Genomic DNA, 72,089 nt, shown 5'->3' with positions numbered 1-72,089 from the left:
CTTTCCCTTACCTTTCATTGATCAAATGTTGGAAAGATTAGCCGAAAATAGTTACTATTGTTTTCTAGATGGATTTTCCGGATATTTTCAAATTCCAATAGCACCCGAAGATCAAGAGAAAACCACATTTACGTGCCCTTATGGTACTTTTGCTTACAAACGCATGCCATTTGGACTTTGCAACGCCCCTGCAACCTTTCAAAGGTGTATGATGACGATTTTTCACGACATGATAGAAGAATGCATGGAAGTTTTCATGGATGACTTTTCAGTCTTCGGTGATACATTTGAATCATGTCTAGCCAATCTGGAACGAATGCTTATTAGATGCGAACAATCAAATCTAGTACTTAATTGGGAGAAATGCCATTTCATGGTTAAAGAAGGCATCGTTCTTGGACATAAAATTTCAAAAGAATGAATTGAAGTGGATAGAGCTAAAGTAGATGTAATTGCTAAACTTCCACATCCCACCAATGTTAGAGGAGTTAGGAGTTTTCTAGGGCATGCCGGTTTTTACCGACGTTTCATAAAATATTTTTCAAAAATTGCCACTCCTATGAATAAACTCCTAGAAAAGGATGCTCCATTCATCTTATCAGATGAGTGTATCAAATCTTTTAATATTCTTAAAGAGAAACTCACTAATGCGCCAATCATGATAACACCAAATTGGAATTTACCATTTGAACTAATGTGCGATGCAAGTGATTTTGCAATGGGAGCCGTTTTAGGACAAAGGATTGAAAAACGATTTCAACCTATATATTATGCTAGTAAGACGTTACAAGGAGCACAAACAAACTATACAACTACTGAAAAAGAACTCCTTGCTATTGTCTTTGCTTTTGACAAATTTCGATCATATCTCGTTCTAGCAAAAACGATGGTCTATACCGACGATTCTGCTCTTAGATACCTATTTTCGAAACAAGATGCTAAACCAAGATTAATCCGTTGGATCTTACTCTTACAAGAGTTTGATATTGAAATCCGAGATAAAAGAGGAGCAGAAAACCTCGCCGCTGATCATCTTTCTCGTCTTGAAAATCCCGAATTAGAAGTTCTAAATGAATCGGCCATACAAGACAACTTTCCTGATGAATATCTATTGAAGATAGATTATAAAGAAATTCCATGGTTTGCAGACTATGCAAACTACTTAGTTTGTGGATTCCTTGAAAAAGGATTATCGTACCAAAGACGAAAAAAATTCTTCAGTGATATAAAACACTATTTTTGGGAAGATCCACATCTGTTTAAAAGTTGTCCCGATGGAATAATACGCCGATGTGTATTTGGAGATGAAGCTAGTAAAATATTAAACCATTGTCACACAGGACCAACAGGAGGGCATTATGGGCCTCAACTAACAGCAAGAAAAGTTTATGATGCTGGATTCTATTGGCCTACAATTTACAAAGACGCACACCTTCTTTGCAAATCCTGTGATGCTTGTCAAAGGGCCGGAAAAATAAGTCAACGTGATGAAATGCCACAAAATGTTATCCAAGTATGTGAAGTATTTGACATTTGGGGTATTGACTTTATGGGTCCATTTCCAAAATCTCATAATAATCTATATATTCTCGTAGCCATTGATTATGTATCTAAATGGGCAGAAGCACAAGCTCTCCCAACTAACGATGCACGAGTTGTAGTTAACTTTTTAAAACGTCTTTTTGCAAGGTTTGAAACACCGAAAGCTTTAATAAGTGATCGGGGTACTCATTTCTGTAATAATCAACTTGAGAAAGTTCTTAAAAGATATGGAGTAACTCATAAAATCTCAACCGCATATCATCCACAAACAAGTGGACAAGTTGAAAATACCAACCGAGCTTTAAAACGTATTCTAGAGAAAACCGTAGGATCAAATCCGAAGGAATGGTCCATTAAATTGGAGGATGCACTCTGGGCTTTTAGAACAGCCTACAAAACTCCAATTGGAACCACACCTTTTAGACTTGTTTATGGAAAAGCATGTCATCTTTCAGTAGAAATTGAACACAAAGCATTTTGGGCTTTGAAGACATGTAATCCTGATTTACATGAAGCTGGACGTCTACGATTAAGTCAACTAAACGAATTAGAAGAATTAAGACATGAAGCATACGAAAATTCGTTAATCTATAAGGAAAGAACGAAGAAATGGCATGATAAAAGAATCAGAAGTTCAAAAGAATTTAAGGAAGGAGACAGAGTTCTTCTTTTCAATTCACGATTCAAGCTATTTCCTGGAAAATTGAAATCAAGATGGTCTGGACCATTCATAGTCAAAAGAGTTTTCCCATACGGAACAGTAGAATTGATAAATTCAAATGGGATTGAATTTAAAGTTAATGGTCACAGAGTTAAACACTACATAGATAGTCCGATGGAAGTCGACAACGAAGTTAATCACAATTTCGACACCACAGCTAACTAAGTGTGGGGAGAATCAAGTCTTTTAAGGATAATATGTATTTCTGTTAGAGTTAGATTGTCTGTTTTCGTGTAGTTCTCGAAAATGGAACCCGAATGGCCTTTCCCTAGCAGACCCTAAAGAACTAGTCTTCTCCCCTCATTCTGAATTTTTATTTTTTTTAGGAAATGAAGACTGCCTGTGAACTAAACCATGGTCTAATGCTACACGCTTTGATCACTAAACGTAATAATGACACACTTCCGAGTGAAATAGTATCAGTAATCAGAGAAAGAATGGACGGAGTTAGAAAAGAATCCAGATGCGAAGATAATAAGTTACAATTTGGTAAAGGAAAATCAAAATCCACAGCGAAAAGTAGAGCACGACACCTAGAAAGATGTCACAAATGCGGAAAATGGTCACATGGAGGTAAATGTTCAAATAATCAAACCTATTCAAATACCGAATTTGTTACTTTATGCAGAGACGGACCGTTCATATGTTTAGAAGAAAAAACACTGAATGCTCGAGGTTACGCCTATGTAGCTATGAAAAACCAATTAAACCGACTATCTTATGAATGGGATAGATCATATAACTAAGAATACTATCTCACAGGTAAGTCTGTACAGTTTTTATTTTATTTTTTTTATTTTTAACCTTTTGATAATAAACGCTAATTTGTTCGCTATAAAGTATTAAATTGGTATTGAATAAAATTAGGTTTGGCGACCGAAATTATTGATATCATTCAAAAATTTATTACATCACTGCGAAATTTAACGTTTATTCTTAAGGTATAAATATCTTTAATCAATCAACCCAAAATATTTCAAAAATTCGTCATGAGTTAAATTAGGTCTTGGAACCGAAATTACTTTACCGAAAAGAGGGGCGCATATTTTTGATAATATTTGATTGATTAAAGTGGGATAAAAAGCCAAAAAGATTTTTAATTTTATTTTTACCATGTTTTTAAAATTAATATATAAATCTTAAATTAATATTGTAAACTTTGTAAAAAAAATATATTTAAAATTGTAAATATTTGAAAAATTAATATAAGTTTGGTGTGAATTTATAATATGAATTTTTAAATTAAGTGTGGTGTGAATTTTTTATTTTTAATTTTTAAAATATGAATTTTAATTTTATGCATTTTAAATTGTAAGTTTGGTGTGAATTTTTAATATTAATTTTGAATTTTATATTTAAATTGTGTGAATTTAAAAACAAAAATTTACTTTATCTCATTAAGTTAAAAATATGATTTTTAAAATTCGTCGTAAGTTGAAGACTAGGTCGTTAAACCGAAATTACTTTACCCGAGGGAGGGACGAGAACTTTTATTATCATTTTTTTCTTAAACTTATTGAATTAAAGTATGCCAAAAACATTAAAAAAACCCAAAAATCTTAGCTTTTAAAACAATCGCTACAAAAAGATAAATTTTAAAATTTTGTCGAAGGACGGACTAGGACATCGATCCGAAACGACCTCGTCCTAAATAACAAGGGAAACAAAATTTTAAAATAAATTACTTAATTGTTTTATTTAGTATAAGATGCAAAAAAAAAAAAAAAAAAAAAAAAAAACCTCCGCGACTCGCGGAGTTTGAAGGGTCCAAACACCGCGAGTCGCGGGAGGACCAAAAATCAGAAAAAAAATAAAACGCAGAACTGATCAGTTGCACACCACAAAACTCACAAAAACTGCGAAATACTGCCAAAAAATAGCGAAAAATACACCCCAAAATCACAATTTTTAACCGTTAATCATCAAATCTTTTACTAAAATCATGTTGAGAAGGATGCTATCAAGGAATTACTCAAGAAAAACGGTAAATTTCTACACCTAAACACCATTTAATCCGAAAATTAGTGTTCTTGAGCAATTTTTTCCCCAATTTGATTTTGATGCTTTTTAGTGTAATTATACTTAAATTGTTTATTAAGTATGCTTGTATAACCTAGATTGATGCTATTTAACATGATTAGAAGCCTTAAACTTCAAATTTTGAGTAATCTAGGGTTTGTGTTCTTGAGCAAATTTGGGGCTTTTTGATATAAACAGGTTATGGCCGATTTTTGTCGTGAATTGTTGCTAAATTAAGTAGTGTAACATGTTTAGGTAGTTAAATGATCCAAACTTTGAGCCTAAACATGATTTTGAGAATTAAAGTGGACTTTTTCAAGTCTAAAATTCATGAACTTGATTTTTGAGAGATAATGCCATTTGAAACTTGTTTAATTGCTAGTAATGATTATTTTGACATGTTATTTGAGTTGAATGCTTATGAACTTGGCGAACATTTTCGTATATGCTTATTTGAAAAAGTGTAGATTTGATAAAAATGTGAAAATGAGCTTAGGTTTGATATAAATTGACCATGTCATTGTAATTATTTTGATTGATGATTTTGCTGACACTAATGCATATTTGGATGCACAAAAATTGTGTTTGATGTGTTTTGCAGACTGAAAGGGGTGAATCTTCATTCCAAGCTCGCAATGCTCCTACTGAGAATGCGGAACAATAGGAGGTGGATAACTACTACAAGCAAGATATACCTCATCCAGTCATGACATTTTCTGATATGCATTTGGAAGATTTGCACCCGAACCTGAGATTTGACAGACTTTGGATAGATTATCCAAAGTATCAAAGGGGGTTGCATACTCTTCATTCTAAAGTTGTTGAGGTACCGAGGGTCATAGAATGGGGACCATTAGAAGCTGTAGAATTGGCCGGGCCAATTAGGGAATTACTTGTACAGAGGTATGGTAATTCTACTTTTAATGACTGGGTACGTTTATTCACCATGCGTAGACCTGTATATAAAGTATGGTGTGAAGAATTGTTGTGTAGTATAGAATTAAATGATCGGGTAGCTAGTTTAACCGATCGATCTTTTATTAGATTTTTGTTAGGAGGTTCGATGCGCCACATGTCTTTACTAGACATGGCTCAGGCTTTACGTATATATACGCCTGAGGAGTTAGCATCTGCCGATTGTAGAGGGTTGATACTAAATGGTAGAAAGATAGATGAAAATTTTGATACACACGGTGTATGGAGTCAAATGACAAGCCATCACCGATTCAAAGGGGGAAATTACTCTTATTTGGATATAGATAGAGCTGAATTAAGAGTGATTCATAGGTTTTTAGCTAATTCGATTACACAAAGAGGTAAGAACAAGGAAAAGGTAAATGAACATGATTTGTTTTACCATATGTGTATTCGAGACCCACAAAGCGCTATAAGTATACCTTATTGTGTGGGTTATTATTTATCAGCTATGGTTAGGGGAATGAGACCGCATAGCATAATAGGAGGTGGTATTTTTATTACTTTGATTGCTGAATATCTCGGTGTGGATATAAGTCGGGGGGATTATTAGTCGAAGAACCAGAACCCCGCGATACTATAGGTTTAAATGTATACCATGGTGCGAAAGTTTTGAAGAGGCGAAATAACGCCACAGTACAATACCATGGTAGACATCCACAGGTTGAGAGAAACCAACAGCAAGGTAATGTAGGAGGGGGAAATGAAATGCAAGAAATGCAAAGGTTTATAGCTTCACAGGAGTACGAAAATGCTAGACAGAGAGCATTTGAAGATTGGCAAGTTCATCAAAACCAAATCATAGCTCATTGCCAACATATAGGTAGAAACTATATTCCTACGCCAAAACCCATATTCCCTCCCTGGTCTATAGAGATGCAACCACCGTATCCTACGTATAATCCTGCCGAAGCATTCTATAGCACCTATGGTTATGCTTGGAACCCCTATTGGTACCAGTATCATCCCTAGTCTACTTAGTTTTATTTATTTTGTAATTTGTAATACGTTTAATACTTATGTTAATATTGTAATAGTTTTTATAATTTTCTAACTTTTATTCTTAGATTTTAATAATTTTTTGAATGTGGGGTAATATACCAAACTTCAAAAATATGTATATATGTTTGCAGTTTATCTTATGTACACAACAGGGTAAAACAATGCATTTTCAAAGACTGGCATTAAGAACGGTGGTTGCATAGTGGTCAAAGACAGGACCTTGTGCCAGACCGAAAAATCATAAGGGTGAGCTTTACTATTGCTCCTACCAAGGATAGTAATTGCGTCCGACACGTTATAGACCATAATTAAAAGCATGTCAGGGGACATTGCCTTAACAGTTGCTTGTTCAACGCTTTCCTTTACAACCGGACGGTAGTTTACCGAAAGGTAATATACGGGACAAGTAAACTGGACGTGTTGCTTTCCAAATACAAGGTTAGCAAGTGGGTGACACAAAACCGCAAGTTTTGAGCTAAAATTTTCAAATCTGAAACCCACCAAACCCACAAAAAGAATTTGCAAACACCGGTGAAGGGTTATTCCGGAAAACTTATCTAGGGTAAAAACTAGATTTAATTTTCAAAAGATCAAATGTTTTCATAAAGATCCAATTTCCTTAATGGATCTAAATTTTTATAGTCATGTGGGACTGTAAACCATATCGTTACTACCAATGTTTATACCACCGTATAGAAATCACTGATGTACAAAGTGTGAAGAATAAAGAAGTGATTCTAGTATTTCAAGACGATATTGCTTGAGGACAAGCAACGCTTAAGTGTGGGAATATTTGATAATGCTAAAAACGAACATATATTTCATAGCATTATTCCTCAAGAAAGACAAGCTTTTAGTTGCAATTGTTCTATTTACAAGTGATATTCGTTTAAATAATAAAAGGTGAAGACAAAAGATAGATTCGACGAATTGAAGACGCAAACGACCAAAAAGCTCAAAAGTACAAAATACAATCAAAGAGGTTCCAATTATTGATAAGAAAGGTCTCGAAATTACAAGAATACAAGATTCAAAACGCAAAGTACAAGATATTAAATTGTACGCAAGGACGTTCGAAAATCCGGAACCGGGACCAGAGTCAACTCTCAACGCTCAACGCAACGGACTAAAAATTACAAGTCAACTATGCACATAAATATAATATAATATTTAAATAATTCTTATAATTATTTATATATTATAATAAATAATAAAAACCGTTGGCAAGAAAGACTCCAAACTGGAGTGAGCTGTAATTTCAAACTCCGCGACTCGCGGAGTTTGAAGGCAAAAAATGCCGCGAGTCGCGGAGCCCCTAATTCCGCAATTCCCTATAAAGCCAACCGAATTCTGATCATTTTTCATCATCAATATATCCATCTCTCTATCTATATCGTATATATTTATATTTATATTTTAATTTTAATTTTAATTTTAATTTTAATCTTAATAATAAGGGTATGTTAGCGAATATTGTAAGGGTGTAAGTCGAAATTCTGTCCGTGTAACGCTACGCTATTTTTAATCATTGTAAGTTATGTTCAACCTTTTTAATTTAATGTCTCGTAGCTAAGTTATTATTATGCTTATTTAATCCGAAGTAATCATGATGTTGGGCTAATTACTAAAATTGGGTAATTGGGCTTTGTACCATAATTGGGGTTTGGACAAAAGAACGACACTTGTGGAAATTAGACTATGGGCTATTAATGGGCTTTATATTTGTTTAACTAAATGATAGTTTGTTAATGTTAATATAAAGATTTACAATTGGGCGTCCCTATAAATTACCATATACACTCGATCGGACACGATGGGCGGGGTATTTATATGTACGAATAATCGTTCATTTAACCGGACACGGGAATGGATTAATAGCCACTAGAATAATTAAAACAGGGGTGAAATTATGTACAAGGACACTTGGTATAATTGATAACAAAATATTAAAACCTTGGGTTACACTCAGTCAACATCCTGGTGTAATTATTAAACAAAGTATTAAAATCTTGTTACAGTTTAAGTCCCCAATTAGTTGGAATATTTAACTTCGGGTATAAGGATAATTTGACGAGGATACTCGCACTTTATATTTATGACTGATGGACTGTTATGGACAAAAACCAGACGGACATATTAAATAATCCAGGACAAAGGACAATTAACCCATGGGCATAAAACTAAAATCAACACGTCAAACATCATGATTACGGAAGTTTAAATAAGCATAATTCTTTTATTTCATATTTAATTTCCTTTATTTTATATTTAATAGCACTTCTAATTATCGCATTTTTATTTATTGTTATTGTATTTAATTGCACTTTTAATTATCGTACTTTTTAATTATCGCAAGTTTATTTTATCGCACTTTTATTATTCGCAATTTCATTATCGTTATTTACTTTACGCTTTAATTTAAGTCTTGTATTTATTTTTAATATTTTACATTTGGTTTTAACTGCGACTAAAGTTTTAAAATCGACAAACCGGTTATTAAACGGTAAAAACCTCCCTTTATAATAATAATATTACTTATATATATATTTGTATTTTTATAAAAGTAAACTAATATAGCGTTAAGCTTTGTTTAAAAAAGATTCCCTGTGGAACGAACCGGACTTACTAAAAACTACACTACTGTACGATTAGGTACACTGCCTATAAGTGTTGTAGCAAGGTTTAAGTATATCCATTCTCTAAATAAATAAATATCTTGTGTAAAATTGTATCGTATTTAGTAGTATTTTCTGCTAAAATTAATAGCTATTTTATATACACCTCGCGAAACATCAACTTGATACCAGTAGAGTTAGGGAGTTTTGATGTGATAATCGGTATGGACTGGTTGAAAGAAGTAAAAGCAGAGATCATTTGTTATAAAAATGCAATTCGCATTATACGAGAAAAAGGAAAACCCTTAATGGTGTACGGAGAAAATAGCAACGCAAAGTTAAATCTTATTAGTAACCTGAACGCACAAAAACTAATAAGAAAAGGTTGCTATGCTGTGCTAGCACACGTCGAGAAAGTCAATTCCGAAGAAAAGAACATCAATGATGTTCCCATCGCAAAAGAATTTCCCGATGTATTTTTGAAAGAATTACCGGGACTACCTCCACACCGATCCGTTGAATTTCAAATAGACCTTGTACCGGGAGCTGCACCAATAGCTCATGCTCCATACAGACTCGCACCTAGTCCTTCAGAGCCAATTACAAGAACTTTTAGAGCGTGGTTTCATTCGACCAAGCACATCACCGTGGGGAGCTCCTGTTTTGTTTGTCAAGAAGAGGGATGGTACATTTAGGTTGTGTATCGACTACCGAGAGTTGAACAAACTTACCATCAAGAACCGCTATGCACTACTGAGAATCGACGACTTATTTGATCAACTACAAGGCTCGTCGGTTTATTCGAAGATTGATTTACGTTCTGGGTATCATCAAATGCGGGTGAAGGAGGATGATATTCCAAAGACTGCTTTTAGGACGCGTTACGGTCATTACGAGTTTATGGTTATGCCGTTTGGGTTGACTAACACACCAGCTGTGTTCATGGACCTCATGAATCGAGTGTGTGGACCATACCTTGACAAGTTTGTCATTGTTTTCATCGATGACATACTTATTTACTCAAAGAAGGACCAAGAGCATGAAGAACACTTGAGAAAAGTGCTAGAGTTGTTAAGGAAACACAAACTGTACGGTAAGTTTTCAAAGTGTGCATTTTGGTTAGAAGAAGTTCAATTCCTCGGTCACATAGTGAACAAAGAAGGTATTCAGGTGGATCCAGCAAAGATTGAAACCGTTGAAAAATGGGAAACCCCGAAAACTCCAAAGCATATACGCCAATTTTTAGGACTAGCTGGTTACTACAGAAGGTTCATCCAAGATTTTTCTAGAATAGCAAAACCCTTGACTGCATTAACGCATAAAGGGAGGAAATTTGAATGGAAGGATGAACAAGAGAAAGCATTTTAATTGTTAAAGAAAAAGTTAACTACAGCACATATATTATCATTACCTGAAGGGAATGATGATTTTGTGATATATTGTGACGCTTCAAAGCAAGGTCTCGGTTGTGTATTAATGCAACGAACGAAGATAATTGCTTATGTGTCTAGACAATTAAAGATTCACGAGCAGAATTATGCGACGCATGATTTGGAATTAGGCACGGTTGTTTTTGCATTAAAGACTTGGAGGCACTACTTATATGGGGTCAAAAGTATTATATATACCGACCACAAAAGTCTTCAACATATATTTAATCAGAAACAACTGAACATGAGACAGCGAGGTGGATTGAATTGTTGAATGATTACTACTTTGAGATTCGTTACCACCCGGGGAAGGCGAATGTGGTAGCCGACGCTTTGAGTAGAAAGGACAGAGAACCCATTCGAGTAAAAGATGTGAATATAATGATTCACAATAACCTTACTACTTAAGTAAAGGAGGCGTAACAAGGAGTTTTAAAAGAGGGAAATTTAAAGGATGAAATATCCAAAGGATCGGAGAAGCATCTTAATATTCGGGAAGACGGAACCCGGTATTGGGCTGAAAGAATTTGGGTACCAAAATTTGGAGATATGAGAGAAATGGTACTTAGAGAAGCTCATAAAACCAGATACCCAATACATCCTGGAACGGAGAAGATGTACAAAGATCTCAAGAAACATTTTTGGCGGCCAGGTATGAAAGCCGATGTTGCTAAATACGTAGGGGAATGTTTGACGTGTTCTAAGGTCAAAGCTGAGCATCAGAAACCATCAGGTCTACTTCGACAACCCGAAATCCCGGAATGGAAATGGGAAAACATTACCATGGATTTCATCACTAAATTGCCAAGGACTGCAAGTGGTTTTGATACTATTTGGGTAATAGTTAATCGTCTCACCAAATCAGCACACTTCATACCAATAAGAGAAGATGACAAGATGGAGAAGTTAGCATGAATGTATTTGAAGGAAGTCGTCTCCAGACATGGAATACCAATCTCTATTATCTCTGATCAGGATGTCAGATTTATTTCAAGATTCTGGCAGACATTACTGCAAGCATTACGAACTCGTCTAGACATGAGTACTGCCTATCATCCACAAACTGATGGGCAGAGCGAAAGGACGATACAAACTCTTGAAGACATGCTACGAGCATGTGTTATTGATTTCAGAAACAGTTGGGATCGACATCTACCGTTAGCAGAATTTTCCTACAACAACAGCTACCATTCAAGTATTGAGATGGAGCCATTTGAAGCACTTTATGGTAGAAAGTGCAGGTCTCCGATTTGTTGGAGTAAAGTGGGGGATAGACAGATTACGGGTCCGGAGATAATACAAGAAACTACCGAGAAGATCATCCAAATTCAACAACGGTTGGAAACCGCCCAAAGTCGACAAAAGAGCTACGCTGACATTAAAAGAAAAGATATAGAATTTGAAATTGGAGAGATGGTCATACTTAAAGTTGCATCTTGGAAAGGCGTTGTTCGATTTAGTAAATGAGGGAAATTAAATCCAAGGTATATTGGACCATTCAAGATTATTGATCATGTCGGACCAGTAGCTTACCGACTTGAGTTACCTCAACAACTCACAGCTGTACATAACACTTTCCACGTCTCGAATTTGAAGAAATGTTTTGCTAAAGAAGATCTCACAATTCCATTAGATGAAATCCAAATCAGCGAAAAACTTCAATTCATCGAAGAACCCGTCGAAATAATGGATCGTGAGGTTAAAAGACTTAAGCAAAACAAGATACCAATTGTTAAGGTTCTATGGAATGCTCGTAGAGGACTCGAGTTCACTGGGAATGAGAAGATCAGATGAAGAAGAAATATCCGCACTTATTTTCAGAAGATACGTCAACACCTCCAACTGCTTAAAATTTCGGGACGAAATTTATTTAACGGGTAGGTACTATAGTGACCCGAACTTTTCCATGTTTATATATATATTAAATGAAATTGTTATTTACATGATTAAGTGTTTCCAACATGTTAAGCAATCAAACTTGTTAAGACTTGATTAATTGAAATAGGTTTCATATAGACATTTGACCACCCAAGTTGACTGGTGATTCACGAACATTAAAACTTGTAAAAACTATATGATGCATATATATAAATATATATATATATATATATATATATATATATATATATATATGGATATATATATATATATATATATATATATATATATATATATATATATATATATATATATATATATATATATATATATATATATATATATATATATATAGTTAACATGGTATTATGATAAGTAAACATATCATTAAGTATATTAACAATGAATTACATATGTAAAAACAAGACTACTAACTTAATGATTTCGAAACGAGACATATATGTAACGATTATCGTTGTAACGACATTTAATTGTATATATATATATATATATATATCATATTAAGATATATTAATATATCATAATATCATGATAATGTAATAATTTAACATCTCATTTGATATAATAAACAATGGGTTAACAACACTTAACAGGATCGTTAACCTAAAGGCTTCAAAACAACATTTACATGTAACGACTAACGATGATTTAACGACTCAGTTAAAATGTATATACATGTAGTGGTTTATTATGTATTCATACACTTTTGAAAGACTTCAAGACACTTATCAAAATACTTCTACTTAACAAAAATGCTTACAATTACATCCTCATTCAGTTTCATCAACAATTCTACTCGTATGCACCCGTATTCGTACTCGTACAATACACAGCTTTTAGATGTATGTAATATTGATATATACACACCAATGATCAGCTTTTAGCAGCCCATGTGAGTCACCTAATACATGTGGGAACCATCATTTGGCAACTAGCATGAAATATCTCATAAAATTACAAAAATATTAGTAATCATTCATGACTTATTTAAATGTAAACAAAATTACACATCCTTTATATCTAATCCATATACCAACGACCAAAAACACCTATAAACACTTTCATTCTTCAATTTTCTTCATCAAATTGATCTCTCTCAAGTTCTATCTTCAAGTTCTAAGTGTTCTTCATAAATTCTATAAGTTCTAGTTTCATAAAATCAAGAATACTTCCAAGTTTGCTAACTTACTTCCAATCTTGTAAAGTGATCATCCATCCTTAAGAAATCTTTCTTATTACAGTAAGATATCTTTCTAATACAAGGTAATACTCATATTTAAACTTTGATTCAATTTCTATAACTATAACAATCTTATTTCGAGTGGAAATCTTACTTGAACTTGTTTTCGTGTCATGATTCTGCTTCAAGAACTTTCAAGCCATCCAAGGATCCTTTGAAGCTAGATCTATTTTTATCATCTCCAGTAGGTTTATCCACAAAACCCGAGGTAGTAATGATGTTCATAACATCATTCAATTTATATATATAAAACTACCTTATTCGAAGGTTTAAACTTGAAATCACTAGAACATAGTTTAGTTAATTCTAAACTTGTTCGCAAACAAAAGTTAATCCTTCTAACTTAACTTTTAAAATCAACTAGAAACATGTTCTATATCTATATGATATGCTAACTTTATGATTTAAAACCTGAAAACACGAAAAACACCGTAAAACTGGATATACGCCGTCGTAGTAACACCGCGGGCTGTTTTGGGTTAGTTAATTAAAAACTATGATAAACTTTGATTTAAAATTTGTTCTTCTGGGAAAATGATTTTTCTTATGAACATGAAACTATATCCAAAAATCATGATTAAACTCAAAGTGGAAGTATGTTTTCCAAAATAGTCATCTAGACGTTGTTCTTTCGACTGAAATGACTACCTTTACAAAAATGACTTGTAACCTGTATTTCTAACTATAAACTTATATCTTTTCTGTATATATTCATAAACTTAAGTTCAATATGAAACCATATCATTTGGATTCACTCAAAACGGATTTAAAATGAAGAAGTTATGGGTAAAACAAGATTGGATATTTTTACTTGTTGTAGCTACGTGAAAATTGGTAACAAATCTATATTAATCATATCCTAGTTAACTTATATTGTATATTACATATATTCTAATATATTATGTAATCTTGGGATACCATAGACACGTATACAAATGTTTTGACATATTATATCGACCCATCTATATATATTATTTAGAACAACCATAGACACTCTATATGCAGTAATGTTGGAGTTAGCTATACAGGGTTGAGGTTGATTCCAAAAATATATATACTTTGAGTTGTGATCTAGCCTGAGACATGTATACACTGGGTCGTGGATTGATTCAAGATAATATATATCGATTTATTTCTGTACATCTAACTGTGGACAACTAGTTGTAGGTTACTAATGAGGACAGCTGACTTAATAAACTTAAAACAGTAAAACGTATTAAAAATGTTGTAAATATATTTTGAACATACTTTGATATATATGTACATATTTGTTATAGTTCTTGAATCGACCAGTGGCCAAGTCTTACTTCCCGACGAAGTAAAAATCTCTGAAAGTGATTTATAGTCCCACTTTTAAAATCTAATATTTTGGGATGAGAATACATGCAGTTTTATAAATGCTTTACGAAATAGACACAAGTAAATGAAACTACATTATATGGGTGAATGATCGAAGCCGAATATGCCCCTTTTGCTTGGTAACCTAAGAATTAGTAAACCGATCTACAAATTGACGCGAATCCTAAAGATAGATCTATTGGGCCTAACGAACCCCATCCAAAGTACCGGATGCTTTAGTACTTCGAATTCATTTTTATCATGTCCGAAGAATTTTCCGGAATGATAGGGGATATTCTTATATGCATCTTGTTAATGTCAGTTACCAGGTGTTCACCATATGAATGATTTTTATCTCTATGTATGGGATGTATATTGAAATATGAAATCTTGTGGTATATTATAATGATTTGATAATATATAGGTTAAACCTATAACTCACCAACATTTTTGCTGACGTTTTAAGCATGTTTATTCTCAGGTGATTATTAAGAGCTTCCGCTATTGCATACTAAAATAAGGACAAGATTTGGAGTCCATGCTTGTATGATATTATGTAAAAACTGCATTCAAGAAACTTATTTTTGATGTAATATATTCTTATTGTAAACCATTATGTAATGGTCGTGTGTAAACGGTATATTTTAGATTATCATTATTTGATAATCAACGTAATGCTTTTTAAACCTTTATAGATAAAATAAAGGTTATGGTTGTTTTAAAAATGAATGCAGTCTTTGAAAAACATCTCATATAGAGGTCAAAACCTCGCGACGAAATCAATTAATATGGAACATTTATAATCAATATGAACGGGACATTTCAATGTTGATGTTCGAGGTACAGATTGTGATGTTGAGGTGTGGGATGCGGATGTTGTTATTGGTGGTGGTAATGATACTGTTGGCGTTGCTGATGGTGGTACTGTTGATGCCGGTGATGCAGTTGGTGCTTGTAACCCTTGCACCATATTCTCTAAAGTCACTACCCGAGCGTGAAGCTCGTTGACTTCTTCTATTACACCGGGGTGATTGTCAGTTCGGACGAACGAATGAATAAGATCTAGAATTTGAGATAGTATATAATCATGATGAGATACTCTGGAAATGAGAGAGAAAATGGTATTACGAACAGGTTCACTGGTAAGTGCTTCAGGTTCTTCGCCAAGAGGGCAATGTGGTGGATGGAAGGGATCGCCTTCTTCTTGTCTCCAATGATTAAGTAGACTACGAACCCATCCCCAATTCATCCAGAATAGATGATGGCTAATTGGTTAATCCATTCTGGTTACACTGTCTTCGGAGTTCAGGTGAATATCCATATCGGAATAGCTGTTAGAGTTTAAGGAATTCGAACTAGATACGTGATCCATCTTGTATAATCAGGGATTTGATTTTGATTTGAGATAGATTATAGGATTTAGTTTGGTATTCTCCGATACATAATTTACATATGTATATATAATACCAAAATCCCATAAGTTACGGAGAAATTTTCAGAAAGTGTAAGACAGAATTTACTGTAGTAGATATGCTTAAGATATGAAATTTGTTTATACACTATTTATGCAATAATTGCAGGAAAACGTGTCTAGATAAGCATGTAATTTCTGACAAGAAATGATAAGTAAAACTCGGTAAAAACAGATACGGTCATAGTCCAGACTCAATAATGCATCCTAACAATTACCAGTTAAACACACTAATGCAAATTCTGGTTCCCTATGACCTCAAGCTCTGATACCAACTGTGACGATCCTTCCAAAACCCTTTAGACGAATACATCATTCATTGATTTCATAGTGAGGTTTTGACCTCTATATGATACGTTTTGTAAATATTGCATTCTTTTAAAAAGGCATACCATAAATGAATATATAAATCCAAGGTTTTCGACGTCTGATGATTTCTATGTATAGACAGTTACCGTATATAATAGTTTATATGTAAAACATCCGTTGACAATGCAGTCAAAATAAGATACACGGTGATGATTTTGTGAATGCAAAGTTTTCTTGAATAAAGCATGTATGACTCCATGCACATAGCTTGTATAACGTATAAGCGAACAGCGGAAGACTTCTAGGAACCTGAGAATAAACATGCTTAAAAGTGTCAACACAAAGGTTGGTGAGTTCATAGTTTTAATGTTGCGCATAATTCGTATATAAAGGTGGATCACAAGATTTCAGTTGTTTCATCCAGAAACATTTATCAAAATATTCTACAAGATTGAGCACACTGGTAACTAAACTTTAACGTTATAATAAGTACCCCTGTTTTAACATACATGCAACCAACATGTATAATACACGCAATCCAACGTGTACTAAACTCAAATAGCATACGTCTGTTTTATAGTTCAGGCTAGGGTTTCTATACCTGGAACAGACGGGGATGTCAAGCGCTATGGATCCATATATAACTACTCGCGCCCACCAGTTCTTATAACCGGCAGTTACTAGTTACCAAAGCTAAGAGATTTTCGGTTCAAACTCGGTGTAGAATTTAGTATGTACTTGTATCCATTGCGTTTAAAATAAATTGCATGTATTCTCAGCCAAAAATATATATTGCAAAAGCAATTAAAAAGGGATCTATGAAACTCACCTTGGCAGCACATAAGGTGATTCACCAAAAGTGACCGAAACTCGGAATGCAAAATTAACCGTAGATCTTAACCTAGAGAACATATGTTGGTCAATACATGTCTAATAAGCTAGGTTGGGTCATAGTGTATCACAATCCTAATGCTCGAGACTGACACGTGAAAGCTAACAAAAGTCATTTCAAAAGTCAAACTGACCCAATATGATCTTTAAATCTATACATGTTTATTATATTAACATAGTATAAGTCTTGATAGTTGAACGAATTTATAGTTTATCAAACTCAAAACATTATTTATTTCAAGAGTTATATTGTATTTGAATGATCATGGCAATTGAATATATTTTAACATTTCATATAGTTTCTCAATACCTGTAAAATCAGATTATAGTGTTTATAAAGCTTTAAAACATGATAAGACAGCCAACTTTGACAATTATTCAACAAGACGAGACGTGCCTTATATAGCAATTCATTTACTCGATTAGTAATATCTAAAAATCCATTTTATCAATCTCATATACAAGTTGTTTAAATATTAATTTACAGTTTCAAACACAATTTCAATTAACGTCAACCATAATTCAGTTGACCATATCTTTTAATCCTTTTCTCGAAATCACGCGATTTCTAAATGAAAAGTTATTAATTTTTCGACAACTTTCCAACGACATGCATATCATATACCTTTTATCAATAACATATGTATCAAATTTGTGATTCATCATAAACTATCTAACGACAAAATTAAAGCATACAAGCATGCATAAACATATTTACTCGAGCACTAGACATGGATACACTATTAATATATAAAAGATAAGATATGAATGCTCATGTATCAATATTGAGATTCAATATTGCAGGAAAGTACGTAAACGCAACGGAGATGATAAACACTAGTTTTGACTCACGAGCATATCCCCGAATAATACCCATAACCTCCATAGTTATAACCCATAATTTCCTTAGCTCAATCCCACTCGAAAAACATGTTTGAAATAACTTGTCCATGACTTCGTCGTAGTATTTTATGTATAATACTACTAATAATAAAACTCCTAACTATAAGATTAATAATAATATTAATCTTAATAATAATAATAATAAAAATAATAATAATAATAATAATAATAATAATAATAATAATAATAATAATAATAATATAAATAATAATAATAATAATAATATAAATAATAATAATAATAATAATACAGAGTGTGAGAGAAGAAGGAAGAAGAACAATTGAATGAACGATCCAAACTGAACTCGCTCAATTTATAATCATTTCAGCCACCAAGCCCCCATGCGATCGCATGGGGATTGTGCTTCGAATCCATGCGATCGTATGGTACTAGTTTTCAGCTCAAATTCGCATTTAATATCCTACCGACACTCATGTTACACATAATATATATATATATATATATATATATATATATATATATATATATATATTAAATATATAATATATTTAATCTTTAGAATTAATTAAATATTATATTATATTCTTGTGCATAGTTGATTTGTAATTTTTACACGATGTGTAGTACGTTGACCCTCGACTTCAGTACCAGTTCCGATTTTTCGAACGCATTTTCGTACGCTTAGAAAACTGGTACTTTACATTTCGTGTAATGTACCTTTATCAATAATAAGACTCAAATCAATGAAAAATTATCCCACTCAAAGTGTAACTTACAAAATTGAGCGTTGTGGTTATTTGCTTCTATAAATCAATGGCTCGTTGTTTATCAAAATATATTATTTTAAATCAGGACGTTTTATGACTAAGTTAAAATATATATATATTTTTATTTAGAATTGTAAATTTGTACGTAATATATATGTTTGAAATATTTATCTAATGATATAAAGATAAAGTTTAAATTTGTTCAGAAATTTTCGGGTCGTCACAACATGCGAAGCCGTTGCTAAAAAGTGAGGTATGAAGGATAGAGCATGAGGACGAGAAGTTAATCGCTTCTTGACTTTGAAAAATGCTAAACAGGTTATGACTAATAATAAAGTCGGAATACTGATGGTGTTAATATCACTAAATGAGAGTTTCTTGGAATGAGTCAGGACTTAGAGTTATGTAAGAAAGAGCATTGTTCCAACAGGTGTGGCATATAAGATCCATGGGGTGATGCAATAATTTTGAATGGTTTAAGTGTTAGTGGATGCCCGAAGGCTTTGCATGACGTGGTAGTAAGTGCCTTCATTACATACACAAGAATCTTTCGATTTCGACGGTTGTAAAGTCTTCATGATGACTTGGATACGGACAAGCAACGAAATTTTTTATAGAAATCATCTAAGGTGACAATGTAAGAAAAGAAACGAAGTTCTTAATAAATATAGGCTACTCCAAGTAAAATGTCTTTTGATTAAAAGAGTTGATTTGTAAAAGTGAAAGTAAAATTTCACATGTACTAGTCAAAAGTAAGTAATCATTTTCTTTATTATATATAACATATACGGCTTCTAAAATTCGTAATGAATGGCAATAAAATAAATTTATTTTTATAAAACTTTGAGAGGTTCGCACGGTAAAATAGTGTGTAAAATTTTGGTAAACAAAATTTTCGAAGATTACAAGTTGGAAAAAGATTGATGAGGATTGAGTAAAATATTTTTGAAAATTTCAGGTAATATTTGATGTAATGAAAACTATTGAATTTAAATGTGGTTGATGACTATTAGTATGGCATAAGTCCTTTGACTAAAAATGCTTAAGTGTGAAGTTGTTGCTTATAAGTGAGATACGAAAGGGAGGGTATGAGGATGGGAATTAACTACCCATTGATTTTGGAAATTTCGAACCGGTATGACTACGGTCGAAGTAAGAAGGATGATGGTGTGGTTATCATCGAATAAGGAATCTCTCAGAATAAGTGAGGATTTAGAGTCACGTAAGGATGAGTATCAAATAAGATTCTTGGGTAGTCTTTAATATAGAATCTAAATCACTGAAGTGACGGGATACAATTTCCTTTATGTATCGTTGTGCAAGTTTATCCATTGTATCAGTTTCTCTCATGGCTAGAAAGTGAGCAGATTTGGTGAGATGGTCAATAATAAGCCAGATAATGTTCTAACCGCCTACCGTTTTTGGTAGCTTCGTGATGAAATCCATTGTTATTTCTTCCCATTTCCATTGTGGGACTTCGGGTTGTTGTCGTGCAACTAATAAGGTTCAGCTTCGAGCTACTTCTCTCCTCATAAACTATTAATGGCTCACCGTTCTCGTGAGGTATAAAAAATATTTCTCTATAAATAACTTTCGCTTCCATCCTTAAAATCCAGTTCATCCAAACTATTACATCAAAGCTTCCTAACTTCATAAGTATTAGGTAAATCCTAAATTCCATTCCAACAAAATCTTATTATACTGTTGTGAAAAGTTCTATCAATCTTCTCAAATAACACCTGCTTGTGCGTAGGTGACTAATCCTTTCCGCTACTACTTTAAAACTTCCAAGTTTTGTTGACATGGGGTCATCTCCAAATGACCCACCTATTAATTTTAAGGTACTATCTCAAATTATTCCTCTTATCTCACTCAGCTTACCATTAGTTTGTCCTATAGAATATTTAACCCTCATGGTTGTTAATGGCTTATTAGTCCTAACGCTAGGATTCTTAGATATAAGGTTTCTATCGCTCTAGTTTTAAACAACTTCGAGAAAATAAAACGTTGTGACGAATCGTCTCCTAACTAAAATCAGGATCCATGCAAATCTCCATAACGATTGCCCTACCGCAAGTAAGTACAAAGTTTTTCATATTTGAGAACTTTTTCTTTAAGTGTCCAGGGTGTTTATATCTATAATAGAATTTCGGGTTATCAATTCTGCAATCAAGGCCTTTCTTGTACAGTACCTGGGCTAAGTGGTTATTCCTACCTCCAACGGACCATAATGCGTGTACTCAAGTGATCCCTTCCAAAATTTTCCTGGATTACCTCATATCCTCATGTAGTAACATTGGAACTTCTGCATGATTTACCTCAATATAATCACGCTGGCCTGACGTCATTATATTGTTCTAAATCGTACGTTCATTCCAATATCATTCCATATGGTCAATGTAACGTGATCACTTCCAGTTATACTCAATTTCATCTAACGTTGCTTTATCTATGCCATCACAAAACAAAATCTACATAATTAATCTCACAGTTTCTTGATGTGGGTGCGTAGGTTCCTTAGGTCATGCATCAATGCCTAAATGTCCCGAAATTTCTTCAAAATGTTCGGGTTCAGGTAATGTCGTTAGGTTCCTTTCTAGAAATTCAATCTGGGTCTCGTGTCGAGTTGTACGTGTAACAAGTAGTAATATGGTATGTCTTGAGGCAACTCCCAAGTCTTTGGGTATGGCTGAGCATCTGTAGAAGGCACTCTGACCTTGTGAAAGGAGATGTCCTCCTGACTTCTCCAATGCCTAAGAGTGTTGGAACCTAAGTCCAGAAGTGTCGTTAGATCGTCAAGCAGTGGTGAAGAATGAAAGAGTTAAGTGACGGTCATGAAAGCGTACAGGATATGTGTCAACTGAACAACCTTATATTGTTCATACGTTGTACGTGGCTAATTAGTGTGAGTTCGGGGTGCGGTTACTCCGACAAGTCCTCCAATATCTCCTCCTTTGAGGATCAACTTTAGTGGGCGCGTAATCCGAGGGGTACTCCTTCTAGATTGTGTGAAGTAATGTTTCGATCTCTGGAACGGTGGAACAGTAGTAACAGGTAGATTACACTACTAGTTCTTAGGGTTAGACGAGTGGGAAAGTAGTTCAGAGAAACATCTTAACTGGGAAGGATAAGTTCTCCAAGTCGGTACAGTGAATAGCAGACATGTAGCAAGCACGCAGTCAGGCATAGTAACTATAGCAGCCTAGATTGTCTACAGCAACACATAGCAAGGCAGTAATAACAGTACCAGCAGAAGTATCGTGCAAAACGTAGGTAGTAGCATGCAGTAGCGAGAATAAGCAAAAGCATGCAGCGAGTTTACATAGCAGTAAAAGGAAACGGTAGCATGCAGCAAGTTCATACAGCAGTAGAAGTAAGCAGTGGCATGCGGTAGTAGTAAGCAGTAACATGCAGTAATAAAATACAGTAGCATGCAGTAGTTCGCAGAAATAAGTAAACAAGCAAGTTGTAGATTAGCTTTATTAGTGAATCCTACTCGGTCCGGTCTAGACTCACTAATGCAACCTAATTCCCTACAACTAATGCTCTGATACCAAATGTGACGCCCCGTACAAAACCGTCGTGTACGGTTCATCAACAACAGGATCATTACAAGGTTAAACACTATATGCTGTTTGAAAACCAGTTTTGCATTCATGAAAATATAGCGTTTTACAAAAGATAATGTGCTTCCTATGAATAGAAACATAAACATAAGTACGTGACCCAAAGGTCATTACAAAGCCATTGTTTGAAAATAACGTAAGTTACGAATGCAAAATAAAAGTTCCATGATTGAGACATCTCTAAGTAATGCAGTGGAAGTCTAACACAACAAGTCTGTAACACCAAGACAGCAAGTCTAACAGCGGAAGCAACAACGTCTAAGCACCTGAGAAATACATGCTTAAAAAGTCAACACGAATGTTGGTGAACTATAGTTTGTTTATAATCAGTAATGTAATGTAGGCTACGAGATTTGAGTGCTTCGATCAGCAGTTTAAATCAGTAATTCAAATCAGTATGATAAAGTATATGTTCAACCGTGGGCACTTGGTAACTAACTTAACGTAATATCACCCCCTAAAAGTACGCTTGGCGAGTGCGTATGTGTACGAAGTATTAAACACCCGTTAAATGCTAGCGCTACTAGCCCGAGTGGGGATGTCAAACCCTATGGATCCATATCTAAGATTCGCGTTCACCGTTTCAAAGACCAATGACTAAACGTTATCGAGCTAAGGGGAAAGGTTATGCCGTGGTATAACCCACACATGTATAAAGTTTAAGTACTCATGCCTAGTATGTAAAATGTAAAATGCGCATGTATTCTCAGTTCCCAAAATAGTTAAATTAAAAAGGGATGCTATAACTCATAGTGAAAAGTAGTTAAGTTGATTCGAGATAAGTAAGCAAGTAGTTGGTCCGAAAGGTCCTCAACCTAAGTCAAAAGTTACTAAGTCAGTAAATCGTTCCCAAAGGTTTAAAAGTATGTAAATTAGGTCTTAAGTATCATCATCATTCATCATAAGTCAAAAAGTGTAAAGTAAGTTTCAATCAAGAACAGAGATCGAAACAAAGGCTGATTTGATCAGCTGCTACAACCCCTACGTAAATTGAAAAGATGCTAATCAGTGGCTATGGCTCCGTATGTGAGTCCCCTAGCTGCTGACCAAATTCCAGAACCAAACTCGTCTTCTTTTGACCGTGGCGACGGTTTAAGTGCGAGTAGGTCAGAAATTTCAGCACAACTTTACAAGGGTGTAGTGACTTTCGGAAGGCTATAAATCCTAAACCGTAAATCGGATTAAGACGAGTCTTAAACGAAAAGTCATATACTCAAACCAAGCTAACTGGAAATAAACTTTTCCAGTATCCCAGGTTAATGATCAGACCCTAAAAACAGTAAGCAAAGTGTTTCGGTGGGTTCTTGGTGCTTGATGCTCGTCACGGTTCTCATCCTTGATGCTTGTAGCTTCAAGTGTACAACTCGTTGATGTGTTTGCATCACCTTAACCAAGGTTTGACCATCATAACACTAGTGTATGTCTAAGATAAGTAGCACAACTCATTTAAGGGTTGCATGAAGGTTGATGAACCAAAGTTACATCAAGATCTTAGATCCGACACATACATGAGTTCTAATAGTAATATTAAGCTATAATCTTGAAAGTAAACTAAATAAACAAGATCTTAAGTTATAGAACTTAGATCTTAGTTAGATCTTGAAGATCCTAGAATATAAAGTCTAGATCTAGTGTTCTTAAGTTAAACCCTAAGTTATGGAACTTGGATCTTTACTTTAATAAAACCATAAGTTATGAAACTTAGATTTTTATCTTGTAAAATGTATGTAAGCTTGTAAGTTTTTGTTTACAAAAAAATTGGAAGTCCATAAGCTATAGAAACTTAGATCTAACATAGGTGTATGAAGTTATAACTAGAAAGTTTAACTTCCATGTTCTTGAACTTACAAAGTTTAACTTTTAGTTTCAAGAAAAATGAGATCAAGATTAACTAGTAATACTTGACCAATATATGTAAATCACGAATTTAAAAGAAAGAAAAGATGAACTACAAGTGTAGAACCATAAGCTAACAAGCTTAGATTCTTGTTCTTGACTTCTCATCAAACTAAGGATGGAAGAAACAAGATTCATGAAGATACAAACTATAAAGTTTGATCTTGAACAACAAACAACAACACAAGTATGATGATGATGTAGAATTCGGTTTTTCAAGGAAGAAAAGAAAGAAAATAAAGTTTATTACTTACAAAGTTTGAGAGAAAAGTTGGGAGAAATAAAGTGGTGTAAGTATGTGTGTGAAAGAAATGAAGTAATTGATAATTCTAAAAACGAACATATATTTCATAGCATTATCCCTCAAGAAAGACAAGCTTTTGGTTGAAGTTGTCCTATTTACAAGTAATATTCGTTTAAATAATAAAAGGTGAAGACAAAAGACAGATTCGACGAATTGAAGACGCAAACGACCAAAAAGCTCAAAAGTACAAAATACAATCAAAGTGGTTCCAATTATTGATAAGAAACGTCTCGAAATTACAAGAGTACAAGATTCAAAACGCAAAGTACAAGATATTAAATTGTATGCAAGGACGTTCGAAAATCCAGAACCGGGACATGAGTCAACTCTCAACGCTCGACGCAACGGACCGAAAGTTAAAAATTAATTATGTTTATAAATATAATATAATATATAATTAATTATATAAATTATATATTTATATTATATTTATATTATTAAAATCCGTCGGCAAAGCTAAGATCCAAATTGGAGTGAGCTAGAAATTCAAACTCCGCGACTCGCGGAGTTTGAAGGGTAAATTCACCGCGACTCGCGGAGCAATCAAAACCAAATCTGCCTATAAAAGGAAACGCATTTTGATCGTTTTAAATATCCATCCATATATAATCTCTCTCTATATACGTAAATATATATATATAATTTATATTTTAATTAATAATAATAAGGTTATGTTAGCGAATGTTGTAAGGGTGTAAGTCGAAATTCTGTCCGTGTAACGCTACGCTATTTTTAACCATTGTAAGTTATGTTCGACCTTTTTACATTAATGTCTCGTAGCTAAGTTATTATTATGCTTATTTAAAACGAAGTAATCATGATGTTGGGCTAATTACTAAAATTGGGTAATTGGGCTTTGTACCATTATTGAGGTTTGGACAAAAGAACGACACTTGTGGAAATTAGACTATGGGCTATTAATGGGCTTTATATTTGTTTAACTAAATGATAGTTTGTTAATTTTAATATAAAGATTTACAATTGGATGTACCTATAAATAACCATATACACTCGATCAAACACGATGGGCAGGATATTTATATGTACGAATAATCGTTCATATAACCGAACATGGGAATGGATTAATAGTCACTAGAATTATTAAAACATGGGTGAAATTATGTACAAGGACACTTGGCATAATTGATAACAAAGTATTAAAACCTTGGGTTACACGCAGTCGATAACCTGGTGTAATTATTAAACAAAGTATTAAAACCTTGTTACAGTTTAAGTCCCCAATTAGTTGGAATATTTAACTTCGGGTATAAGGATAATTTGACGAGGATACTCGCACTTTATATTTATGACTGATGGACTGTTATGGACAAAAACCAGATGGACATATTAAATAATCCAGGTCAAAGGACAATTAACCCATGGGCATAAAACTAAAATCAACACGTCAAACATCATGATTACGGAAGTTTAAATAAGCATAATTCTTTTATTTCATATTTAATTTCCTTTATTTTATATTTAATTGCACTTTTAATTATCGCACTTTTATTTATTGTTATTGTATTTAATTGCATTTTTAATTATCGTACTTTTTAATTATTGCAATTTTATTTTATCGCACTTTTATTTATCGCAATTTCATTATCGTTATTTACTTTACGCTTTAAATTAAGTCTTTTATTTATTTAATATTTTACATTAGGTTTTAACTGCGACTAAAGTTTTAAAAATCGACAAACCGGTCATTAAATGGTAAAAACCCCCCTTTATAATAATAATATTACTTATATATTTTTGTATTTTTATAAATTAAAACTAATATAGCGTTAAGCTTTGTTTAAAAGATTTTCCCTGTGGAACGAACCGGACTTACTAAAAACTACACTACTGTACGATTAGGTACACTGCCTATAAGTGTTGTAGCAAGGTTTAAGTATATCCACTCGATAAATAAATAAATAACTTGTGTAAAATTGTAGCATATTTAATAGTATTTCATAGTAAACAATAAAGCTATTTCATATACACCTCGCATATTTAATAGTATTTCATAGTAAACAATAAAGCTAAAAGCTCATAACAGGATGTTGATAACTATTACAAACAAGATATACCTCATCCAGTTATGACATTTTCAGATATGCACGTGGAAGATTTGCACCTGAACTTGAGATTAGACAGACGTTGGATAGATTATCCAAAATACCAAAGGGGCTTGCACACTCTTCATTCTAAAGCTGTTGAAGTACCTAAGGTAATAGAATGGGAACCGTTAGAAGCTGTAGGATTCGGCGAACGGATTAGAGAATTACTTACACAGAGGTATGGTAATTCTACTTTTAACGATTGGGTACGATTATTCAACATGCGTAGACCTGTATATAAAGTATGGTGTGAAAAATTATTGTGTAGTATAGAAATAAATGATCGGGTATCTACTTTAACCGATCGAACTTTTATTAGATTTTTGTTAGGAGGTTCGATGCGCCACATGTCTCTACTAGACATGGCTCAGGCCTTACGTATATATACGCCTGAGGAGCTAGCATCTGCCGATTGTGAAGGGTTGATATTAAATGGTAGGAAGATTGATGAAAATTTTGATACGCATGGTGTATGGAGTCAAATGACTAGCCATCACCGATTTAAATGGGGAAATTACTCTTATTTGGATATAGATAGAGCTGAGTTAAGAGTAATTCACAGGTTTCTAGCGAACTCGATTACACAGCGAGGTAAAAATATGGAGAAGGTAAATGAGAAAGATTTATTTTACCACATGTGTATTCGAGACCCACAAAGCGCTGTAAGTATACCTTATTGTGTGGGTTATTATTTATCGGCTATGGTTAGGGGGATGAGACCGCACAGTATAATAGGAGGTGGTATATTTATTACATTAATTACTGAGTATCTCGATGTGGATATAAGTCGGGGGGATTATTAATCGAAGAACCAGAACCCCACGATACAATTGGTTTAAATATATATCATGGTGCTAAGGTTTTGAAGAGGCGAAATAACGCCGTAGTAGCATATAATGGAAGACATCCACAGGTTGAAAGAAATCAACAGCCAGGTAATGTGGGAGGGGGAAATGAAATGACAGAAATGCAAAGGTTTATAGCTTCACAAGAATATGAAAATGCTAGACATCGAGCATTTGAAGATTGGCAAGTTCATCAAAACCACATCATAGCTCATTGCCAACATGTAGGTAGAAACTATATTCCTACTCCAAAGCCCATATTTCCTCCCTGGTCTATAGAAATCCAACCACCGTATCCTACTTATAACCCAGCTGAAGCATTTTATAACACATACGGTTATGCATGGAACCCCTACTGGTATCAGTATCAACCCTAGTTTATTTAGTTTTATTTATTTTATTTTTGTAATGTTACTACATTTAGCAATTATGTTGATATTGTAATAGTTTTTATAATTTTCTAACTTTTATTATTAGATTTTAATAATTTTTGAATGTGACGTAATATACCAAACTTCAAAAATATGTATATATGTTTGCAGTTTATCTTATGTACACAACAGGGTAAAACAACGCATTTTCAAAGACTGGCATTAAGTTCAGCAAAAGCAACTAATTTTGACGACAAGATGCAAAATATATGTGAAATAACAACAAGACGGAATGAACAAATGATGTGCACCATTTATCATTCAACAAAACAACAATATGTTGGAAACTTTGGTAAAATTTAATCATTTTTCTACGCTAATCACCCTCAATAATTTAAATTGTTACTGATTTCTTGCAAATGAGGGCATTCAAGATCTTAAGTGTGGGAAGGGGTTAAATTCTTTCGTATTTTAAAAATTTTTTTGACTTAAACACTTGGTTACCATTAAAAATACTAGTAACGCAGTAGTTGTATTAGAATCTAGTGCTCTCTGATAATAAAGAACAGCCCTAGTCTTATATACTGACTACCCAATTCTAGTAAAATTTTTCAAAATTTTCAATTAAATGAACTCAAAATCATGTTTATACATATTTATGAACGATAAAACTAGGTGTTAACAATGAAATTATTGTTACCTTGGAAAGGACATAAATTGAGAAACAAACCAAAATGTTAAAATTCATTTAAAATGGAATAGAGGACAATAAAAAGGAAAATAAAAGCCAAGTGTGGGAAAATTTTTACCAAGTTATTCAAAACATATATCACATATTTTTGTACAAATAACTGAAAATACTTTTGCTTTGGACTAAACTAAAAAGTTTACCCGATTTACTTTAAGAAAGATGGATCTACACGATGAATCAATTCCATCATTAAAAGGAAGTAAAGTCTTCCGAAAAAGACACGCGCTTCTTGATTTAGGTCAGGAAGTTGTCGTCCAGACCAGCAGTAGGTTGACGAAAAATCTAGAAAAGTCATCACTAAAATCAGCAGGAAATCCACAGGACCTCAGCATAAAACAGGGTCACCAAGTGGTCAGACTTATCCTAACTATGAGAGAATCTGTCTCGTAAAATGGGGAGGGCGCCGTGCAAATTAGCTTAATAAGACTAATGAATCAGACCCCCAGAAAAGGATAATCTCCTTAAAAGATCAAAAATCAGCTTTTAAAACTGATATTACTCAATCCTTGAGATTGACCTTAAAGATTGAGAATTACAAACTCATGGAATTCGATGATATCTAAACTCGAGCTTGAACGAAAAAATATTTTGATCAAAATTACAAACCGATTTGTTTTCTGAAAACCCATTTTCAATGCATTCATTACCATTGAACGTAAAATCCTAGGAATTCACCTGGAATTCATTAGGTCACCTGAACCAAATCGGGTGTCAACCGTAAGAACGGTGGTTGCATAGCATTGTTGAAGACAGGACCTTGTGCCAGATCGAAAAACTATAGGGTGATCTTTACTATTACTCCTACAAAGGATAGTAATTGCGTCCGACACGTTATAGACCATAATTAAAAGCATGTCAGGTGACATTGCCTTAACAGTTATTTGTTCAACGCTTTCCTTTACAATCGAACGGTAGTTTACCGAAAGGTAATATACGGAACAAGTAAACTGGATGTGTGCTATCCGATACAGGGATAGCAGTGGATTACACGAGCCTAAAAGTTTTAGCCAAAATATTGATCCACAAATATATTTTACAACACCGATGGTGGATCAAATCAGAAAACTTGTCTAGGGTAAAATCTACCATGAATTTTCAAAAGATCAAATGTTTTCATAAAGATCCAATTTCCTAAAGGATCTAAATTTTTATAGTCATGTGAGACTGTAAACCACATCGTTACTATCATTGTTCATACCGCCGTATTGAAATCACTGATGTACAAAGTGTGAAGAATAAAGAAGTGATTCAAGTATTTTTATTTCAAGACTATATTGCTTGAGGACAAGCAACGCTCAAGTGTGGGAATATTTGATAATGCTAAAAACGAACATATATTTCATAGCATTATCCCTCAAGAAAGACAAGCTTTTAGTTGAAGTTGTCCTATTTACAAGTAATATTCGTTTAAATAATAAAAGGTGAAGACAAAAGACAGATTCGACGAATTGAAGACGCAAACGACCAAAAAGCTCAAAAGTACAAAACACAATCAAAGTGGTTCCAATTAATGATAAGAAACGTCTCGAAATTACAAGAGTACAAGATTCAAAACGCAAAGTACAAGATATTAAATTGTACGCAAGGACGTTCGAAAATCCGGAACCGGGACATGAGTCAACTCTCAACGCTCGATGCAACGGACCGAAGGTTACAAATTAATTATGTATATAAATATAATATAATATAATATAATATATAATTAATTATATAAATTATATATTTATATTATATTTATATTATTAAAATCCGTCGGCAAAGCTAAGATCCAAATTGGAGTGAGCTGGAAATTCAAACTCCGTGACTCGCGGAGTTTGAAGGGTAAATTCACCGCGACTCGCGGAGCACTCAAAACCAAATCTGCCTATAAAAGGAAACGCATTTTGATCGTTTTAAATATCCATCCATATATAATCTCTCTCTATATACGTAAATATATATATATATAATTTATATTTTAATTTTAATTTTAATTTTAATTAATAATAATAAGGTTATGTTAGTGAATGTTGTAAGGGTATAAGTCGAAATTCTGTCCGTGTAACGCTACGCTATTTTTAACCATTGTAAGTTATGTTCAACCTTTTTACATTAATGTCTCGTAGCTAAGTTATTATTATGCTTATTTAAAACGAAGTAATCATGATGTTGGGCTAATTACTAAAATTGGGTAATTGGGCTTTGTACCATAATTGGGGTTTGGACAAAAGAACGACACTTGTGGAAATTAGACTATGGGCTATTAATGGGCTTTATATTTGTTTAACTAAATGATAGTTTGTTAATTTTAATATAAAGATTTACAATTGGATGTACCTATAAATAACCATATACACTCGATCGGACACGATGGGCGGAATATTTATATGTACGAATAATCGTTCATTTAACCGGACACGGGAATGGATTAATAGTCACTAGAATTATTAAAACAGGGGTGAAATTATGTACAAGGACACTTGGCATAATTGATAACAAAGTATTAAAACCTTGGGTTACACGCAGTCGATAACCTGGTGTAATTATTAAATAAAGTATTAAAACCTTGTTACAGTTTAAGTCCCCAATTAGTTGGAATATTTAACTTCGGGTATAAGGATAATTTGACGAGGATACTCGCATTTTATATTTATGACTGATGGACTCTTATGGACAAAAACCAGACGGACATATTAAATAATCCAGGACAAAGGAAAATTAACCCATGGGCATAAAACTAAAATCAACACGTCAAACATCATGATTACGAAAGTTTAAATAAGCATAATTCTTTTATTTCATATTTAATTTCCTTTATTTTATATTTAATTGCACTTTTAATTATCACACTTTTATTTATTGTTATTGTATTTAATTGCACTTTTAATTATCATACTTTTTAATTATTGCAATTTTATTTTATCGCACTTTTATTTATCGCAATTTCATTATCGTTATTTACTTTACGCTTTAAATTAAGTCTTTTATTTATTTAATATTTTACATTAGGTTTTAACTGCGACTAAAGTTTTAAAAATCGACAAATCGGTCATTAAACGGTAAAAACCCCCCTTTATAATAATAATATTACTTATATATTTTTGTATTTTTATAAATTAAAACTAATATAGCGTTAAGCTTTGTTTAAAAGATTTTCCCTGTGGAACGAACCGGACTTACTAAAAACTACACTACTGTACGATTAGGTACACTGCCTATAAGTGTTGTAGCAAGGTTTAAGTATATCCACTAGATAAATAAATAAATAACTTGTGTAAAATTGTAGCATATTTAATAGTATTTCGTAGTAAACAATAAAGCTATTTCATATACACCTCGCATAGCATCAGTAATACTAGTGTATAAGTAACAAAAAAAATTGAAAATGAAACTCCCTCCCCCATGTAACAAACCGTCGGCCTATGGGTCAAAAAAAAGGAAGTCAAAACTCAACTTTCATGTATGGGGTGATGGTGTATGCTAGGATGAGTAATAAGTTAAATGTATGGGAAAGAGATGTAAGCATGCTTGCAACATTTGTCTCCTCATTTAATTAATTAATCCATGTTTAAGCTTAATGGATTATTAGCATAATAGTGGGCTTACTGATGCGAAGCGAGGTGTATATAAAATAGTTATTATTTTACTAGGAAAACACTATTAAATACGATACAATTTTACACAAGATATTTATTTATTTATAGAATGGATATACTTAAACCTTGCTACAACACTTATAGGCAGTGTACCTAATCGTACAGTAGTGTAGTTTTTAGTAAGTCCGGTTCGTTCCACAGGGAAATCTTTAAACAAAGCTCAACGCTATATTAGTTTACTTTTATAAAAATACAAATATATATATAAGTAATATTATTATTATAAAGGGGGTTTTTACCGTTTAATGACCGGTTTGTCGATTTTAAAACTTTAGTCGCAGTTAAAACCTAATGTAAAATATAAAATAAATACAAGACTTAAATTAAAGCGTAAAGTAAATAACGATAATGAAATTGCGAATAATAAAAGTACGATAAAATAAACTTGCGATAATTAAAAAGTACGATAATTAAAAGTGCGATTAAATAACAATAAATAAAAATGCGATAATTAGAAGTGCAATTAAATATAAAATAAAGGAAATTAAATATGAAATAAAAGAATTATGCTTATTTAAACTTCCGTAATCATGATGTTTGACGTGTTGATTTTAGTTTTATGCCCATGGGTTAATTGTCCTTTGTCCTGGATTATTCAATATGTCCGTCTGGTTTTTGTCCATAACAGTCCATCAGTCATAAATATAAATTGCAAGTGTCCTTGTCAAATTATTATTATACCCGAAGATAAATATTCCAACTAATTGGGGATTCGAATTGTAACAAGGTTTTAATACTTTGTTTAATGAATACACAAGGTTATCGACTGCGTGTAAACCAAGGTTTTACTACTTTGTTAACAATTACACCAATTACCCTTGAATGTAATTTCACCCCTGTTTTAATTATTCTAGTGGCTATTAATCCATTCCCGTGTCCGGTTAAATGAACGATTATTCGTACATATAAATACCCCGCCCATCGTGTCCGATCGAGTGTATATAATAATTTATAGGGACGCCCAATTGTAAATCTTTATATTAACATTAACAAACTTTCATTTAGTTAAACAAATATAAAGCCCATTAATAGCCCATAGTCTAGTTTCCACAAGTGTCGTTCTTTTATCCAAACCCCAATTATGGTACAAAGCCCAATTACCCAATTTTAGTAATTAGCCCAACATCATGATTACTTCGTTTTAAATAAGCATAATAATAACTTAGCTACGAGACATTAATGTAAAAAGGTTGAACATAACTTACAATGATTAAAAATAGCGTAGCGTTACACGGACAGAATTTCGACTTACACCCTTACAACATTCGCTAACATACCCTTATTATTAGAATTAAAATTAAAATTAAAATTAAAATATAAATTATATATATATATCGTATATATTGAGAGATAGAGAAATAAGATATGAAATTTGATCAGAATTCGGTTTGCTTTATAGCCAGACTTGATTTTTGGGGCTCCGCGACTCGCGGCAAAATGCCCTTCAAACTCCGCGAGTCGCGGAGATATATTTACAGCTCACACCCTTGGAGTTTCTTGCTGCCGACGGTTTTTAATATATATATATAATATATATATAATTAATATAATTAATTATATATTATATTATATTTATATACATAGTTAACTTGTAATTTTTAGTCCGTTGCGTCGAGCGTTAAGAGTCGACTCTAGTCCCGGTTCCGGATTTTCGAACGTCCTCGCGTACAATTTAATATCTTGTACTTTGCTTTTTGAATCTTGTACTTCTGTAATTTCGAGACGTTTCTTATCAATAATTGGAACCTTTTTGATTGTCTTTTGTTCTTTTGAGCTTTTTGGTCGTTTGCGTCTTCAATTCGTCGAATCTGTCTTTTGTCTTCACCTTTTATTATTTAAACGAATATCACTTGTAAATAGAACAATTGCAACTAAAAGCTTGTCTTTCTTGAGGAATAATGCTATGAAATATATGTTCGTTTTTAGCATTATCAAATATTCCCACACTTGAGCGTTGCTTGTCCTCAAGCAATATCGTCTTGAAATACTAGAATCACTTCTTTATTCTTCACACTTTGTACATCAGTGATTTCTATACGGCGGTATAAACAATGGTAGTAACGATATGGTTTACAGTCCCACATGACTATAAAAATTTAGATCCATTAAGGAAATTGGATCTTTATGAAAACATTTGATCTTTTGAAAATTAAATCTAGTTTTTACCCTAGATAAGTTTTCCGGAATAACCCTTTACCGGTGTTTGCAAAATATTTTTGTGGGTTTGGTGGGTTTCAGATTTGAAAATTTTAGCTCAAAACTTGCGGTTTTGTGTCACCCACTTGCTAACCTTGTATTTGGAAAGCAACACGTCCAGTTTACTTGTTCCGTATATTACCTTTCGGCAAACTACCGTCCGGTTGTAAAGGAAAGCGTTGAACAAGCAACTGTTTAAGGCAATGTCCCGTGACATGCTTTTGATTATGGTCTATAACGTGTCGGATGCAATTACTATCCTTGGTAGGAGCAATAGTAAAGCTCACCCTTATAATTTGTCGGTCTGGCACAAGGTCCTGTCTTTGACCATGCTATGCAACCACCGTTCTTACGGTTGACACCCGATTTGGTTCAGGTGACCTAATGAATTCCAGGTGAATTCCTAGGATTTTACGTTCAATGGTAATGAACGCATTGAAAATAGGGTTTTCAGAAAACAAATCGGTTTATAATTTTGATCAAAATATTTTCTCGTTTAAGCTCGAGTTTAGATATCATTGAATTCCATGAGTTTGAATTCTCAATCTTTAAGGTCAATCTCTAGGATTGAGTAATATTAGTCTTAAAAGCTGATTTTTAATCTTTAAGGAGATTATCCTTTCTGGGGATCTGATTTATTAGTCTTATCCAGCTAATTTGCACGGTGCCCCCCCATTGTATGAGATAAATCCTTCTCATGGTTAGGATAAATCTGACCACTTGGCGACCCTGTTTAATGCTGAGGTCCGTGGATTTCCTGCTGATTTTAGTGATGACTTTTCTAGATTTTTCGTCAACCTACAGCTGGTCTGGACGACAACTTCATGACTTAAATCAAGAAGCGCGTGTCTTTTTCGGAAGACTTTACTTCCTTTTAATGATGGAATTGATTCATCGTGTAGATCCATCTCTTCTTTTCTTTCATTGGGTAAAACAGTTTAGTTTAGTCCAAAGCAAAAGTATTTTCAGTTATTTGTTACAAATATATGTGACATATGTTTAAAATAACTTGGTAAATTTTCCCACACTTGGCTTTTTATTTTTTTTTTTATCGTCCTCTATTCCATTTTAAATGAATTTTAACATTTTAGTTTGTTTCTCAATTTATGTCCTTTCCGAGGTAACAATAATTTCGGTGTTAAAACCTAGTTTTATCGTTCATAAATATGTATAAACATGATTTGAATTCATTTAATTGAAAATTTTTACTAGAATTGGGTAGTCAGTATATAAGACTAGGGCTGTTCTTTTTTATCAGAGAGCACTAGATTCTAATACAACTACTGCTTTACTAGTATTTTTAATGGTAACCAAGTGTATAAAGTAAAAAATTTTAAAATCCGAAAGAATTTAACCCCTTCCCACACTTAAGATCTTGCAATGCCCTCATTTGCAAGAAATCAGTAACAATTTAAATTATTGAGGGTGATTTGTGTGAAAATGATTAAATTTTTACCAAAGTTTCCAAATATATTGGCGTTTGTTTGCTGAATGATAAATGGTGCACATCATTTGTTCATTCCGTCTTGTTGTTATTTCACATATATTTTGCATCTTGTCGTCAAAATTAGTTGCTTTTGCTGAACTTAATGCAGTCTTTGAAAATGCGTTGTTTTACCCTGTTGTGTACATAAGATAAACTGCAAACATATATACATATTTTTGAAGTTTGGTTTATTACCCCACATTCAAAAATTATTAAAATCTAAGAATAAAAGTTAGATAATTATAAAAATGATTACAATATTAACAAAAGTATTAAACATATCAATAATTACAAATTACAAAATAATAAAAAAATAAGTAAACTAAGGATGATATTGGTACCAATAGGGGTTCCACGCATAACCATAAGTGCTATAGAATGCTTCGGCAGGGTCATACGTAGGATATGGTGGCTGCATCTCTATCGACCAAGGAGGGAAGACGGGTTTCGGTGTAGGAATATAGTTTCTACCTATATGTTGGCAATGCGCTATGATCTGGTTCTGATGAACTTGCCAATCTTCAAATGCTCTCTGTCTAGCATTTTCGTATTCCTGAGAAGCTATAAACCTATGCATTTCTTGCATCTCATTCCCCCCTCCTACATTACCTTGTTCCTGGTTTCTCTCTACCTGTGGATGTCTACCATTGTATCGTACTGCGGCGTTATTTCGCCGCTTCAAAACTTTCGCACCATGGTATACATTTAAACCTATAGTGTCGCGGGGTTCCGGCTCTTCTACTAATAATCCCCCCCGACTTATATCCACACCGAGATATTCACCAATCAAAGTAATAAAAATACCACCTCCTATTATGCTATGTGGACGCATCCCCCGAACCATAGCTGATAAATAATAACCCACACAATATGGTATACTTACAGCGCTGTGTGGGTCTCGAATACACATATGGTAAAACAAATCTTGTTCATTTACCTTTTCTTTGTTTTTACCCCTTTGTGTAATCGAATTAGCTAAAAACCTATGTATTACTCTTAATTCGGCTCTATCTATATCCAAATAAGAGTAGTTTCCCCCTTTGAAACGGTGATGGCTTGTCATTTGACTCCACACACCGTGTGTATCAAAATTCTCATCTATCTTTCTACCGTTTAGTATCAATCCTCTACAATCGGCAGACGCTAACTCCTCAGGCGTATATATACGTAAAGCCTGAGCCATGTCTAGTAAAGACATGTGGCGCATCGAACCGCCTAACAAAAATCTAATAAAAGAACGATCGGTTAAACTAGCTACCCGATCATTCAACTCTATACTACATAACAGCTCTTCACACCATACTTTATATACAGGTCTGCGTATGGTGAATAAACATATCCAGTCATTAAAAGAAGAATTACCATACCTCTGTACCAGTAATTCCCTAATTGGCCCGGCCAATTCTACAGCTTCTAAGGGTCCCCATTCTATGACCCTCGGTACCTCAACAACCTTGGAATGAAGAGTATGCAAACCCCGTTGATATTTTGGATAATCTATCCAAAGTCTGTCAAATCTCAGGTTCGGGTGCAACTGTTCCAAGTGCATATCTGAAAAGGTCATGACTGGATGAGGTACATCCTGCTTGTAGTAGTTATCTACCTCCTGTTGTTCCAAGTTCTCAGCAGGAGCATGGCGGGCTTGGGATGAAGATTCGCCCCTTTCATTCTGCAAAACACATCAAACACAAATTTTGTGCATCCAAATATGCATTAGTGTCAGCAAAATCATCAATCAAAATAATTACAATGACATTATCAATTTATATCAAACTTAAGCTTATTTTCACATTTTTATCAAATCTACACTTTTTCAAATAAGCATATACGAAAATTTTCGCCAAGTTCATAAGCATTCAACTCAAATAACATGTCAAAATAATCATTACTAGCAAATAAACAAGTCTCAAATGGCATTATCTTTCAAAAATCAAGTTCATGAATTTTGGACTTGAAAAAGTCCACTTTAATTCTCAAAATCATGTTTAGGCTCAAAGTTTGGATCATTTAACTACCTAGACATGTTACACTACTCAATTTAGCAACAATTCATGACAAAAATCGGCCATAACCTGTTTATATCAAAAAGCCCCAAATTGCTCAAGAACACAAACCCTAGATTATTCAAAATTTGAAGTTTAAGGCTTCTAATCATGTTAAACAGCATCAATCTAGGTTATACAAGCATACTACATAAACAATTTAAGTCTAATTACACTAAAAAGCATCAAAATCAAATTGGGGAAAAATAGCTCAAGAACACCAAAATTCGGATTAAATGGTGTTTAGGTGTAGAAATTTACCGTTTTTCTTGAGTAGTTCTTAGATATCATCCTTATTAACATGATTTTAGCAAAAAATTTGGTGATTAACGGTTAAAAATTGGGATTTTTGGGGGTGATTTTCGGGTTTTTTCGGGTTCTTTTTCGCAGTATTTTTCTGTGTTTTTGTTTGTGGGAGTGAACTGATCGTTTGCAGATCTTATTTTTTTTCTGTAATCCGGTCTCTCCGCGAGTCGCGGAGGTTTGCACTTCAAACTCCGCGAGTCGCGGAGTTTGCTTTTTTTTTTTTTTTTTTTTTTTTTATAATCTTTAACTTCTTAAAACAATTTAGTAATTAATTTTAAAATTTTGTTTCCCTTGTTATTTAGGATGAGGTCGTTTCGGATCGATGTCCTAGTCCGTCCCTCGACAAAATTTTAAAATTTGTCTTTTTGTAGCGATTGTTTTAAAAGCTAAGATTTTTGGGTTTTTTAATGTTTTTGGCATACTTTAAATCAATAAGATTAAAAATAATGATAATAAAAGTTCTCGTCCCTCCCTCGGGTAAAGCAATTTCGGTTCAAAGACCTAGTCTTCAACTTACGACGAATTTTAAAAATCATATTCTTAACTTAATGAGATAAAGTAAATTTTTGTTTTTAAATTCACACAACTTAAATATAAAATTCAAAATTAAAAATTAAAAATTAAAAATTCACACCAAACTTAAAATTTGAAATGCATAAAATTTAAATTTCATATTTTAAAAATTAAAAATTCACACCAAACTTAATTTAAAAATTCATAAATTCATACCACACTTATATTAATTTATCAAATATTTACAATTTTAAATATATTGTTTTTACAAAGTTTACAATATTAATTTAAGATTTAAATATTAATTTTAAAAACATGGTAAAAATAAAATTAAAAATCTTTTTGTCTTTTTATCCCACTTTAATCAATCAAATATTATCAAAAATATGCGCCCCTCTTTTCGGTAAAGTAATTTCGGTTCCAAGACCTAATTTAACTCATGACGAATTTTTGAAATATTTTGGGTTGATTGATTAAAGATATTTATACCTTAAGAATAAACGTTAAATTTCGCAGTGATGTAATAAATTTTTGAATGATATCAATAATTTCGGTCGCCAAACCTAATTTTATTCAATACCAATTTAATACTTTTTAGCGAACAAATTAGCGTTTATTATCAAAAGGTTAAAAATAAAAATAAAAATAAAAACTGTACAGACATACCTGTGAAATAGATTTCTTAGTTATATGATCTATTATATTCATAAGATAGTCGGTTTAATTGGTTTTCCATGGCTGCATAGGCGTAACCTCGAGCATTCATTGTCTTTTCTTCTAAACATATGAACGGTCCGTCTCTGCATAAAGTAACAAATTCGGTATTTGAATAGGTTTGATTATTTGAACATTTACCTCCATGTGACCATTTTCCGCATTTGTGACATCGTTCTAGGTGTCGTGCTCTTCTTTTCGCTGCGGATTTTGATTTTCCTTTACCAAATTGTAACTTATTATCTTCGCATCTGGATCCTTTTCTAACTCCGTCCATTCTTTCTCTGATTACTGATACTAATTCACTCGGTAGTATGTCATTATTACGTTTAGTGATCAAAGCGTGTAGCATTAGACCATGGTTTAGTTCACAGGCAGTCTTCATTTTGTAAAAACCTAAAAAAAAATAAAAATTCAGAATGGGGGGAGAAGACTAGTTCTTTAGGGTCTGCTAGGGAAAGACCATACGTGTTCCATTTTCGAGAACTACACGAAAACAGACAATCTAACTCTAACAGAAATATATATTATCCTTTAAAGACTTGATTCTCCCCACACTTAGTTAGCTGTGGTGTCGAAATTGTGATTAACTTCGTTGTCGACTTCCATCGGACCATGTATGTAATGTTTAACTCTGTGACCATTAACTTTAAATTCAATCCCATTTGAATTTATCAATTCTATCGTTCCGTATGGGAAAACTCTTTTGACTATGAATGGTCCAGACCATCTTGATTTCAATTTTCCAGGAAATAGCTTGAATCGTGAATTGAAAAGAAGAACTCTGTCTCCTTCTTTGAATTCTTTTGAACTTCTGATTCTTTTATCATGCCATTTCTTCGTTCTTTCTTTATAGATTAACGAATTTTCGTATGCTTCATGTCTTAATTCTTCTAATTCGTTTAGTTGACTTAATCGTAGACGTCCAGCTTCATGTAAATCAAGATTACATGTCTTCAAAGCCCAAAATGCTTTGTGTTCAATTTCTACTGGAAGATGACATGCTTTTCCATACACAAGTCTAAAAGGTGTGGTTCCAATTGGAGTTTTGTAGGCTGTTCTAAAAGCCCAGAGTGCATCCTCCAATTTAATGGACCATTCCTTCGGATTTGATCCTACGGTTTTCTCTAGAATACGTTTTAAAGCTCGGTTTGTATTTTCAACTTGTCCACTTGTTTGTGGATGATATGCGGTGGAGATTTTATGAGTTACTCCATATCTTTTAAGAACTTTCTCAAGTTGATTATTACAGAAATGAGTACCCCGATCACTTATTAAAGCTTTCGGTGTTCCAAACCTTGCAAAAAGACGTTTTAAAAAGTTGACTACAACTCGTGCATCGTTAGTTGGGAGAGATTGTGCTTCCGCCCATTTAGATACATAATCAATGGCTACGAGTATATATAGATTATTATGAGATTTTGGAAATGGACCCGTAAAGTCAATACCCCAAATGTCAAATACTTCACATACTTGGATGACATTTTGTGGCATTTCATCACGTTGACTTATTTTTCCGGCCCTTTGACATGCATCACAGGATTTGCAAAGAAGGTGTGCGTCTTTGTAAATTGTAGGCCAATAGAATCCAGCTTCATAAACTTTTCTTGCTGTTAGTTGAGGCCCATAATGCCCTCCTGTTGGTCATGTGTGACAATGGTTTAAAATTTTACTAGCTTCATCTCCAAATACACATCGGCGTATTATTCCATCGGGACAACTTTTAAACAGATGTGGATCTTCCCAGAAATAGTGTTTTATATCACTGAAGAATTTCTTTCGTCTTTGGTACGATAATCCTTTTTCAAGGAATCCACAAACTAAGTAGTTTGCATAGTCTGCAAACCATGGGATTTCTTTATAATCTATCTTCAATAGATATTCATCAGGAAAGTTGTCTTGTATGGCCGATTCATTTAGAACTTCTAATTCGGGATTTTCAAGACGAGAAAGATGATCAGCGGCGAGATTTTCTGCTCCTCTTTTATCTCGGATTTCAATATCAAACTCTTGTAAGAGTAAGATCCAACGGATTAATCTTGGTTTAGCATCTTGTTTTGAAAATAGGTATCTAAGAGCAGAATGGTCGGTATAGACCACCGTTTTTGCTAGAACGAGATATGATCGAAATTTGTCAAAAGCAAAGACAATAGCAAGGAGTTCTTTTTCAGTAGTTGTATAGTTCGTTTGTGCTCCTTGTAACGTCTTACTAGCATAATATATAGGTTGAAATCGTTTTTCAATCCTTTGTCCTAAAACGGCTCCCATTGCAAAATCACTTGCATCGCACATTAGTTCAAATGGTAGATTCCAATTTGGTGTTATCATGATCGGTGCATTAGTGAGTTTTTCTTTAAGAATATTAAAATATTTGATACACTCATCTGAAAAGATGAATGGCGCATCCTTTTCTAGGAGTTTATTCATAGGAGTGGCAATTTTAGAAAAATCTTTTATAAAACGTCGGTAAAAACCGGCATGCCCTAGAAAACTCCTAACTCCTCTAACATTGGTGGGATGTGGAAGTTTAGCAATTACATCTACTTTAGCTCTATCCACTTCAATTCCTTCTTTTGAAATTTTATGCCCAAGAACGATGCCTTCTTTAACCATGAAATGGCATTTCTCCCAATTAAGTACTAGATTTGATTTTTCGCATCTAATTAGCATTCGTTCCAGATTAACTAGACATGATTTAAATGTATCACCGAAGACTGAAAAGTCATCCATGAATACTTCCATGCATTCTTCTATCATGTCATGAAAAATCGCCATCATACACCTTTGAAAGGTTGCAGGGGCGTTACAAAGTCCAAATGGCATGCGTTTGTAAGCAAAAGTACCATAAGGGCACGTGAATGTGGTTTTCTCTTGATCTTCGGGTGCTATTGGAATTTGAAAATATCCGGAAAATCCATCTAGAAAACAATAGTAACTATTTCCGGCTAATCTTTCCAACATTTGATCTATGAAAGGTAAGGGAAAGTGATCTTTTCTGGTGGCGTCATTTAATTTTCTATAATCAATACATACACGCCATCCTGTTACAGTCCTAGTAGGAATAAGCTCATTTTTCTCATTTGTGATGACAGTCATGCCACCCTTCTTAGGCACGCATTGAACTGGGCTTACCCATGGACTATCAGAAATTGGATATATCAAACCTGCATCTAGCAGTTTAATAATCTCTTTCTTGACTACATCTTGCATATTAGGATTTAGTCTTCGTTGACGTTGCACATACGTTTTATGACCTTCTTCCATAAGGATTTTATGTGTGCAATACGAAGGACTTATTCCTTTAATATCATGAATCTTCCATGCAATGGCTGGTTTATGAGCTTTCAACACAGAAATGAGTTGTGATTTCTCATTTTCAGTAAGAGAAGACGATATTATTACAGGTAATTCAGATTCACCATGTAAATAAGCGTATTCCAAATGGTTTGGAAGTGGCTTTAACTCTAATTTCGGAGGTTCTTCTATCGATGATTTATATCGATATCTGTCTTCTTCTTTTAGCATTTGAATTTCTTCTATTGTTGGTTCATATCCATTAGCTATAAGTGTAGCTAACATTTCAGCTTCATCAATTGGTTCATTACTTTCTCCTAAAGAACATTCTCCTGTTCCTTGTAATTCTGGAAATTCTTCTAATAATTCTGCATGTGCATCTATAGTTTTAATATAATAACATGTATCATCTGCAGATTGTGGTTGTTGCATTGCTCTATCAACTGAAAAGGTAACACTCTCATCCTCTATACTTAGGGTCAGTTTCTTACCGAACACGTCTATCATTGCTTTAGCCGTGTTTAAGAATGGTCTTCCTAATATGAGAGAAACTTGAGAATCTTCTTCCATGTCCAAAACAACAAAATCTACTGGAAATACTAAAGTACCAACTTTAACTAGCATGTTCTCCATTATCCCTCTAGGATATTTTATTGATCTATCGGCTAGTTGTATGCTTATTCTGGTTGGTTTCAATTCTCCAAGGTCTAGTTTAGCGTATAGTGAATACGTCATTAGATTTATACTAGCACCTAAGTCTGCCAATGCTTCTATTGAACTAAGACTACCCAGAAAACATGGAATTGTGAAACTTCCTGGATCAGATAGTTTTTCTGGTATCTTATTCAACAGCACTGCTGAATAATTAGCATTCATAGTAACAGCCGAGAGTTCTTCCATTTTCTTTCTATTCGTGATTAGATCTTTCAAGAATTTAGCATATCTTGGCATTCCTGAAATCACATCAATGAAAGGAAGATTTACATTTATTTGTTTAAACATATCCAAGAATTTGGATTGCTCGGCTTCAAGTTTTTCTTTCTTCATTTTACTCGGATAAGGAAGTGGTGGTTGGTATGGTTTAACATAAGGTTTATCCTTAACTGTGTTATCTTCATTAACCTTTTCAACTACCGGTTCTTTTTCCTTATCTTGCTCAGGTTGTGGTTCTTGTGGAGTAGGAATAGTTTCATCAGAAGTTACAGGTATTTCAGGTGGTTTAAGTGTTGTACCACTTCTTGTGGTAATAGCTTTAGCTGTTTCATTCCGGGGGTTAGCATTTGTATCGCTAGGTAGACTTCCCGGTTTTCTTTCACCTATCAACCTTGCTAGGTTACTTACTTCTTGTTCCAGATTTTGAATAGAAGCTTGTTGATTTCTAAATGCTTGAGCATTTTGTTCATTTGTTTGTTTTTGAGATGTGAAAAACTGCGTTTGAGTTTCAACTAGCTTCGTCATCATATCTTCTAAATTCGGCTTTTTATCATCGGTTTGTTGTGGTGGTTTGTTTTGAAAATTCGGTCTTTGCTGATTATAAGTATTATTGGATACTTGTTGATTGCTAGGACCTTGTTGGTTATTGTATGGAATATTTCGGTTATAATTCTGGTTTTGATTGTAAATCGGTCTTGGCGGTTGATAATTATTCTGATAATTATTTCCAGGCCTTTGGTTTATGTATGAAATATTCTCTCTTTGTTCCATTGTTAATTCAATACTGAGACAATCTTTTGTCAAATGTGGTCCTCCACACTGCTCACAACTAATTCGTATAGAGTGAATATCCTTAGTCATCTTTTCCATTCGTCTCTCGAAAGCATCTATCTTTGCGGAAATGGAATCTAAGTCATGGCTAGAATCGGCTCTAGCTGCTTTAGATGATCTAATGATGTCTTTTTCTTGGTGCCACTCATGTGAGTGGGAAGCAGTGTTATCAATAATTTTGTAAGCATCAGTTTCGGTTTTCTTCATAATAGAACCACCAGCTGCTATATCTATGTCTTTTCTTGTAGTGATGTCGCATCCTCGGTAGAATATTTGTACTATTTGACAGGTGTCTAAACCATGTTGCGGACATCCTCTTAACAACTTTCCATATCTTGTCCACGCCTCATATAGAGTTTCATTTGGCTTCTGTGTGAACGTAACAATTTCTGCTTGAAGTCTTACGGCTTTAGATGCAGGAAAAAATTGTTTAAGAAATTTGTCAACTAAAACATCCCATGTATCGATCGCCCCTTCAGGTAACGATTCCAACCAATCTTTGGCTTCTCCCTTTAAAGTCCAGGGAAATAACATGAGATATATCTGTTCATCCTCCACTTCTCGTATTTTAAATAGTGTGCAGATCCTATTAAAGGTACGTAGATGTTCATTTGGATCTTCCTTCGGCGCACCACTAAATTGGCATTGATTAGTCACCATGTGTAAAATTTGTCCTTTGATTTCATAATCTGGCTCATTAATGTCTGGATGAGTAATTGCGTGACCTTGGCCAGTGCGTTTAGCTCTCATTCGGTCTTCCATACTTAAAGGTTCCAGATTCTCCATAATTGAATTTGTTGAATCGGTATCACTAGATGATTCTGTTTTAATAGTTCGTTCCTCAACAATCTCTGTTTGAATGATTGTTGGTTCCGGAGGAAAGTTTAATGGTTCAGGATCTATGAACCGTTCCTGAATATTCTCTGGATTCTCAATTGTGAGGTTGGGTTCAAAAAAATGGATTATCGGAAATTTGAACTGAAGTACTTGGTCGACTGGATGACGATTCTAAAGAAAAATCAACGGCGGTTATATTTGTTAAACGATGTCTTGATCGAGTTACAGGTGGTGAACGTACAAAAGGTGATGAACGTCTTGCTCGGTGCATTCACAGAATATCCTATTAGTTTTTAAAAGGAAAGAAAAGTTATAATAAGTTATCCAATCAATAGACTTTTCTGATTTTGCCCACGTTTCGAATAGCCAAAAGATGCAGCAGAGGGGCAGGATTCGTTTGGTCTCAATATAATTGAGGACTGTTTGGCTCCAATAACCCGGTCCACGTACAAATCCAACTATTACTACGAACCAGAAAATTTTGATGTCTATTAATTTAACCACTTAAAATAAATTTTCGTAATTTTAAGAAATTTAGAGAAGAAGTAGAAAAAATTCTAAGTCCTAAAAACTAGAATGGCGAGAAATAAGAGAGAAAAAGAGTTCGTCGAAAAAGGTCGAAAAAGAAAAAATGATTGAAAAATAAAAGGTGACGGAAAAATAAAAGAAACTTATCAAAACTTAAAAATACTTAACTAATTTAACCTTATTACTACAACTAACTTAAAATTATAATCGCAAATTGAAATTACTAATTGGAATGATAATTGATACATAGTAAAAGGTCTAAAAATATTAAAGCTTACAGGAAAAACTAAATCCCAAATGGAAATAACTTAAAAAGAAACTAAAACTTAAAAAGGCGTCGCAAAATTCTAAAGCACCTAAATCTTAGTCTAAAGAAAAAGCACTTAAGGAATTTTATGGCAAAGCCTAAAAATCTAGGAGTAAAAATAACTATAGCAAAAACTAAGTTTAAAATTAAATATGAGCTAAAAATACAAATATTACGCTACAACGATTAAAAAGGGACAAAATATAAAAATATACAAAAAGTTGTAAAAAGTACAATTTTTATAAAAATATTATTTTTATATTATTTATTTAATAAAACTATTAATTTTATAATTTTATAAAAACTTAATTAATACTAAATACATAAATAAATAAAAAGTAAAAATAAAACTAAAACTAAAAATAATAATAATAATAATTATAATTAGGTTTAATAATTAATAATAATTAAAAATAACCCGTAATCAATGCTTGATTAGGGTTTTGTCCGTGTGTCAGAAGGTCTCCGCGAGTTGCGGCAAATAAAGAAGAACACCCCGCGAGTCGCGGGGTTCAGGAATTCAGTTGACAGCTTTGTGTTTTTACGCGTTTTTTTCTTTAATTTTTTTTTTTTTTAATTTTATGTTTTATGTTTTTTATATTTAAATAAACGATTTTAAAATAAAACTTATATTTTTATAAACTAAAATAGAAATAAAGAAACTTATAAAACTTAAATATTTACAAAATCTTAAAAATACATATATTTTTGTTTTTCTTTTTATATTTTTGAATAATTAAAACGTATTTTTACAAAAGCGAATTTTTAATAAAAGTAACTAAAATTTTTTTTTTTTTTTTTATATTAGCGTTGCGCTTCCGGCGTTTAAGAGTTTTTTTTCCCCGGCAGCGGCGCCAAAAATAACTTGATGCGAAGCGAGGTGTATATAAAATAGTTATTATTTTACTAGGAAAACACTATTAAATACGATACAATTTTACACAAGATATTTATTTATTTATAGAATGGATATACTTAAACCTTGCTACAACACTTATAGGCAGTGTACCTAATCGTACAGTAGTGTAGTTTTTAGTAAGTCCGGTTCGTTCCACAGGGAAATCTTTAAACAAAGCTCAACGCTATATTAGTTTACTTTTATAAAAATACAAATATATATATAAGTAATATTATTATTATAAAGGGGGTTTTTACCGTTTAATGACCGGTTTGTCGATTTTAAAACTTTAGTCGCAGTTAAAACCTAATGTAAAATATAAAATAAATACAAGACTTAAATTAAAGCGTAAAGTAAATAACGATAATGAAATTGCGAATAATAAAAGTACGATAAAATAAACTTGCGATAATTAAAAAGTACGATAATTAAAAGTGCGATTAAATAACAATAAATAAAAATGCGATAATTAGAAGTGCAATTAAATATAAAATAAAGGAAATTAAATATGAAATAAAAGAATTATGCTTATTTAAACTTCCGTAATCATGATGTTTGACGTGTTGATTTTAGTTTTATGCCCATGGGTTAATTGTCCTTTGTCCTGGATTATTCAATATGTCCGTCTGGTTTTTGTCCATAACAGTCCATCAGTCATAAATATAAATTGCAAGTGTCCTTGTCAAATTATTATTATACCCGAAGATAAATATTCCAACTAATTGGGGATTCGAATTGTAACAAGGTTTTAATACTTTGTTTAATGAATACACAAGGTTATCGACTGCGTGTAAACCAAGGTTTTACTACTTTGTTAACAATTACACCAATTACCCTTGAATGTAATTTCACCCCTGTTTTAATTATTCTAGTGGCTATTAATCCATTCCCGTGTCCGGTTAAATGAACGATTATTCGTACATATAAATACCCCGCCCATCGTGTCCGATCGAGTGTATATGATAATTTATAGGGACGCCCAATTGTAAATCTTTATATTAACATTAACAAACTTTCATTTAGTTAAACAAATATAAAGCCCATTAATAGCCCATAGTCTAGTTTCCACAAGTGTCGTTCTTTTATCCAAACCCCAATTATGGTACAAAGCCCAATTACCCAATTTTAGTAATTAGCCCAACATCATGATTACTTCGTTTTAAATAAGCATAATAATAACTTAGCTACGAGACATTAATGTAAAAAGGTTGAACATAACTTACAATGATTAAAAATAGCGTAGCGTTACACGGACAGAATTTTGACTTACACCCTTACAACATTCGCTAACATACCCTTATTATTAGAATTAAAATTAAAATTAAAATTAAAATATAAATTATATATATATATCGTATATATTGAGAGAGATAGAGAAATAAGATATGAAATTTGATCAGAATTCGGTTTGCTTTATAGCCAGACTTGATTTTTGGGGCTCCGCGACTCGCGGCAAAATGCCCTTCAAACTCCGCGAGTCGCGGAGATATATTTACAGCTCACACCCTTGGAGTTTCTTGCTGCCGACGGTTTTTAATATATATATATATAATATATATATAATTAATTATATATTATATTATATTTATATACATAGTTAACTTGTAATTTTTAGTCCGTTGCGTCGAGCGTTAAGAGTCGACTCTAGTCCCGGTTCCGGATTTTCGAACATCCTCGCGTACAATTTAATATCTTGTACTTTGCGTTTTGAATCTTGTACTTCTGTAATTTCGAGACGTTTCTTATCAATAATTGGAACCTTTTTGATTGTCTTTTGTTCTTTTGAGCTTTTTGGTCGTTTGCGTCTTCAATTCGTCGAATCTGTCTTTTGTCTTCACCTTTTATTATTTAAACGAATATCACTTGTAAATAGAACAATTGCAACTAAAAGCTTGTCTTTCTTGAGGAATAATGCTATGAAATATATGTTCGTTTTTAGCATTATCACTTACTAGTAGTCCATTAAGAAAAGTAGGGTGGGCTTCCAAGTCTAAATCCATTAATAAAAGCCCAAGTCCAAGTATGCAATAATTAAATAAATAAAGCCCAAGTAATTAACTACATACATTAGTTAATTAAAAATACTTAATAATAATTAATTATGTACGTAAATAATATTCGAAATATTATTCGTGAAAAGCGCGTGTCGAAAAGACAAGTCGGGACATGGAAAGTCAATTAAGGTGTTAAGTCCATTAAGGTAACTAGTAAGCATTAGTAAACACTAAACTTAATTAAATAAGCCCTCAAGCCGAGTAATTGTTATAATAAATAACAATCAAGTCTACGCAGTCATAATATTCCAATTACGACAAAAGTTTAACGTGTACCAAGTACGTATCTCGTTTAAAACGATAAGTGACACCAACGATCGTAAAAGCATTCGGGGATCAAGTTAAGTGATTACACACTTAATAGCATGTTATAAGATATTAACGAGAGTAATTAATCATGATTAAAGATCCCAGAGCATAAGCTAGCTCAGTACGCACAAATACACAGTTTAGTGAAAGCACAAAGCACAAAAGAAAGTCGAAAAAGCTGGGTCGTTACACAAGATTTCATTCTTCATAAATAACCATCCATATAAAAATCATTCATATGTTTGAACACCTGGTGACCGACATTAACAAAAAAGCATCTAGAATATCCCCAAAACAGAACCACTCGCCTGTAGAGAAAAATCTAAGTACTAAAGCAGTTCAAATTCTCTGACTGGGCTTGTCAATTTCATGACCAGTCCTAATCCATCTGGACTAATATATTATATTTGGTTACATCGCGAGGTACTTGACTTCTATATGATACATTTTCAAACATTGCATTCATTTTTAAAAGACAAACTTTCATTACATCGAAAGTTGACGGCATGCATACCATTTCATAATATATCCAACAATAATTGACCTAATCTGCCATAATAATTTTTATTGAACTCAATGACTTGAATGCAACGTCTTTTGAAATATGTCATGAATGACTCCAAGTAATATCTCTAAAATGAGCAAATGCACATCGGAGGATTTCTTTCATACCTGAGAATAAACATGCTTAAAAGTGTCAACCAAAAGGTTGGTGAGTTCATTAGTTTATCGTAATCAATCATTTCCATAATTTAATAGACCACAATACTTTCATTTCATTTCTCATAAACATCATCTCAAATCAGGCATTTCGCAAACTGCATAGAGATAAAAATTATTCATATGGTGAACGCTTGATAACCGAACTAACAGGATGCATATAGAATATCCCCATCATTCCGAGACTCTCATCGGACATGATAATCGAAGTACTAAAGCATTCGTAACCCGAATGGGACGTGTCAAGGTCCATAGATCTATCTTTAGGATTCGCGTCAATTAGGGGCCATTTCACTAATTCTTAGGCTACCAAGCTAAAAAGGGGAATATTCGATTTGATAATCCAACCATAGAATGTAGTTTTGATTACTTGTGTCTATTTCGTAAAACATTTATAAAAGCAGCGCATGTATTCTCAGTCCCAAAAATATATATTGCAAAAGCATTTAAAAAGGGAGCAAATGAAACTCACTATACTGTATTTTGTAGTAAAAATACATATGACGATATTAAACAATGCAGGGTTGGCCTCGGATTCACGAACCTAGATCATTCATATACATATTAAAACATATACTTGTAATCGAACATATATATATATATATATATATATATATATATATATATATATATATATATATATATATATATATATATATATATATATATATATATATATATATATATATATATATATATATATATATATATATATATATTATTAGTGATATAGTTTTTATATTAATACTTATATATTTAATTATTTAATTAAGTTTATTCATTTTATATATTTTAATAAATAAGATATTAATATAGTTTAATTATGTGTATTAAGTATATTTCTATTTGTTTGTTAAATTATTAATTATAATAACATAAATATTAGTAATAATAATGTTATTTTATAATAGTAATGATAAAAGCGATAATAATAATGTTAATAAAAATAATGATATTAATAATGACAATAATACTATATTGTATCATAATTATAATAAATATGATAAGAATAGTTATAATAATTTTACTAATTCCATTAAATCATATTTTGATTAAAATTCTAGTCATTTTCATAATAATAATATTTATATCAAAATTTATATATTTAATAATAACTAGTCCGGGCCCGGCCCGCGCGATGCAGCAGGGGCTTTCGGCTTGTGTATTCATATTTAACGTAGCGTTGTGTATTTACAGAGGGGAAAATGGCTCATGTCTTAAGCGCCATTTTAGATCTCGTTGTCTTAAATGTTTTTTAAAAAGTGTCCAATTCGAACGTAGTTAGTTTTGTTTTGTTCATAAATTTTTTTCGAGTGTAATGGTGTTGTCGGAAAAATTTAGCTTGTGACGAACAGAAAGATACAGGCTGTCGTTGTGTTAAGCATTTTTTTAAAAGTCTTCGTTTCACGTATAGTTAGTCCCGTTGGGTTCGTGAGACCTTTTCGAGTTGAACGGTGGTCTCTGAAAAATTTAACTCTCACCGAGCGAGGAGATATGGCCCGTTTAAAAATTCGGGTGGAGTTAGTTTCTTTTATTTTAATAAAATTATATAATTACGCTTTTTACCCACAAAAAAGTGTAAAATTGAAGGGTCGTTGTGTAAAGTAAGTGGAAGTTGAGGGACCGGGTGTAGTGTGAACGCAAATGAAAAACTACGTTCTAAAACAACTAAAACTACACATTCTATCATGACTTTTAGTATATAAAGGATTAATAATATTATGAAAACCTTTATTTTCATGGTCATAATAATCATAATCTTCGTAGTTAATAACTATGGCTTCTCATAACCTTAATTTGTATCAAAATTATAATTTTACATGTATTCATGTAATTATAACAAATTTCTATAATCTTTAATATAAAAACTTTTATTATATACTTGTTTTATTAACCTGTTTAATAACCTTGAAATCATATTAATAATACTAGCAATAATAATATAATGATAATAATACTAATAATAACAATAATATTTGTAGTAATGATATTACTAATAACTTTTTAAATTATACTAGTATTGATAATGATAATATCCTAAATCATCTCGTTAATAATAATGACTAACATAATAACAATAATAATAATTAATGATAATAATAATAATAATAATTACAAAACTAATAATAACTATAATATTTTCAATAATAATAGTAATCTTGATCATAATAATAATAATGACAATAATACTAATAATAATAATAATAATAATAATAATAATAATAATAATAATAATAATAATAATGATTTTTAAAAATGAAAAACTACCTTAGAAAGCTCATTTTAAAAAGAGGTGCACCAAGCAGGGATTGAACCCGAGACCTCTCGGTTAAGCAACATCAGTCAGACCACTCGACCACTCCTATTTCTCTGGATTAAACCCAACAGCTTTATTTTTAACCCGTTTTATTTTATCATCATCTTCATTAAGAACAGATTCAAATTGACCAAGCTTAATCCTAACCTATGATTAGTTTCTTATATAAATTTAAGATTTATAACTGACACTGAAACGATTAAGGATTAATTCAATTAATTAAATAAATCCAAAGATTAAATAAAAACCGTAACAGCTCATTTAAATATTTTAAGAACACAAAATCAATTACGAGCTTAGAGACTATTATAGACTATAATTCCGGAATGAAAAATGTTTGAAATCCTTACTATAAACTTTTTGAACCAACAATTTCAACAGAGATTGTAGTGACCCGAACTTTTCCATGTTTATATATATATATATATATATTAAATGAAATGGTTATTTACAGTGTTTCCAACATGTTAAGCAATCAAACTTGTTAAAACTTGATTAATTGAAATATGTTTCATATAGACAATTGACCACCCAAGTTGACCGGTGATTCACGAACCATAAAACTTGTAAAAACTATATGATGACATATATATTGTCACGACCCTACTTTTTCCGTTATCTTTTCCGTTAATTATTTAATGACCGTTAACTGTTAATTGTGTTACGTCTTTTCGTGACCTATATTATTATTTTAGTAATAATATATTAATTATTATGTGTTATGTGAATATATGTATTCATATTTTAAATCGTACGTTTATACGAATCGCGGATTTCTATCCGGCGAATCTTTTCGGTTTTCAAACCAACGGTCGCGTTTTTGGGATATTTAAATCCTAAATATTTTAAATATGATATTTTAAGATCATATTATTATATATAGTATTTATATTTATTTTTCGTCGAGCGTTTGTTATCTTTCCGAGTTTATAATCACGTATGTGCGTTTTTGCGTTTCGGGTCTCATTCGAGCTTTTGGGCCACAAGCTTTTAAACATTTAGCAATTTTGGGCCATGGGACCCACCCCCATGACCCCATTCGGCTGACCCATCAAGGGAGGGAGTATACTCCCTTGGTTTTTCTATTTTTCCCATTTAATTTTTACTTTCCACTTTCTAATCAAACCTAATCTTATTTTTGCTCCCTTCCTCCCTTTTTTCTTCCCCTTGCCATCACCCAACACCACACTAACATCATCATCTTCATCAATTTTTCAAGCTTGGATCAAGAGATCATCTATACCAACGCGTTCCTCGTTCCGTTCTCTACGCGATTACACTTCTTGTTTCTTGATTAGGGTCAGCGTTGTGATCATTCCTGATCACTTTACTTCATTTGATGTTCGAATATTTGTGTGGTTACTTCGTTTGCTATTAAGGTGAGTTATAGTCCCATTTTCTATTTTAAATCTTTTAGGGTGAGAATACATGCAATTTATTTTATATTTTGGACACAAGCGGAAGTTGGTTTAAATTATTCATTGTGAGTTGAACAAAAATATTCCCTAGTCTGGTAACTGTAATAACTGGTTTCTACTAGTGAACGCGAATCCTACGGATAGATCTATCGGGTTTGACAACCCCATTTCGAGCTAGTCGCGCTAGCAATTTATAATCAAAATGTTTAGTACTTCGTATTTAGTTGAAGATACACTTGTTCGGTGTATATTATTTATTGTGTTTGGCAAGGGTAAATAAATGGTTAAGTGGTTACCAGGTGGCTCACGGTAAATGGAATAATATTTTTATATGTTTTCTAGCATATAATTTTGTGGTCCAAAAAGGAGTTTTTATGTTTTCAAATATAAATTTTTACGGTTTAAATTAAATATTGTTTGCAATATTAAACCTATAATTCACTCAACATTTTTGTTGACAGTTACTCGCATGTTTTATTCTCAGGTTCATGATTGAATGCTTCCGCTGTGCTTAGAGAGTCTGCATATTTATGATGGCAGCTTTTGTTAAACAATAACTTGCATTCTATTTTGATACATTTAATAGTGGATGCTGTTGATTTTGTTTTGGTCAACTTTTGGTTAAGTAATAATGTATGGTTTTTCTAAACTTACATATTTTGATAGGTTTCCTTTATAGGAAATCATTTTTAATTAAAGAATGCAAGGTTATTTATTAAATTCATATAGAGTTATGATCAAGCTGTGGGACCAAGATAACGATGGTCATCAAGTGTACTTTGACAGGTCATTTCAGTTGGTATCAGAGCTCTGGTTGTAGGGAATTAGGCTGCATTGATGTCGTTAACCGAGTCAATAGGGTGCATTAGTGAGTCTAGTCTACAGTCCGGCCTATAAAATATTATTATATGTGACTATTTGTATCGTATTAGTATGTATATTGTTATCATACATACATCTCTATTATGTTATGAATCCGGGAGGAACTTCCATTTCGATTTAAACGTATTCTCTGACTCATGCAAACTTATCCTTATAAGAACACCTCGGGTAGTGAAACCGAGGAATGTCATTCTTGACTTCTGAAATTCTCGACATTTCTATGTCATCTATTATAGTTATGTATATAACATTTGAGTTATATTACGTGAGATGTCATTCTTGACTTCTAAGTGCTCGGCATTTCAATGTCAACTATTATGTTTAGGTATATAACATTCTTGTTATATTACGTGTATTTGTGCCGTTGTGCCTATGTGCTTTGGTTTTTGAACCGAAAAACGTCATTCTTAACTTTTAGATATTCTTGGTACTTCGAAGACATTTTTATGTCATCGTTATTTCTATTCATTACTTTTGATGTTTTGTCTCTTGTGCTATCCTTAGCACATTGTTTAAGAAATTGTTTTAGAGAAATTGTGTGGAAATTCGAGGTAGATTGCGTGTCCTGACCTCATGTAGTGCTATTGGAATGGAACTATGAATTAGTGAAATATAATGGCGTCAGGCCAACGTGATTATATTACGTTAATTCATAAAGAATTCCCAATATTGTGAGATGAGGAATAGAAAGCGAGTCAAAAAAAAATTTTACACTACTCATTTAGAAGTTCCGATGTATTACATGGGTAGGGAAAATATTCATTATCTTATTTGTTGATATACGAGAAGCTCGGTTTAACCAGATTATCTATCTCATGCTCCATCCTTTCATAACTCGCTTGTTAGCAACAGCTTCACTCGGGAACAGTTTTGGCCCAAGGACTTATGTCCTGATAATAGTCAAAACAACATTTAACTCATTGGTTTTCATGACCTCGTAACATTTGTTGGTCAAATGTCGCACGACGATTCAGGTCATTTACTCGATCTTTCACAATCTTACTTCAACATGTAACCTCTGAAATACAGATACTCTGTTTATCATCGGGAGTTTTACACATTTGTTTAATTGGGTGGTTCTCACGAATTTATGGGCGAATAGAAGTAATGAAATATTTTTTCATGTATACAATTTATAAAATCGTATATGTACGTATAGATTCAAATGAATAAGTTTACCTTAACCTATTTTGATTAGTACACACTAAATTATACCTTCAAAATTATTTTAAAACCACACCTTTATTGAGTTGTTTAATTAAGTCAGATTATTTTATATAAAATGGTACACATTGTACATACTTCTAAATTACTAAGAACTTCGTTCCGTTTATGTTGTCACATCAAACGTTTAAAGCTTTTTCAAAACTCCTTTGATTAATTTTATCAACTTTTCGCATTACCCTACAGAGTGTCTGGATTACAGTTCTTCTCATCCTCGGTTTAAGGATGAAACTTACCATTAAGTTCATTGATAGAAACTCTTATGCCACTTTGGATGCCGGTTTTATAAAATTTGTTGGAAAGTCTTTGCGCTCATAAAATTTTCCCTCTTATGGTTGGACATGGCCGAAACATGGACCGATAAATCAATTTTTTGGGATACGCTTGGTGGTCACCCTATTGTAGAAAAGGCGCTAGGTGGGTTTATACCCCAACTGTTATTATAGTGGGTATCATGGATATATATTACGCTAGACCGTTTGAGGAGTTTCTACTCTCAATATTCGCTGTCAACCACAACACCCTCGTAAACATCAATCCTATGATTCAATACTTTGAGATGCACAGAGTCATTTTTGGAGATTCATCTCACCTGGAGTCTCTTTATAATCCACGATTCACGTTTCTTTTCATTCGCTCATAAATTTAAGAATACGGATGAATCCTAGATTTCCTCGCTCATTGTACAAGGAAGTTCACTCTCATTGAAATATCACACTTTTCGTACGTCTTCCTTTCGGAAATGTAATGAAAATTTACTTTGAAGTCCATGATCCTCGTTATCTCCTTTGAGAGAATTGCCTTAAAAATCTATGCCACCGATGTGACTACTCCATATATTTCTTCCTTTATTGTTGCAACTATATTTCATTCGTCCCAGTTCGTCCCCTTGGGGAGCTCCTATTTTGTTTATTAAGAAGAAAGATTGTTCGTTCTGGATGTGCATTGATTATCGTGAATTGAACAAGCTTACGGTTAAGAATCGTTACCCTCTTCCGAGAATTGATGATCTGTTCGATCAACTTCAAGGTTCATCCGTTTATTCTAAGATTGATCTTCGTTCCGGTTATCACCAACTGCGGGCTAAAGAAACTGATATTCCGAAAGCCGCTTTCCGTACCTGTTATGGTTACTATGAATTTCTTGTTATGTCGTTCGGATTAACCAACGCACTTGCTGTGTTCATGGACCTCATGAACCGTGTGTATACCCTATCTGGACAAATTTTTTATTGTTTTCATCGACGACATCCTTATTTATTCCAAGAGTGATGAAGAGCACGAGGAAAATTTGAAGTTAGTGCTTGATTTATTTAGAAAAGAAGAGTTGTACGCTAAGTTCTCTAAGTGTGCTTTCTGGTTAAGAGAAGTTCAATTCCTTGGACATATTGTTAGTAAACAGGAAATACAAGTTGATCCTGCTAAGATTGAGGCGATTGAAAAGTGGGAAATTCCGAAAACTCCTACCCAAGTTACTCAGTTTCTAGGGTTGGCAGGTTATTATAGAAGGTTCATTCAAGATTTTTCACGAGTAGAAAAACCTCTGACTGCTTTAACGCACAAGGGGAAGAAGTATGAGTGGAAGAGTGAACAAGAGTCTGCTTTCCAAACTCTGAAGAAGAAGTTAACTTCTGCACCGATATTATCACTACCTGGGGGTAACAATGATTTTGTTATCTATTGTGATGCTTCATGTCAAGACTTTGGTTGTGTTTTGATGCAACGAAAGAAAGTCATTGCTTACACGTCACGTCAGTTGAAGATTCATGAACAGAATTATACAACCCATGATGTAGAATTGGGAGCTGTTGTGTTTGCACTCAAGGATTGGAGACATTACTTATATGGGGTCAAAAGTACTATGTACACTGATCACAAAAGTCTTCAACACATCCTTGATCAGAAACAGTTGAATATGAGGCAACGAAGATGGATTGAGACGTTGAATGATTATGATTGTGAACTTTTATATCATCCGGGAAAGACCAACGTTGTGGCCGGTGTGTTAAGTCATAAAGAAAGGGTTGAACCTCGCAGGTTTAGAGCCTTGAATATGACAATTAGAACAAACCTCGCAAGGCAGATTCTTGAGGCACAACAAGAAGCCTTAAAGGAAGAAAATTTTGTGAAAGAGAACGTAAGAGATATGGCTAAGAAATTTGAGATTCGAGCAGATGGTACTAGGTACTTTGCAGGACGTCTTTGGGTTCCGAAGTTTAGTGAACTGCGACAACTTGTTTTGGATGAGGCTCATAAGTCTAGGTACTCTATTCATCCTGATTCAGGAAAGATGTATCATGATCTTAAGGAGCTGTATTGGTGGCCTCATTTGAAGGCTGATGTGGCTACGTATGTGGTTAAGTATTTGACCTGTGCTAAGGTTAAAGCTGAACATCAGAACCGCCAGGACTTTTGGTGCAACTTGAAATTCCCGAGTGGAAGTGGGAAAGCATTGCAATGGATTTTATTACGAAGTTACCGAGAGTTGTGGGTGGTTATGATACATTTTGGGTGATTGTAGATCGACTCACTAAGTCGGCTCACTTTTTTACGATCAGGGAAACAGATTTAATGGAGAAACTCACTCGTTTATACTTGAAGGAGATTGTTTCTAGGCATGGTGTTCCTGTATCCATTATTTCGGACTGAGACAGTCAATTTGTATCGAGGTTTTGGCGATCTTTACAGGAAGCCTTGGGAACTAGGTTAGATATGAGCACCGCTTATCATCCTCAAACGGATGGTCAGAGTGAAAGGACCATTCAGACGTTGGAAGATATGTTGCGAGCGTGTGTTATTGATTTTGGTAATAGGTGGGATAAATATTTGCCGCTAGCTGAATTTTCTTATAACAACAGTTATCACGCAAGTAGTCAAGCCGCATCGTTTGAAGCTCTGTATGGTAGGAAGTGTAGGTCTCCTGTCTATTGGAATGAGGTTGGGGATGCTCAACTCACAGGTCCAGAAATTATTCACGAGACTACCGAGAAGATTGTACAGATTAAGGAAAGGTTGAGAACCGCTAGAAGTCGGCAAAAAAGTTATGCCGATAGGGGAAGGAAAGATGTGGAATTTCAAGTTGGTGATCGTGTTATGTTAAAAGTTTCACCTTCAAAGGGTGTGATCCGTTTTGGTAAAAGGGGAAAGCTAAGTCCTCGTTTTGTTGGACCATTTGAGATTGTTGAGAGAGTTGGACCGGTGGCATATCGTTTGAAACTGCCCCAAGAACTCAGTGCTGTTCACGATGTTTTTCATGTATCGAACTTAAAGAAGTGTTTGGCCGAGGCCGACAAGACTATTCCTCTAGAAGAACTTCATGTTGATAAGCAACTACACTTTATTGAGGAACCTATTGAAATTAAGGATCGAGAAGTTAAGACTCTTAAGCAGAGCCGAATTCCTATTGTCTGGGTTAGATGGAACGCCAGACGTGGTCCCGAGTTTACTTGGGAGCGTGAAGATCAGATGAAGCAGAAGTACCCGCATTTGTTTCCAGATGCTGAGTCAACCCCTGCATCTGCTTAAATTTCGGGACGAAATTTCCGTAACGGGAAGGTACTGTCACGACCCTACTTTTTCCGTTATCTTTTCCGTTAATTATTTAACGACCGTTAACTGTTAATTGTGTTACGTCTTTTCGTGACCTATATTATTATTTTAGTAATAATATATTAATTATTATGTGTTATGTGAATATATGTATTCATATTTTAAATCGTACGTTTATACGAATCGCGGATTTCTATCCGGCGAATCTTTTCGGTTTTCAAACCAACGGTCTCGTTTTTGGGATATTTAAATCCTAAATATTTTAAATATGATATTTTAAGATCATATTATTATATATAGTATTTATATTTATTTTTCGTCGCGCGTTTGTTATCTTTCTGAATTTTTAATCACGTATGTGCGTTTTCGCGTTTCGGGTTTCGTTCGGGCTTTCGGGCCACAAGCTTTTAAACATTTAGCAATTTTGGGCCATGGGACCCACCCCCATGACCCCATTCGGCCGACCCATCAAGGGAGGGAGTATACTCCCTTGGTTTTTCTATTTTTCCCATTTAATTTTTACTTTCCACTTTCTAATCAAACCTAATCTTATTTTTGCTCTCTTCCTCCCTTTTTTCTTCCCCTTGCCGTCGCCCAACACCACACTAACATCATCATCTTCATCAATTTTTCAAGATTGGATCAAGAGATCATCTATACCAACGCGTTCCTCGTTCCGTTCTCTACGCGATTACACTTCTTGTTTCTTGATTAGGGTCGGCGTTGTGATCATTCCTGATCACTTTACTTCATTTGATGTTCGCATATTTATGTGGTTACTTCATTTGCTATTAAGGTGAGTTATAGTCCCATTTTCTATTTTAAATCTTTTGGGATGAGAATACATGCAATTTATTTTATATTTTGGACACAAGCGGAAGTTGGTTTAAATTATTCATTGTGAGTTGAACAAAAATATTCCCTAGTCTGGTAACTGTAGTCACTGGTTTCTACTAGTGAACGCGAATCCTACGGATAGATCTATCGGGTTTGACAACCCCATTTCGAGCTAGTCGCGCTAGCAATTTATAATCGAAATGTTTAGTACTTCGTATTTAGTTGAAGATACACTTGTTCGGTGTATATTATTTATTGCGTTTGGCAAGGGTAAATAAATGGTTAAGTGGTTACCAGGTGGCTCACGGTAAATGGAATAATGTTTTTATATGTTTTCTAGCATATAATTTTGTGGTCCAAAAAGGAGTTTTTATGTTTTCAAACATAATTTTTTACGGTTTAAATTAAATATTGTTTGCAATATTAAACCTATAATTCACTCAACATTTTTGTTGACAGTTACTCGCATGTTTTATTCTCAGGTTCATGATTGAATGCTTCCGCTGTGCTTAGAGAGTCTGCATATTTATGATGGCAGCTTTTGTTAAACAATAACTTGCATTCTATTTTGATACATTTAATAGTGGATGCTGTTGACTTTGTTTTGGTCAACTTTTGGTTAAGTAATAATGTATGGTTTTTCTAAACTTACATATTTTGATAGGTTTCCTTTATAGGAAATCGTTTTTAAATAAAGAATGCAAGGTTATTTATTAAATTTATATAGAGTTATGATCAAGCTGTGGGACCAAGATAACGATGGTCGTCAAGTGTACTTTGACGGGTCGTTTCATATATGGATATATATATATATATATATATATATATATATATATATATATATATATATATATATATATATATATATATATATATATATATATATATATATATATATATATATATATATATATATATATAGTTAACATGTTATTATGATAAGTAAGTATCTCATTAGGTATTTTAACAATGAGTTATATACATAAAAATGAGACTATTGAATTAAGAAACTTGAAAACGATATATATAACGATTATCGTTATAACAACGTTTTACTAATTACATATGAATCATTTTAAGATATTGTTACACTATATATAAACATGATAAATGATAAGTAAACATGTCAGTTAGTGTATTAACAATGAACTACATATGTAAAAACAAGACTACTAACTTAATGATTTCGAAACGCGACATATATGTAACGATTATCGTTGTAACAATATTTAACTGTATATATATCATATTAAGATATATTAATACATCATGTTATCATGATAATATAATAACTTAACATATCATTTGATATAATAAACAATGGGTTAACAACATTTAACAAGATCGTTAACCTAAAGGTTTCAAAACAACACTTACATGTAACGACTAACGTTGACTGATGCTATGCGAGGTGTATATGAAATAGCTTTATTTTTACAACTAAATACTATTAAATATGCTACAATTTTACACAAGTTATTTATTTATTTATCGAGTGGATATACTTAAACCTTGCTACAACACTTATAGGCAGTGTGCCTAATCGTACAGTAGTGTAGTTTTTAGTAAGTCCGGTTCGTCCACAGGGAATCTTTTAAACAAAGCTTAACGCTATATTAGTTTTAATTTATAAAAATACAAATATATATATAAGTAATATTATTATTATAAAGGGGGGTTTTTACCGTTTAATGACCGGTTTGTCGATTTTTAAAACTTTAGTCGCAGTTAAAACCTAATGTAAAATATTAAATAAATAAAGGCCTTAATTTAAAGCGTAAAGTAAATAACGATAATGAAATTGCGATAAATAAAAGTGCGATAAAATAAAATTGCGATAATTGAAAATACGATAATTAAAAGTGCAATTAAATACAATGACAATAAATAAAAGTGCGATAATTAGAAGTGCAATTAAATATAAAATAAAGGAAATTAAATATGAAATAAAATAATTATGTTTATTTAAACTTCCGTAATCATGATGTTTGACGTGTTGATTTTAGTTTTATGCCCATGGGTTAATTGTCCTTTGTCCTGAATTATTTAATATGTCCGTCTGGTTTTTGTCTATAACAGTCCATCAGTCATAAATATAAAGTACGAGTGTCCTCCTCAAATTATCCTTATACCCGAAGTTAAATATTCCAACTAATTGGGGACTTCAACTGTAACAAGGTTTTATTACTTTGTTTAATAATTACACAAGGTTATTGACTGCGTGTAACCCAAGGTTTTAATACTTTGTTATCAATTATGCCAAGTGTCCTTGTACATAATTTTACCCCTGTTTTAATAATTCCATAGACTATTAATCCATTCCCGTGTCCGGTTAAATGAACGATTATTCGTACATATAAATACCCCGCCCATCGTGTCCGATCGAGTGTATATGGTTATTTATAGGGACGTCCAATTGTAAATCTTTATATTAAAATTAATAAACTATCATTTAGTTAAACAAATATAAAGCCTATTAATAGCCCATAGTCTAATTTCCACAAGTGTCGTTCTTTTGTCCAAACCCCAATTATGGTACAAAGCCCTATTACCCAATTTTAGTAATTAGCCCAACATCATGATTACTTCATTTTAAATAAGCATAATAATAACTTAGCTACGAGACATTAAATTAAAAAGGTTGAACATAACTGATAATGCTAAAAATGAACATAAATTTCATAGCATTATTCCTCAAGAAAGACAAGCTTTTAGTTGCAATTGTTCTATTTAAAAGTGATATTCGTTTGAATAATAAAAGGTGAAGACAAAAGACAGATTCGACGAATTGAAGACGCAAACAACCAAAAAGCTCAAAAGTACAAAATACAGTCAAAGAGGTTCCAATTATTGATAAGAAATGTCTCGAAATTACAAGAGTACAAGATTCAAAACGCAAAGTACAAGATATTAAATTGTACGCAAGGACGTTCGAAAATCTGGAACCGGGACATGAGTCAACTCTCAACGCTCGACGCAATGGACTATAAATTACGAGTAAACTATGCACATAAATATAATATAATATATAATTAATTCTTAAAATTAATATATATATTATAATATATTTATAAATCGTCGGTAAGAAAGAAGCCAAAGGAGGGTGAGCTGTATTTTCAAACTCCGCGACTCGCGGAGTTTGAAGGCAAAAGTTGCCGCGAGTCGCGGAGTACCCCTGAACTCAATTCCCTATAAAGCCAACCGAATTCTGATCATTTTCAAATCCATAATCTATCTCTCTCTCAATATATACGTAAATATATATATATATATATATATATATATATATATATATATATATATATATATATATATATATATATATATATATATATATATATATATATATATATAATTTATATTTTAATTTTAATTTTAATTTTAAATCCTAATAATAAGGGTATGTTAGCAAATGTTGTAAGGGTGTAAGTCGAAATTCTGTCCGTGTAACGCTACGCTATTTTTAATCATTGTAAGTTATGTTCAACCTTTTTAATTTAATGTCTCGTAGCTAAGTTATTATTATGCTTATTTAATCCGAAGTAATCATAATGTTGGGCTAATTACTAAAATTGGGTAATTGGGCTTTGTACCATAATTGGGGTTTGGACAAAAGAACGACACTTGTGGAAATTAGACTATGGGCTATTAACGGGCTTTATATTTGTTTAACTAAATGATAGTTTGTTAATGTTAATGTAAAGATTTACAATTGGACATCCCTATAAATTACCATATACACTCAATCGGACACGATGGGTGGGGTATTTATATGTACGAATAATCGTTCATTTAACCGGACACGGGAATTGATTAATAGCCACTAGAATAATTAAAACAGGGGTGAAATTATGTATAAGGACACTTGGTATAATTGATAACAAAATATTAAAACCTTGGGTTACACTCAGTCGACATCCTGGTGTAATTATTAAACAAAGTATTAAATTTTGTTACAGTTTAAGTCCCCAGTTAGTTGGAATATTTAACTTCGGGTATAAGGATAATTTGACGAGGACACTCGTACCATATATTTATGACTGATGGACTGTTATGGACAAAAACCAGACGGACATATTAAATAATCCAGGACAAAGGACAATTAACCCATGGGCATAAAACTAAAAATCAACACGTCAAACATCATGGTTACGGAAGTTTAAATAAGCATAATTCTTTTATTTCATATTTAATTTCCTTTATTTTATATTTAATTGCACTTCTAATTATCGCATTTTTATTGTTATTGTATTTAATTGCACTTTTAATTATCGTACTTTTTAATTATCGCAAGTTTATTTTATCGCACTTTTATTATTCGCAATTTCATTATCGTTATTTACTTTACGCTTTTAATTAAGTCTTGTATTTATTTATTATTTTACATTTGGTTTTAACTGCGACTAAAGTTTTAAAATCGACAAACCGGTCATTAAACGGTAAAAACCCCCCTTTATAATAATAATATTACTTATATATATATATATATATATATATATATATATTTGTAAAAGTAAACTAATATAGCGTTAAGCTTTGTTTAAAGATTTTCCCTGTGGAACGAACCGGACTTACTAAAACTACACTACTGTATGATTAGGTACACTGCCTATAAGTGTTGTAGCAAGGTTTAAGTATATCCATTCTCTAAATAAATAAATATCTTGTGTAAAATTGTATCGTATTTAATAGTATTTCCTGCTGAAATTTAAAGATATTTTATATACACCTCGCATAACATCAAGTATTTTTGGCGCCGCTGCCGGGGAACAATTTAGCTTAAAAGCCGGAAGCACAACGCTAATTAAAAAAAAAAAGATTTTTAGTTTACTTTTATTAAAATTCGTTTTTATAAAAATATGTTTTAAATATTCGAAAATATAAAAAGAAAAACAAAAATATAAGTATTTTTAAGATTTTATTAAATATTTAAGTTTTATAAAGTTTCTTTATTTTTATATAAGTTTTATTTAAGTATTTTGTTTTTATTTAAAACATAAAAAAAAAACCGAAAAAAAAATATATATATAAATCTAGTTTTAAGATTTTTATTTATAAAATTATAAAGTAGTTCTATTTTTATTCTAGTTTTTAAAATATAAGTTTTTATTATATAAATATTTTAGATTTTAAAACAGAAAATATAAAACAGAAAATATAAAATAAAAAAATAAAAAAAGAAAAACGCGTCGAATTTCAAAACTGTACCTGAGTTGAATTTTGAAACCCCACGACTCGCGGAGTTTGAAGCATCGAATACCGCGACTCGCGGAGCAGACCTGGCACGGGTACACAGAAACCCTAATTCGCATTAATTACGGGTTTTATTAATTTTAATTAATTTTAAACCCTAATTAGTTTATTTATATTATATTGTTTAGTTTAGTTTTTATTTATTTGTTTTATTTAGTTAAATTAGTTTAAATAAAATATAAAATTAATAATTTTAATAAATAAATAATATAAAAATAATATTTTTATAAAAATTTGTAACTTTTTACAACTTTTTGTATATTTTTATATTTTGTCCCTTTTTAATTGTTTTAGCGTAATATTTGTATTTTTCGCTCGTATTTAGTTTTAATTCATAGTTTTTGCCATAGTTATTTTTACTTCTAGATTTTTAGGCTTTGCCGTAGAATTCCTTAAGTGCTTTTTCTTTAGACTAAGATTTAGGTACTTTAGAATTTTGCGACGCCTTTTTAAGTTTTAGTTTCTTTTTAAGTTATTTCCATTTGGGATATAGTTTTTCTTGTAAGCTTTAATATTTTTAGACGACTTTTACCTATGTATCAATTATCATTCCAATTAGTAATCTCAATTTGCGATTATAATTTTAAGTTAGTTGTAGTAATAAGGTTAGGTTAGTCAAGTGTTTTTAAGTGTTATAAGTTTCTTTTATTTTTCCGTCACCTTTTATTTTTCAACCATTTTTCTTTTTCGACCTTTTTCGACGAACTCTTTTTCTTTCTTATTTCTCGCTATTCTAGTTTTAGGACATAGATTTTTATTCTACTTCTTATCTAAATTTCTTAAAATTACGAAAATTTATTTTAAGTGGTTAAATTGATAGACATCAAAATTTTCTGGTTCGTAGTAATAGTTGGATTTGTACGTGGACCGGGTTATTGGAGCCAAACAGTCCTCAATTATATTGAGACCAAACGAATCCTGCCCCTCTGCTGCATCTTTTGGCTATTCGAAACGTGGGCAAAATCAGAAAAGTCTATTGATTGGATAACTTATTATAATTTTTCTTTCCTTTTAAAAACTAATAGGATATTCAGTGAATGCACCGAGCAAGACGTTCACCACCTTTTGTACGTTCACCACCTGTAACTAGATCAAGACATTTAGCAAATATTACCGCCGTTGATTTTTCTTTAGAATCGTCATCCAGTCGACCAAGTACTCCAGTTCAAATTTCCGATAATCCATTTTTTGAACCCGACCTCACAATTGAGAATCCGGAGAATATTCAGGGACGATTCATAGATCCTGAACCACTAAATTTTCATCCGGAACCACCAATCATTCAAACAGAGATTGTTGAGGAACGAACCATTAAATCAGAATCTTCTAGTGATTCCGATTCAACAAATTCAATTATGGAAGTAACAGAACCATTAAGTATGGAAGACCGAATGAGAGCTAAACGCACTGGCCAAGGTCACGCAATTACTCATCCAGACATTAATGCGCCAGATTATGAAATTAAAGGACAAATTCTACACATGGTGACTAATCAATGCCAATTTAGTGGTGCGCCGAAGGAAGATCCAAATGAACATCTACGTACCTTTAATAGGATCTGCACACTATTTAAAATCCGAGAAGTGGAGGATGAACAGATATATCTCATGTTATTTCCCTGGACTTTAAAGGGAGAAGCCAAAGATTGGTTGGAATCATTACCTGAAGGGGCGATTGATACATGGGACATTTTAGTTGAAAAATTTCTTAAACAATTCTTTCCTGCATCTAAAGCCGTAAGACTTTAAGCAGAAATTGTTACGTTTACACAGAAGCCGAATGAAACTCTATATGAGGCGTGGACTAGATTTGGAAAGTTGTTAAGAGGATGTCCGCAACATGGTTTAGATACCTGTCAAATAGTACAAATATTCTACCAAGGATGCGACATCACTACAAGGAAACTCATAGATATAGCAGCTGGTGGTTCTATTATGAAGAAAACCGAAACTGATGCTTACAAAATTATTGATAACACTGCTTCCCACTCACATGAGTGGCATCAAGAAAAAGATATCGTTAGATCATCTAAAGTAGCTAGAGCCGATTCTAGCCATGACTTAGATTCCATTTCCGCAAAGATAGATGCTGTCGAGAGACGAATGGAAAAGATGACTAAAGATATTCACTCAATACGAATTAGTTGTGAGCAGTGTGGAGGACCACATTTGACAAAAGATTGTCTCAGTATTGAATTAACAATGGAACAAAGAGAGAATATTTCATACATAAACCAAAGGCCTGGAAATAATTATCAGAATAATTATCAACCGCCAAGACCTATTTACAATCAAAACCAGAATTATAACCGAAATATTCCATACAACAACCAACAAGGTCCTAGCAATCAACAATTATCCAATAATACTTACAACCAGCAAAGACCTAATTTTCAAAACAAACCACCACAACAAACCGATGATAAAAAGCCAAATTTAGAAGATATGATGACGAAGCTAGTTGAAACTCAAACACAGTTTTTCACATCTCAGAAATAAACTAATGAACAAAATGCTCAAGCATTTAGAAATCAACAAGCTTCTATTCAAAATCTGGAACAAGAAGTAAGTAACCTAGCAAGGTTAATAGGTGAAAGAAAACCGGGAAGTCTACCTAGTGATACAAATGCTAACCTGATAATGCTAAAAACGAACATATATTTCATAGCATTATTCCTCAAGAAAGACAAGCTTTTAGTTACAATTGTTCTATTTACAAGTGATATTCGTTTAAATAATAAAAGGTGAAGACAAAAGACAGATTCGACGAATTGAAGACGCAAACGACCAAAAAGCTCAAAAGTACAAAAGACAATCAAAGAGGTTCCAATTATTGATAAGAAACGTCTCGAAATTACAAGAGTACAAGATTCAAAACGCAAAGTACAAGATATTAAATTGTACGCAAGGACGTTCGAAAATCCGGAACCGGGACTAGAGTCAACTCTCAACGCTCGACGTAACGGACTAAAAATTACAAGTCAACTATGCACATAAATATAATATAATATTTAAATAATTCTTATAATTATTTATATATTATAATAAATAATAAAAACCGTCGGCAAGAAAGACTCCAAAGGGACTGAGCTGTAATTTCATTCTCCGCGACTCGCGGAGTTTGAAGAGTATTTCACCGCGAGTCGCGGAGCCCCAAAAGTCGAATTTTCCTATAAAAGCAACCGAATTCTGATCGCAAATCATCATCTTTTTTTCTCCTCATTCATACGATATATTTATATTTATAATTTATATTTTAATTTTAATTTTAATTATAATTCTAATAATAAGGGTATGTTAGCGAATATTGTAAGGGTGTAAGTCGAAATTCTGTCCGTGTAACGCTACGCTATTTTTAATCATTGTAAGTTACGTTCAACCTTTTTACATTAATGTCTCGTAGCTAAGTTATTATTATGCTTATTTAAAATGAAGTAATCATGATGTTGGGTTAATTACTAAAATTGGGTAATTGGGCTTTGTACCATAATTGGGGTTTGGACAAAAGAACGACACTTGTGGAAATTAGACTATGGGCTATTAATGGGCTTTATATTTGTTTAACTAAATGATAGTTTGTTAATGTTAATATAAAGATTTACAATTGGGCGTCCCTATAAATTACCATATACACTCGATCGGACACGATGAGCGGGGTATTTATACCAACGAATAATCGTTCATTTAACCGGACACGGGAATGGATTAATAGCCACTAGAATAATTAAAACAGGGGTGAAATTATGTACAAGGACACTTGGTATAATTGATAACAAAATATTAAAACCTTGGGTTACACTCAGTCGACATCCTGGTGTAATTATTAAACAAAGTATTAAAATCTTGTTACAGTTTAAGTCCCCAATTAGTTGGAATATTTAACTTCGGGTATAAGGATAATTTGACGAGGACACTCGCATTTTATATTTATGACTGATGGACTGTTATGGACAAAAACCAGACGGACATATTAAATAATCCAGGACAAAGGACAATTAACCCATGGGCATAAAACAAAAATCAACACGTTAAACATCATGATTACGGAAGTTTAAATAAGCATAATTCTTTTATTTCATATTTAATTTCCTTTATTTTATATTTAATTGCACTTCTAAATATCGCATTTTTATTATTATTGTATTTAATTGCACTTTTAATTATCGTACTTTTTAATTATCGCAAGTTTATTTTATCGCACTTTTATTATTCGCAATTTCATTATCGTTATTTACTTTATGCTTTAATTTAAGTCTTGTATTCATTTTTAATATTTTACATTTGGTTTTAACTGCGACTAAAGTTTTAAAATCGACAAACCGGTCATTAAACAGTAAAAACCCCCCTTTATAATAATAATATTACTTATATATATATATTTGTATTTTTATAAAAGTAAACTAATATAGCGTTAAGCTTTGTTTAAAGATTTTCCCTGTAGAACGAACCGGACTTACTAAAAACTACACTACTGTACGATTAGGTACACTGCCTATAAGTGTTGTAGCAAGGTTTAAGTATATCCATTCTATAAATAAATAAATATCTTGTGTAAAATTGTATCGTATTTAATAGTATTTCCTGCAAAAATTTAATAGTATTTTATACCACTCCGCTACCGCATCAAGTATTTTTGGCGCCGCTGCCGGGGAACTTTCTAAACGCCGGAAGCGCAACGCTAATATAAAAAAAAAGAGATTTTTAGTTTACTTCTATTAAAAGTCGCTTTTGTAAAAATACGTTTTAAATATTCGAAAATATAAAAAGAAAAACAAAAATATAAGTATTTTTAAGATTTTGTTAAATATTTAAGTTTTATAAAGTTTCTTTATTTTTATTTTATAAAAACATAAGTTTTATTTAAGTATTTTGTTTTTATTTAAAAACATAAAAAAATATATATATATAAATCTAGTTTTAAGCATTTTATTTATTAAAATTATAAAGTAGTTCTATTTTATTTAAGTTTTTAAAATATAAGTTTTTATACACATATTTTTTTTTAACAGAAAAAATTAAAAACAAAAAAAATAAATAAATAAATAAAGAAAAACGCGTCGAATTTAAATAACCTGTCAGCTGAATTTTGGAACCCCGCGACTCGCGGGGTTTGAAGCTTTGAATACCGCAAGTCGCGGAGCTGCTCTGACACGCTGACAGAACCCTAATTTCACATTAATTACGGATTATATTATAATTATTAATATAAAACCCTAATTAGGTTTTAATTAAGTATTAATTTTAGTTTATATTATTATTTTGTTTAATTAGTTTAATTAAAATATTAAATTAATAGTTTTATTAATTAAATAATATAAAAATAATATTTTTATAAAAATTGTACTTTTTACAACTTTTTGTATATTTTTATATTTTGTCCCTTTTTAATCGTTGTAGCATAATATTTGTATTTTTAGCTCATATTTAGTTTTAAACTTAGTTTTTGCTATAGTTATTTTTACTCCTAGATTTTTAGGCTTTGCCGTAAAATTCCTTAAGTGCTTTTTCTTTAGACTAAGATTTAGGTGCTTTAGAATTTTGCGACGCCTTTTTAAGTTTTAGTTTCTTTTTAAGTTATTTCCATTTGGGATTTAGTTTTTCCTGTAAGCTTTAATATTTTTAGACGACTTTTACCTATGTATCAATTATCATTCCAATTAGTAATTTCAATTTGCGATTATAATTTTAAGTTAGTTGTAGTAATAAGGTTAGGTTAGTCAAGTATTTTTAAGTTTTATAAGTTTCTTTTATTTTTTCGTCACCTTTTATTTTTCAACCATTTTTCTTTTTCGACCTTTTTCGACGAACTCTTTTTCTTTCTTATTTCTCGCTATTCTAGTTTTAGGACATAGATTTTTATTCTACTTCTTATCTAAATTTCTTAAAATTACGAAAATTTATTTTGAGTGGTTAAATTGATAGACATCAAAATTTTCTGGTTCGTAGTAAATTGAGACCAAACGAATCCTGCCCCTCTGCTGCATCTTTTGGCTATTCGAAATATGGGCAAAATAAGAAAAGTCTATT

This window comes from Rutidosis leptorrhynchoides, chromosome 11 (genome assembly GCF_046630445.1).
Source record: "Rutidosis leptorrhynchoides isolate AG116_Rl617_1_P2 chromosome 11, CSIRO_AGI_Rlap_v1, whole genome shotgun sequence".
NCBI classification, from domain to species: Eukaryota; Viridiplantae; Streptophyta; class Magnoliopsida; order Asterales; family Asteraceae; genus Rutidosis; species Rutidosis leptorrhynchoides.
Note: the sequence above shows the minus strand (reverse complement) of the source record.